Raw genomic sequence first — 62,617 nt, 5'->3', positions numbered from 1 at the left:
GAGGGAAACGGAAAAAAAAGAAAGAAGAAGGGCTACTGCCCAATTAGGAAGAAGAGTGAGGTGAGGGACTAACCAGAGAAGAGAGTAAGGAGGGAAAGGACAAAAGGTAGGGAAGGAAAATGGTAGGCAAACCCATGTGACCCAGTTATAGCCAGAGGATTTCTACGGCAAAATCCATGGTTTTTCCGATGAATTAGACCAAGGTACCACTTCCAAACACCATATAGCCCTTCCCTCTTCCTTTTTCCATCTCAAATTTAGAAGAAATTTTTGTAAATGGGGGAGGAACCGTCAGTGGGTGTGACGGGTTCGTGCAAGAAATCCTAAAATCCTGAAGTTATTCCCACCAATTACCATCACCACTAGACTCCTCATGAGGTTTAGAACAAAGCCCAGTTAGTTGTAAGGGCGGCAGGGTATCGGAGATGGCGAATCAAGAAGCACCCAAACCTAGGGTTTTGATAGGTTTTAGTAAAATTGGGGCCTTTTCTCGGCCAAATTGACCTTGGCCATAAGTATAAAAGTTGTTCCTCTCTTTGAGATCTTTATTCTTGTAAATTTTGGTAATTTTTAGAAATAGTTGAATTTTCTTGCAAGTTAGGGTGACTGACTGCCACCTGCGGCGGCGCTTGGCCAGGAGACCATCGATGCTACTTTTAGGCTAAATTAAATGCCTTGAATTCAATTTTGATATCCGAATGTCATAGGTTGATCGTTTGAATCAAATTTTGTTACAATACTTGGTTTGGCCAAAATATGAATCGACGATCCGACCGTTGGATCGTCACCAAACTTGGATGCATTATAATATGTAATATTTAAGGATCATAGGTATTTACGGATCGGGAATCTGATGTACGGATCTTCCCGAATTGGATTTGTAAGTTCATAAAATAAATGTTAACTGCAACTTGGTTTTGGGCAATTGGCGGAGATCTGACCGTTGGATCGTAATGAAATTTAAGTATGTTATTCTAGAAGCATAATGTGGATCTTTGGAGATTTCAGATTGGAAATCTGATATGCGGATCTTCCGGATTGAGTTATACAGGGTTGTAGACCCTACCGTCAATCTTTGATCGACGGTTGACTTGTGATCAATGGGTCTCAAACTATTTTAGAATGTCCTTAAGCATGTGCTTTATGTGAATTACGTATTCTATTGATAAGAGTTTTGAGATGTGATTCTATAATTGTTCTAGGCGCCAATCGTTCGGGACGCCTCAATGCCCGTGCTAAAGAATCATAGCGTGGACTCCAAGTGAGTGAGTCTTTTCCTTTTTATCATACGTATATAATTGATAGTTCCACAAATACTTTTAAATTGATTTATGCATGTTACCTACAAATAATTATTGTGAACTACGAATGACTTAATCCTTGTTTAGGGTACGTAGGCAGTTTAACGAGACGTTAGATGCAGCCATAAAATAAATGGGACTAAATAATTGAGACAATATCCTTGTTTGGGGAATTAAGCAACGTGAGGGACATTGGTGGAAAAATGTGAAATTTAACCTTATGATTTGGGGGTTTAAATGTTGTTCATAAATCAATGTGTGAAGAATTAAGATATTGAAGTAAGGAAACGTAAGTAATGATAGTAAATTAAACTAGTGTCTAATTAGGCTCATTACCGATAATTATTCTCAAAAATAAATAGTTCGAGAGTAGGGTATTAAAGATTATGCATTTTATGCCATAATACGTATATATATACTTATATATTTGGAAATACTATGATATGGTTGAAATTCAGATTGCATCATGGCATATCCATTTGTACATTACCTGCACATAATTATTGTGAACGCTTTGACGTGCAAGGGTGACCACATGACATACATGTAAGTTCAGGTGAATTTATGGTATTAGTTGAAATGATGGAGTTATGGCATAACTACATTTATGTTTTAGGCAACCCCGACCTTATCGTACAAGTTGCAATAGTAGGCAACTTTGACACTATCGTATAGGTTGCCTATGAGTTACATTATGATGATGATACATAGATGCATGTTGAACTTATAAACCTGCACCATCGGTGTTAGTGCTCCCACCTATGGCCAGGGCACAGTCCTTCACGTGATGTTCACCTCCTGCACCTTACGCTCACATTGGATTCAAGGTAAGTGCACAGTCCAGTCGTACAGACCACTTTAGGTGGTTCCGACTCGTAGGTGACCCGCGATTATTTGCACAGTCTTCATGTGATCGTAGTACTTGAGCGTATTTATTTACACCCAGTCATGTCGTACAAACCACTATATGTGGTTTTGACTTGTGTGCAGGTATAATGCCGTACAAGTCACTTTAGGTGACTCCGGCTAGATTGATTTATGAGCTATAGATTCAGCCGTACATGCCACTAGAGGTGGATCCGGCTAACATATTACCGAGAAATGTGATGAGATATGCGATGAGCTAGCATATGTGATGAATTATGTGATGAGCTAGCATATGTAATGAGATATGCGATGAGCTAGCATATGTGATAAATTATGTGATGAGCTAGCATATGTGATGAGATGTGCGATGAGCTAGCATATGTGATAAATTATGTGATGAGCTATCATATGTGACGAACTATGTGATAAACTTATGTGATGAGGTAGCATATGTGATAAATTATGTGATGAGCTAGCATATGTGATGAGATATGTGATGAGCTAGCATATGTGATGAACTGTGTGATGAGCTAACATATGTGATGAAATATGGTTGTAGTCGTACAGGTCACAATTGCTGACTCCGACTGGTGTGCTAGTATAGGTTATTAAGCACTTGATTATCTATATTGCTAATGAAATACTGTGATGTGGTATACTTCTGGATTTAATGGTAGTATACTTTTGATCTCACGTTTATCCATGGTATGATTTTCTGGAAGCTAAACGGGCGTTACAGTGAGGGATTATATCGTTTATAAGGTTTCTCCTAAAGTTTTATTTTTTGGCAACTCACTCTTGTTTCTATCCCTCCAGGTCTAGTAGCAGAACTTTCGTATTGACGAGGATTCGTGGCAAATCTTGGTATTGGAGATTACCTTCGATGGTATGATTTTCAATCCACTTTACTGTACTTTACTTATGCTTTGACGTCTCGTGTGAAATGAGTTTATTTCCGCTCACGGCGCACTCTTGTATTTAGGCACCTTTAGGTTTAAATTTATTCATTTTTTTTTTCCACATAATCAACTCTATGGCTTCGTCACCTTCCAGGTGTCGGCCAACACAGCTCGATTCGGAGTCCTAGTGGACATTCCGGGTCGAGGTGTGTCATGTCAGCCTTGCATCATCAGCTTGCCTCAGGCTTTTGGGATGTGGATTCCTGCCTGGCCTGTCCAACGGGCCTCCCCAGAGCCCAATCGCCCACATGGGCTGGAGCAAGGGAGGTAGGCTATTGGGTTATTTTGGTCGCCTGTCCACCTGGAGTTGCTCTTATAGAAAAAAATTGGGTGTTTTTGAAAAACTTTAGGAATTTTTTAGTAATTTTTTGGATGTTTTATAGTTAAAATAATCTTGGCCGTTGTTTTTTTTAAATTAGTACTGTTGGAAAATTAAGATTGTACCACGTGGCAGTTGATCAGATTGCACAAATTTATTTATTGTTGGAAACCAACGCCAGATTAAAGGGCTGTAGGAAATCCAACGGCTCCAGTAGATCAAGAAAGAGTTGTTTGGCTTTATGAGGCAGCACGTTGGGGGAGGGGGCGCTGTTGTATGTTCCTAAGGTCGCTCTAACGTTGTAGATGCAATTTGGGCTCAAGCCCCGACTTCATAAGGCAGGGCAACCCAACGAGCTCTTCCATTCCACCCAATCACCTCTAACTTTTTCCACCGCTAGAGCACATTTTTTGGCCAAGGGCAGTTCAACCCGGGCAATTGGGTGATTGTTGGAGATACTCTTATAGAATTTTAATTCATGATATTAAATTCAAGTGAAATTTTGCAAAAATAATATTGCAGTGAGAACATATATGGTTAATGGTAAGAAATTTTGAATCATGTTATTACATTGCAAGAGAACTAAACAAGTGGTTAGCGTCGTATTGCCTTAAATTGATTAGTACATTTGATATTCCTACTTAAACGACCAAAACTTTTGACTTATACTCATCGCGCTCCAAAATCTAAGTCGAAGATAGACAAAGTTTACAACCCTAAAACCATCTCCAATCCTGACCTAAAACCTAAAAATATTGAGCCCAGAAAATGTAGGTTTTAGCCCAGAAACAACTTTTCTACTCCAACCCTTTTGGCCCAAAATTTTAGCCCCAGATTATTAAAAAATGAATTAAGGCTAATTTTTTTTTTAAATTAACTTTAAAAAAAATAAAATTATGTAGACTATCCTAAATTAATTTTATGAACATTTTAACCTAAAAATATTTAAATTCCGATAAATTTTGAAAAATCACTAAATCAATACATGAAAATCATGATAAACCACATAAACTTAAAAAAAAAATTATTCTAGCCGTTGGAAAAAAATATTTAAATTCCGATAAATTTTATAATTATTCTAGCCATTGGATTTACATTTGGACCGTTAGATTTTTTTTTTACCGTTAGATTTGATTATATTCGATTTAAGCCGTTGGATTCAATAAATATATAAATATAAAACAAACAAAAAAATTGAATGTGGACCGTTGGATTAACCAACGGTCCAATTACCACCACCACCCGATGAAGAAAAGTAGTTGTTGGCTACAGGACAAGACCCACTTTTCACTCTCATCCGTGGGTCCCAGCACCTTTTGTGGGCTAAATTTGTGACCTATATTTGCCTTCATTTTAAGTTTTAGGTTTTAGGTTTGGTTTAGGTTTTGGGTTGGAGTGGATTTAGGGGGGAAAAAAAAGGAAAATTTAGGTTATAAGTCACCATTGGAGATGGTCTAATAGTCAAAATGGATAATGTTAGGTAGGGCTGGAAAAAAATCCCAAAAATACCAAACCGAACTGAAAAATTCCCGAAACCAAACCGAAAAATTCCCAAACCGAAGTTCCCGAAAATTTCGGTATGGGAATCGGTCTCAAGTTTTTGGGATTTCTGTATTCCCAAACCAAACCGAAAAAAAAAAAAAAATTTAATTTTTAAATATATATTTAGAATTTTAATAACCATTGGATTATGTTGAGATTTAATCTCAACCGTTGCATATAAATCAAAGTTATCCGTGTGTGTGTTTGACTCTCTATCTCTCTCGGTCTCTCGACTCGACATTCACTCACGCACACACACGGACCTCGGTCCTTACTATCTCGCCCACCTTTTCTCTAGATGCTTCCCCCACCGTTTCACTCTAGACCCGCCTTTTCTCTGCTTGACTCCTGCTTTCCCCGTTTTCCTCCTCGCCTCACTCTTCTCTGCACCAAGCAGCTCGATTTAGGGTTTCACCATTTCTCTTCGAATCAAGGTCTCTATTTCTCTCCGTATTTTGCCAATCTAGGTTTCCCTCTCTCTGTGGAAAAACCCTAGATCTCGCCACTGCCGGAGATTCGAAGCTCGGCACTTCGAGGTTCAATCCGCCTTACCGATCGCCTCCTCTCGGCGCCTCCACGGAACAACCTGCAACACCAGTCGACATTTCAGAGCTTGCGTCTTGAACTCTCTTTCTCACGGAACCATCGCCACCACCATCTTTTGGGCTCGAATTTTGTGGGTTCTGAAGAGCAGCAGCGACATGCAAATATGTGGTACCCTTTTCTTCTTTCTGTATATTTTTTTTGTTTAATTTTGTATTTTTTATTACATGCATGGTGGATTTATCGTTGGTAACTATTAAATCGCTTTTGAATTGTGTTTAATTTGGATTTTTGTGTTTTGAATTTTGAATTTGCAGCCTGATCTTCCACTGGAGCATCCAAATTTTGCATTTGTGTATCTAATGACAAAAACCTTTACAAATTCAAAATTTGAAACCAATATACCACCGTCCATATACTTGCAACCCAAATATTGTTAAAAACGAAGAAACAATGTAAAAAATCCAAATTTTACATTTGGTTATAGCTTTTGTGTAAATGGAGCTTCTACTGAGCTCTTAGTTCTGGGTACGTCTTTGTTTTCATAATCCTTTAGAGGTTTTGGAATTTTGAGATTTTCTTCGTGGATTTTGTTAATTGGCTTGCTTTGTTGTGAATTTTCTGTTTTATTATATTTTATTTATTTATTTATTTTTAATCTTTAACTGATAATATGACATGTCTTTCAATTTCTAGCTGTTGATTTATGTTGTGATCTTTTGGTGATTAATCGGGTAATGATTTGCATATGATTATTTATAGAATATTCATAATTATTTCACAAGATTTGTGCTTGCACACATATGCTATTAGGAGAAATTAAATAGGCAGATCACATAGCTATTGTGCATAGATTCACATTGCAAACTGCACAGATTGGGCCACAAATTGTGCACAGATTGCAGATTGCAGATTTTAGTCCAACAAGAGCTTGGGCCACAGATTGGCAGCCTGCCCAAAAGCCCAAATTTTCAATATAAAAGGTTGAATTTTAGCCCAAAAGCCCAAAACCATTTCGGGATTCCCGATTTGTCCCGAAATCCCGAAACTATTTCGGGATTCCAAAAAATTGGGATTCCCGAAAATTTGGTTTGGGATCGGTATTGAAATTGGGATTCCCGAAAATTTCGGTTTAGGAATCGGGACAAGGGTTTTGGTATGGGATCCCATACCGAACCACCCCTAATGTTAGGACACCGTATTTATGTGTTCTATATCGTATCATGTTTTTAACAGAAGTAAAACCTACTTGTATTGATGAACTTCTACATCTATTAGAGAAATGATATGATAGATATACATAAATGTGGTCTCCCTAACATCATTCAATCGATCATAGTAATATTATAATACATAAGCGTAAGCGGTGAGAGTGCGGAGAATAGGATCTTTGATTTATACAAGTCTAAGTTCAAAACCCTCCACTGGCCCTAAAAGAAAAAGAACTTGTACCAGAGCACAACATACATTGCGCTTAAAAAGTTTGTTTTGTATCATTTCAACAAGTAGAATTGAGCCGTTGGTTTATGTGGTTTTGTTTGCAACAACAAAAACAAAGGCCCTATAATTTGTTATCACGATACGAATCTATGCAGTATCACATGAACCCAAATTAGTTGGAAATTCTTGTCAAATTGCACATTGTTGTTTTGTGTCTAAATCTCCCGTTAATCCCCGGTTTTTGGTGCATTACTGATGCAGCATCAGCAATCAGAACATTGTTTTAGGCTTCATCATCTGTAATATATTGCGGATTCTTTGAACCTGTTAAATTATTCGGACTCGGTCTTGCAGTTTTGCTACTCGGAAATTAATCTTGGATTTGGTCAGGTTTTCGAATAAAATACGAATTCAGTCAATGTTAATCAAGAAAAACGTCGCTTTGAGTGCGATTGAGGGTTAAGGCACTTGTCTTTACCTAAAGGGATTGAATCAGTCAAGATGTTCAAAACTCTCATTTGTTTATGGTCAATGACTAGGTCAGATTATTTTTCACTTCATCCTTTTCATATGGTAATTGTTATATTCTTTCGCATAATTGGTGATTTATTAGGTAATGCAAGCAGTGACGGATTAAGAAATTTTTAGCATGTAAACATTTATGAAATGGTGTAAATGTTTATGAAACGGAATCGGCTTTAGAGTCATATGCAACATCTCATGGGAAACTTAGATGTGAATGGCTATTTGATTTCAGAAGAAAAGAAAAGAAAAAATATTTATTTCTGCAGAATATATGTTTCCAAATAGGGTTTACTCTTCCAACTAATTGACCAGATAAAACCCTTAAATATTACAATGAAAGTCAGACAAGAAATTAGGTGATTTCTGGGTTGTATCATATTATTTCAACTCTTGGCTGATCTGTAGATACAAACATTTCTTCCGTTTAATTAAATAATGCAATATTCAAAAGAATATGATTACCATAAAACTATGTTTTTTGTCACAGAAAGAGACTCGATCATGTCAAAAGAGAGAAAGCTCCATCTCTCTCTATCTCTCTTTGTCTGAAAACAAGAATGAAGCTTTAGCAATGGAGGACAGAAAAGCTAAGATTGTAGCTGCAACGTCGATCATCACGCTCGTTATCTTCATAATCGTTGCACGAATCTCTCTCAAACTTTCCCCAACTTTCTTTCTCATTTGTGGGGCAGGTGTTGCTGTGATCCTTGCTGTGTTTGTATGGCTAGTGATCAGACATCAGTACAATTTCCGGAGAAAGATTTTGGAATCAAAACACGCGTCAGAAGGCCGCGAGCTGCGCGTGGAGTATAGCTTTCTTCGAAAAGTTGCAGGGGTTCCTACGAAGTTTAGGTACAAGGAGCTAGAGGATGCAACAGATCATTTCGAGACACTGGTTGGGAAAGGGGCTTCAGCTTCTGTTTACAAGGGGATTCTAAGTGATGGGACTCAAGTGGCAGTGAAAAAGCTCGATGCAGAGGAGCGCGGCGAGAGGGAATTCAAGTCAGAAGTTGCGGCAATTGCAAGCCTGCAACATATCAATCTTGTGCGCCTTCTCGGGTATTGTTGTGTTCCTGCAGGACCGCGTTTCTTGGTTTATGATTTCATTCCAAATGGATCGCTGGATTTGTGGATTTTCTCTCAAAAGGGAAGGCATATTCGGCGTGGGGGGTGCTTGCCTTGGGACTCAAGGTACAGGGTTGCAGTTGATGTTGCTAAAGCGCTTTCTTACCTGCATCATGATTGCAGGTCAAGGATTTTGCACCTTGATGTGAAGCCAGAGAACATACTTTTGGATGATAATTACAGAGCAATTGTGGTGGATTTTGGCCTTTCAAAACTAATGGGGAAAGACGAGAGTAGAGTTATGACCACGATTCGGGGGACTAGAGGCTACTTAGCTCCTGAGTGGCTCTTGGAGCATGGAATTTCTGAAAAAACGGATGTGTACAGTTATGGAATGGTGCTTCTTGAGATGATCGGAGGGCGGAGAAACGTTAGCTTTGTCGAAAATGGCAAAGCCAACGACAAGTCCCACAGGAAAAGGGAGTATTTTCCCCAAATTGTTATTGAAAAAATGAGAGAAGGCAAGCTTATGGAAGTTGTTGATCAAAGGCTAATAGAAAGCGGAGGCATTGATGAAAGGGAGGTAAAAAGACTTGTTCATATAGCTTTGTGGTGCATACAAGAGAGGGCTAGGCTTAGGCCTACCATGTCACATGTGGTGGAAATGCTCGAGGGCCGGACGCCCGTGGAGGAGCCTCCCGACACCCAAATGGTGGTTGTCGATTTTTCGGCAATGGATGAAGAGGCGGCGAACGGCAATAGGATGCCAAAGATTGGTGGTGCCGCCTTGGCAACACAAATAGGGAGCAATGATGCATCCACATCAACATGGTCATATGAAAATGCAATGTCCATGATAGCCCCAAGATAGGTCCATAGACATGATTGATTAGTTGCTTCTTAATTTATAGATATTTTAGTCTAAACAATGCATTTTTTAGGTTCACCAATTTTTTCTTCGTGGTAAATTTTATGCTCCTTTATATATATATATATATATATATGAACATCTTTTAATCTTCCTGTTACTCTTAATTATTTGTGTTATACACTTGTGTATTAAACTATCGATAAAGAAATATTCAAATTCATTTTGTATTGTCCTTAAAAGTATTCACAAATCACAATTCCCCTCTCCCTTCGACATGTAACTCACCTTCAAAATTAAGTTCTTTGTTCCACTTTACTGTATATTATTTAATGTATATCGTCAAGTCTGTTGAACTCTATAATTAAGTCACATAATGGGCCAACATAATAAATGCAGTATCGAACAAGTAATTAACAAGAGTTGAAGCTAACTGTTCATTCATAACACAGAAAAATATCATTAGACGATTATATCTGGAGGAGAAAACATGATTGTATGACTGCGATAGGACCAATGTCCAGTATCTCAAGTGTTCATGTGTATTACAGAGCATTTTTGCTCACCATTATATTTTGATGTATGCTTATCATACAACTAATTATTTGCCGTATATTCTTTTACGTAACTCTAATTAACTTACATTTAAATGTTACTTTTTAAATTTAAAAAAAAATTAATATAGATTGAATGAAAGAACACATGACAACATGACAGATGACCAAAGTTTAGGACGGTGAGCAAAAGTGCTTTCATATATTACTGATTCTGGAATTTGTCCTTCACCCTTCATACTTCACAGACACGTGGCACACATTGATGGTGCTACCAAGATCGACGGATGAGAATCCTCAGCACTTGTAAGCGCTTCAATTGAAAACGGCACTCTGAATTGCTAAGGCAGAACATAAAACGACAGAAACGTGAGGTGAACTAAATATTTGGGGGGAGAAGGGAGAGGGGAAAGGAGACAGCGTCCAAGGCTTGACTGAGGTATATACTCTGTATCAATGGCGTAAAACCCTAAAACCCAATTTTATTTCCTGTTCAATTTTATCTGATTTATTTTTTCAATTTGCTTAACATAATTTTAAAAATTCAATCTTTATGCTTCTATATCAGTTTCTGTTTTGCTGTTGTAAGAACCAAGCTTTTAATTTTTGAGTTCTGGGTTTTTTTTTTTAATTTTTTTTTTAAATTGTGTTGTTCGATTTATGGTAGATTGCAAATTTTTGTAATGATTTTGGTTTTTCTGTTTTGGGTTTTTTTTTAATAAAATGTTTGGTTTCTGGATTATGGGGTGTTAAGGAACAGTGTTAAAGATTGCAAATTTTCTTGTTATTTTCGCCCAAATGGTTGAAAAGAGTGATTGAAGCAGCCTATCGTGCATGTGTATCTGTTTGGCATTTGGGAAGACCAAAACTCCTAATGCAGAACCTGAGTTGCTATGGTTCGAATGCGTTTGTGTTAGTGTTGTTCGGGTTAGATTAAGGTTATTCACGTTCTTGATATGATGAGGAAGATGCTGTCCGATTGGTCTGGGGAGGGAAGTTAGCCTTAGCCTCGTCTGGCCCTGCTTCTACTTACAATCAAAAGCCTTGCCACGAGTGAGAAACCAGTGGCGAATCTAGGGACAGATGGAAATCTATGTGAGCTGACAGCAGTCAAAATTGTATTTCCTGCAGCCAGAGTTTAGGAAGTAGTTACATATTGACCTCACTAGTTTTGTAATGATCATGTACTGAAGGCTAAATGTTTGCTAGCATTGTCAAAGTAATTTTATGCAACTGCTTGTTTGAGCTTTCGGAGGTTACTCCAACATGTTAACTATGTGTACTTTATTTGTTTTAACATTATGGTTTTGAAGTTGTAAAGCTTGTATGCATTTTCTGGTGTTTCTTCATTGCAGGATCTGTGCTCTGTCCACTTGCTGCAGAGGAGTTTGGTCTGTGGTATTTACTTGAGGGACCTAATATGAGCTTTACTGGTCCATCTGTTGGTTCTGGTTAGTTTGTTTGCCTATCTTTGCTTTGCTATTATCTTGTAAAGAAGTTTTGATACTGATTGCCATATCCATGAGTGGTGACTGAGTCATGTCATTTTGTGTTTGTGTCAAAGGACAATTAACCTTAACCCTACCTAATTAATTGATCGTGTCAAACAACTTGACACAAACAGACCTGTCTACTAATGACGCTGTGTTCAAGTCGACTCGTATATTTTATGAGCTAGAAGCATATGACTAGGATCCCATTTGTTCTTAAACCAAACTATTACGAACATTAATATCCACTATCTAAGAGCTAGCAAAAATAAGAAAACATATCCTATACTTTTATAAGAATTTGTAAAAAATCTAGTAAAAAAACGAAGAGATCACTCATGCTTTTATGGTTCTTCCATTTTCCTTGTTGAAGATGTTGGGCTATCTTTCATATTTATCAGTTTGGCTGAGGTTCATTGGTTCTGTTATTTACACCTTTCTCATTAAATTTGGTTGTAACATGATTTCAGGTGGTAGAACTGCTAGGAGGGCGTTTGAGTTTGGAAGAACCTATGTAGTCAGACCTAAAGGCAAACACCAGGCCACTGTAGTTTGGCTACATGGCCTCGGCGATAATGGTTCAAGGTGATACTTTGGCCCCATTGCTCATGTTACCAATTTTCTGAAGGTTGCACAGTAATTAAAAAACTGAGGAAGTGTTTCATATAAATGACTTTTTCTTAATTTCTAAGTTACTTCGTAAAAGGGAAAAGTAAATTTTTTTTTTATGTGAATAAAACTAGAGAATCATGTGATCTATAGAAATCCTTTTTTCTTTATATGTATGCACTTGAAGTCTTAAATTTTTGTTTAAGATTTATATTTTTCTGTCTGACAGCTGGTCCCAGCTCTTGGAATCCCTCCCTCTTCCAAATGTAAGAATAAATACATTCAAACTAATGGAAATTGAATTTTCATAATTTTCTGTAATGACCTGTGGTGAAATTTATGTGATGCAGATTAAGTGGATCTGTCCAACTGCTCCTACTCAGCCAATTTCAATTTTTGGTGGCTTTCCTTCCACTGCTTGTAAGTTTTTTCCATTAATAATCCACACGCTAATGTATGTTCAGCAGTTGATCCGATTTTAGTGACAGAAAAAGAAAATGTCATTTGGTGTATTGGATACTAGAATCGAACGTCATAAGCTCTCCTAAAGTGCTTATGTGATATGAACAGGGTTTGATGTTGGAGAACTTTCAGAAGATGCTCCGGATGATGTAGAGGGTTTGGATGCTTCTGCAGCACATGTTGCAAATTTGTTATCGACTGAGCCTGATGACAGTATGTCTCCTCTTGCTCGATTTTAGCATCTGATGAACTCCAAATGCTGCTATCATTTGTTTGAATTGTTTCTGCGTGGATACTTTGATTTTATTGCCCCTACTGATCGATGAGATGTTTTGAAAAGACAAATTCAAATAATTTACCCTTCTTCTCTGTGGGGCCAATATTTTATGTTAGGGGAGCCTCTGTATGAACTTTTAAATTATGGTATCTTTTTTTCAAAGTAAAATCTATGCAGGATGCCTCTTCCACAAAACTTTGTTAATGCCATGATTCTAATACCACGTACACTTTGAACTTTAAACTGTAGTTTTACCTTTGGTGAACTAAATGGATTTCAATATCATTGCATCGAGTTTTTTCTGTTACAGTTAAACTAGGCATTGGAGGTTTTAGTATGGGTGCAGCTACTGCACTATACTCAGCCACCTGCTTCTCTACAAGAAAATATGGGAATGGTAATCAATACCCATGCAATCTGAGTGCCGTTGTTGGACTAAGCGGATGGCTTCCATGTTCCAAGTTTGGCCTCTTACACTCTCCTCATCTCGACCGAATTCTTTTGCGGTATATTTAAGTGCCTATAGTTACAATTCCCATTCTCTTGCAGGACCTTGAGTAAGAAGTTAGAAGTAGATGAAGCTGCAAGGCGTGCTGCCTCCATTCCGCTTTTGTTATGTCATGGGAAAAGTATGCACTATTATCTCTCGTATAAAAAAAAAATTGGTTTTATTTGTCTCTTGAATTTGTCTTCATCGAAGAAAAGGTTTTGTGCATCCTTGTCTCTAGCATCTTCTTGCGTAGGTGCTCCGAATTTTAAATTCTAAGCCGGGCCTAGTTCATAATGCTGTGGATGTGATTTATTGCAGGTGATGATGTGGTTCCTTACAAGTTTGGTGAGAAATCGTCGCAGACCTTAAGTTCAACTGGCTTTCAGAATGTGACATTCAAATCCTACAACGGGTGTGTGATTCTTAGATTATGTCGAAAACTTGTTGCATAGAAATTTATTAACACTATGAAATACAAGAATGATTTGTTTGAGTATGCAGGCTTGGTCATTATACCATTCCGGAAGAGATGGACGAGGTTTGTGCTTGGCTAAGATCAAAGTTGGGGCTTGACGGGACTTCTTCATAGAACTCCCGTGAAACTCTCGAGCAACGGCAAATGAAGAAGAAGCACAGAACATGTAGGAAACAATAATTTTAAAGTGTTCAGTACGACCTTTATGTCCTTTATGACCTGTTATTATTTGGCTGGTGGCACTCTTTAAATCGATATTCGTATGTAATAACTGGCATTCATTATTTGAATTGTGAACATGTCGCTTGGAAGTAAACAGTTCTCCAACATGGTACCTTTGTTTACGTTGTCTCCTTTTAATTGCCTGAGATTGCAGTTTCCTGTCGAGTTATTTTTGCGTATGTGTCAAATTACAGAAGAGATTAAACATGAACCTGGCGGATAAATACTCTTGCGAGACAAAATGAAACAATTTACAGCACCATTAAAACATTTGAAAAAATTAGAAAAATAAATAGAATCAACGACTGAAACAGAGTCGAATTCGTTTCCAATTGCAAAAAGAGCTCCCTTACAAAGCCCTCATGCACAAATCACAAATTACACCAAACTATGAGCTAATTTCGGATTCCTCAGTTGAAAAAATGAAATGAAAAGGCCAAAAAATAGTATAAAAACACGCGTCGGTTTAACGCTTGTGCAGACAATGAGTACCAATTCGGGCTTTCTTTCGGAAAACAGGAGCATGTAATTTCCTTCCAAGTAAGCCATCCGTAACAAAGACAGGCACAAGAATAACCGGCCTAACCGCCCTTTTTCCGAAGGGCGATTCCTTCTTCTATTTCCACAAGTTGAGGGTTTGTTTCAATTTTGAGCCTCTTTAACGAAAGTTACATCTCCACTTCCCGCCACCGGTGAAAGTGAAGCCAGTGGGGACAGCAGGCGCTTTTCTTGATCATCATCAACTTCCGCTGACTCACGAGGCGTTGTGATTGATAGGGTTTCAGTACCATCTTCTTCTAGAGAATCTGGACCCAGAAAAGAAGAATGTTAGTGATGTATCAGCCATAGTCAGCACGCTGAATACAGACACTAAAATACTGGGTTGAAAATAGTCAAGGGAACTCACCTGACTCATGATGGTATTCAGGTATCTGTTTAACAGTGGTCACTTGAAGACTTTCGGGAAGAAGACAACTGCACAAGGCACCTGAATTACAACAAAAACATGGACTTTAAGATTTCGAGCAATAAATCATACCCATGTGCGTTTGCACATGTTTCCGAGAATTCCTAATCACCATGAGAAGTAAAGGGCAGCACAGAAACAATACACAGAATATGACACAAGAAGACGAAGACACAAATCACAGCATCTAAATCCAAACCCTCACGGATTGGGTCATGGCTAAGTTAAAGCTATCACAAATGATATGATTTTGCAGTTTTAAGAGACATTCATATGGTCCTACCTGAACAAAAAGAAACTATTTCATGTGGTAATTACAATCATCTCAAAGATTTATATCACAGACTAAATCAATTCAAAAATCATCCAAGCATAAATGAGTTCCAGCTAACACATACTACTAATTGCTTCTAGATTATGTCCATAGACCATAACACTTGAAACTCTAAAAAAAAAGGATCGAACACCAATGAAATAGAGGAGTACTAGAATAGTAAGTAGAAAAGTTCCCTTTACCTAGGCGAGCAAGTCGATTCACCCATCCAGGAACCTGTTTTTCTGTCAACCTACGTGCCATGTCATCTGTGAAATGGTTACAATTCTTGGAGATGAGGTGATAGGTATCCCCATGATACTCTGCCGCAACATGCTCAATAAATGTCCTAAATTCAGAGGGAGGCATATTTATACGGCCAAGTTGAATGGAACATCGATAAATAAAACCTGGGCAGCTCCTTGGTTCCACTTCAAAAACTCCACTAACTGGGAAGTCATGGGCTCCAAAACCGTACTCTTTGCCATGGACTGTTCATACAACAGACAGATGATATCGTTAAACATAATTAATCCTTATTTGCATTTCAAGGAAATGAATGATAATTAAAAGAAGTTACTCATCGGTCAGTGCAATTTCCTGAAAGGACGATTCAAGATTCAGTTTGACTTATAAAACTACTCTCATAAAAGCTTATAATAACATAATATCCAAAGTCAATCAACCAGACCAACACACTGAGAAATCTATCTCTAATATCTACGCACCCCGATAAGCAGCACATTCCAATTCTTCATAACCAAGCATAAAGGAACAAAACAGCTGGCCAATTCATATCACATTGTAAAACTTGATCACCATTGCACCATACGAAATGGTACACAACGGCATCACTCTAGATCCCGGTGTAAAACTTTCAATTCTTCCTACTACACATCTAACTACAGTTGGATGCAAAAGAAGCCAAAGTACTCAAAGACATAATTAGAAATAACTTCACTTTAAATATGCAAGCACATTCATACTTCAAAACTGCAAATAAGAATCAAACAAATCCGAAAACCCGACATCTTTCCTTCTCCATGTAAGTATTGAAAGTACCAATCTTTTTTTTTTCCCTTCTTGAAAAACCAATCTGTAAACACATAAACAATAAGAATAAATGCATATCATCATAATTAAGCATGCCCAGAAAAGGAAACAAACGAATCCAAAAATTAACCAAACAAAAACCAACAAAGAAAACCAAAATGCAAAGATACCCAGATCACCAAAACACATAAAGAAACGAAAAATCAAACAAAAAAGAATCAACTTTCAGGATTTTCAAAAAACAAAAAAGAAAAAGAAAAAGAAAAAAAGATAAGAAAAGGATTCGAAAAGGTTTCAAATTTACCTTCAATTCCGGAGTGAAAGATTCCGAGACCGAACCAGACCGTGTAATTATTGAGGGGGGTGAGGTCGTAAACATTCAACACCACCTGGGTCTCGTAGCCCTTGCTGCTGTTTTCAATCCCGCCGCCGCGTCGAGAGGTGCTCTCCAACCCCATTTCTACCCCCCAATTGTTTTCGAATTTCTATAAAAGGCTCCACAAAGATTTCCAATTTTGCGTTTTTGTTCTTCTTCTCCTCCCCTTCTCAGGCCGTCGGAGAGACAGAGAGAGAATGTTGAATGAGAGGCTTTCAGTTCAGAGATCCGTCTTCCGGCCAGACGAGGCTAAAAATAGAAAGCTTTGGGACTTTTGATGATTAAATTAAAGGAAAATGAAAAAGTTATAATTTCAAAAATGGAAAGACCTCATGGGTATGACAAGCTGGAGAAATTTTTATGTGTGTCGTTTATGCTATTTCTCACGTTTATATTATTAAAATTTTATATTGCTTCGGATTACTGAAATATTTTAGATGTTTTAATCGTTAGACTTTAATTTTGACCAAAATTTTAACGGTTAAAATTTTTGAAGTATCTCTTACTTAATAGCATAGAAAATCATGTTATAGTAGTAGTAGATGACATAATTGATTATGATTTGCTCCAAAAAAAAATTTCAAATGAAACTGGTTGAGTGCTATTACAACATCATTTGATAATACATATTGTGGATAATATAAATATTATATCATGTTGAATTGAGAAGTCACATGACAAAAAACCATTTACCTTGTTCTATGTCGATCACTGGTATTTTTTTCTTTTAAATTGTATAAATAAAAAGTAAATATACGTTTTAATTTGAATGGTGCTATCTAAACAGTCATTTTGTTTTCGCACATTCTCTTGTTAATTTTTTCATTAATCATCTTTAATTCATTTAAACCAACAATTAAAAATTAAGAAGATATGTGAAAGTAAATTTTACGAAAAAAGAAACACAATTAAATTTGTTTTTGTAAGTTTATTTAATCATAACACTTTTTTTAATTACGTAATAATAAGTCGTGAAAAACATATCAATTTATTTATCTCTTATTTTTACATATAATGAATTTTGTCGTCTAATACATAATTTTCTTTTAACCTTTCTGAAAAAGTCATATTAAAAAAAAGCATTAAAAAAAAGAGTTTTGCGAACCTTTTGGTTGTCGATGTTTGACGGACTGTGAATTTAGAAGAGAACGAAAATTTGGAGCGTTTTCTCGCGAGATGTTTTATTTGCTCAAGGGTAGTCACACGGGGTAATTGAGCAAAAGGGCGGGGCACTTTCGCCTGTCCACGTTGTGGTACAGCAGTAGTAGGACCGTGACCGTGTGACACCATCCTGCACTTCTGCTTTTTTATTTCTTTTAAATTTTTTTAAATTGCTTACGTAAAAGCATTACACACAACCGAACGCAATAATGTTTCAGCATTCATATAAGCGATCCTATTTAGTGAGAAAATGCTTTGTTGTTGTTGTTTATGGAAAGGCACTTCTACCACTCAAAATTTGTAATTAAAAACCTCGATTGAATCGAGTTTAACGTCACATGTTTTGATTTCGATCTGATAAGCAAGTAAATCAGTATTATTATTTGCAAATTTCTTTTTACATGACAATGCATCACAAAATGAGGACGACACAATAATGGTAAACTCAGTCCTCCTAAATTGCTCTCCAATGAAATAGCTGAAAGAAAAATTCCAAATATGCAAGCGTTGCGAAATGAACATATAAATACGTTTCTTCATTATCTGTCGGCATCATATTTATAATCTTGGTTCGTTAACAGAATGTGAAGGAAGAAGTTTTCCGGGCATTTCATTCGTTTTTTCTATTCGAACAGAAGCACTAAATCACATACATTTTCTTTTATCAGAGAGTTTTCGACAATCAGTAAGCTACTGAAAACTGCAGAATTGGAGCAAACTTACTTTTCAAACCCTTTCGGAGAAAGGAGGATGACAAAAAAGAAACAAATTCACTGGCAGCGCAAACGTATGCAATCACGGCTGGTTGTTGTCCGGTGTTGTCCATCGCCGGAGGCGCGCACTGCGTCTCCTCCTAACACCCGAGTCGCCGTCTGAAGACTCGTTATCCTCTTCTAGAGTAGAAGATGCTGCTTCGCCCTCGTAGCTCTCCCCCCAAAGCCTGGTTGCTCTCCTTCTCATACTAACTTGTGCTCTGGTTCTTGTGGTACCAGACCAGCTGCTGCTCCTTGAACTGGACCCGGGTCGAACTACTCTAACTAGAAAGAATATGGTTAGCCAGCCTGCACCGTCATCAGCAGGCAAACTACTGCTATCATCACCCCTATCCTCTCCAACTGAAGATTGGATTGAGCTGAACAAGTCGCCAATATCCCTCTGTCGCTCCAAACTCCTCCAGGTACGCTGTCGCTCTGGATCTGCCTCTGATGGGCACACTAGTGGATGCTCCAGCCTCGCATGCTTCCTGAGATCTGCATATGTTCCGCTATAATTACATGTCTCACAAGAACAATTTCTTGATTTCGCATTCATGAAACAACGAGCAGACTCAACAATAATCCAATCTGTTATCTCCCCACGGCAGAGGGGGCACACTAGCTTCGGATCAGCCTGATGCTCACAAGATACGGCATTCATGGAGGAGAGCACCTCCTCAATTGTACTATCGTTTTGCACTTGAGTAATTGTTGATTCAAGAGTTGCAGATGGAGACGACTGAGTATCTGATATCTGCGCTGCTCCTTCTGGTGGGATAGTTGGTGAGGTTTCTGCTGAAAATGACTTGCAGTACAGGTCTAGACAATTTGAATGGCGGTAGCTCGTGTCACACATGTAAGGGCGGCACCCTTGTTCATATGATGAACATATTAGGAGAACCGCATTGTGTGGATGCTCCAGACAAACGGGGCATCTGGCTTCTTCCCATTCTTTCACATTGTCCTCAGTTTCAGAAGGAATTCTGGGTGACGACCGCCTTGTATGACTGGAGCTGCATGGATAAGGAGATGCTCTATACCTATCAGGAGTCACAGAACGGCCCCTCCTATCCTTAGGCATTTTGAGCTCTCAAAGATGCTTCACGCTCTCCCAAAATGATAGCAGCAGAGCTATTGAAACAAATAAAAGGCCACATCAACATGAGTAATAGAACAACCACCTCATTTACGGATTACAGATGATGTTCAGCTAAAGGCTTAAGCGCATACCAAGAACGGAACAACAACAATTACAAATAAAAAAGATGTCAAAATTCAACAAACAGAAAGAAAAAGTCTCAAGTACATTCAAGAAATTAAGCCGACACCACATACGAAGATTCAAGGCATTGTCATTGAAGAAAAAGAAAAGTCACAACACAAAGATGACCACTAAATCAACATACATGTATTTTCACAACCAGAAATCACAACTAACATAGGGATACACCTCCCACAACCGCATAACTACGACAATGGGCATTTTTGTCAGTTATCTTACAGCATCATCCCGGTACTTCTCCTTTAATTAAAAATCATTAGCCTGCTTTTCTCTTTCTTTCCAAAAAATTAAGTAAAGTGTCATAACAAGGACTGAAACTCTGTAAGTTGATTATGTACTTGAAAACGCAGTTGTGAAATGGAACAAATTCATAGGGTTGGTTGGGAACTGCTCTTATAGGATTTCTAGAAGTGCTTTATGAAGAAGCACTTAACAGGTGCTTCTCCAAAAAGCTCTTCTATGATCCATAAGCACTTTTAGTGCTTTTGGCAATTCCAAAAGTAGTCCCAAACATGCTCACAGTTACAATCCAAACCCAGATGAGAGTTTTAGCAATCAGAACCACCCGCCAATCATAAACTATCAGCTCAAACATGAATAATGAAGCAACGAAAACAAAAATCCTTAATTTCCTTATCCAAATCAATCAAACAAATAAAAAGCAACACCAATTTCACAGCTTTACCAAAAAATCAGAAACCCCAAAAAGCTAAAATCCCCAATTTTTCAAATTCCACCATCATTGAGCTGAAAAAACCAGCTCAACTCCACATTTCATCGCTCAAAACACCAAAATCGAACCGAGAAAAACTTGAACCGAAACAAAAATCCGAAAGCATTCAGATCCAGCTACAATCGGAGCTCAAATTAGGTAAAGGATAAGAAAAATCACCAGATAGAAATCGGAAGAAAACAAAATTCCCAACTTGAAAGTCCGATTCAGTTGATTTTGACTCGGCGGAGACGTTAGATTCTAGAGGCCTTGCTGGAGCAGCTGACTGCTCAGAGTCTTTAGAGAGAGAAACGGAGACGAGAGAGAAACGGGGACGAGAGAGACATAGATATGAAGAAGCAGCCTTTCTAGGTAACTGACTCAGCAGCAGCTACCGAGAAGAAAAAAAATGGTGGGGGGCCGAGAGGGTATATATATAACTCGTATACGGACATATATACATACACATCTTTGTACGTATGTACACATTTTCGTCCAATATTGTTGACACAATGTGACATAGTATTATGGATCAGGATCCTCTCCTGAGCAGATGGAGAGGATCCTCCTGACCAGGCCCATCGGGCCGTTCATTATTTATCCAACGACTATAATTATTATAACTTTTAAAAGGTCCCCTGTTTGTAGTCGTTGGATAAAAAATGAACGGCCAGATGGGCTTGGTCAGGAGGATCCTCTCCATCTGCTCAGGAGAAGATCCTGGTCCTAGTATTATAACTCACTTAAATCAAACTATTTCTTGAAATGACTATAAATCATCTTTTTCGTTCATTTACGTTATAACACATGGTAATATATTATTTAATTTGTAAATTTTAGTTTAAAATTTTAGTTTCTTAACATTATCCGTAATAAAATTATTTCACGATGAATTAAATAAGACGTAAGTTTTAAGTTTGACGTGGACGAATATGATTCCCTCAAAATTTTAATGTATTTTTTGTTATTTTGTGGGGATTGTTATACTTCGACGGATAATATTTTCAAAAGAAAAGAAAATAATTAAATAAACGTGACATCTTTTCAGAAGAATATTATTAAGGGCTTAATGATGAGTATAAATAAATATATAAATTGGGCTTGTATGCTTAAAATATGTGCTACCGGCAGCCCATTGACTCCAATCTCTTAATTTAAAGGAAAACTAATGAAAATGGCTTGAAAACTTTGAGTTTTAACGATAAGGACAAAATAAAGGGTAAAGTGAATAGTACCAAGATTGACTTTTTAGTGTTAAAATGTGGTTTTTCGTTAAAATGAATAGTACCGGGAGCTTTTCGTTAAAGTTCCCTTAATCTAATTGAGCAATTAGGAACAATACATAAGTTTTGAAGGATGCAGCAATCTTCGACAATGTATGGGCCAATTTGGTGGATTGGAAGCGATTGTGTCTTAGGAATATGATTAGATTAGCAAAGACATGTAAAGCAGGGTTTGTAACTCATGTATACAGATAAATATGTTAGATAACCCACATAACCTATCATGTCTAGTCCTATCATCTCTCATTGTGACACAACAAATAAAGGACTGGACTCAAATCCATTTTAATTAATCACCCTCTATTATGGATTCATAACCCATCATATCCAGTCTTATTATTTCTCATTGTTTAAGCCTATATTATTTAGGTAATTAGTTGATGTAATTGTGTAAGGATACAATTAATGTCAAGCCATAGGATTGTGCCAATTGTAAAATATCTTATTTCAAATTAGTTACTATTTAAACTGCGAGGAGAGAATCTGAATTCTAGCGTATACTTAGTAATGGAAGCGAATATTTCACAACTCTTTCAATGAAATATTTGCTCAACCAAAAAGAGTTGTGAAATTATTCTTTGAGAACTGACACTACATCATCTTTGCAAATTTGGTTGTAATCACATCGTCTTATCTAAAGCGAATATGCTCCGTTCTATACACCCGAATTCGTATTTTCCCATTGCAGTTTAGATTAGTTTAAAGTAGAATATTACGTGTATTAAAAAACTTCTTCATCATTTTTTAATCCAAAGATATTGGGAGAGGAATAATTCAAACCGAGTGCATGAATAAATAATTTTAACAACTAGGGACACATGCAATGCTAACAATCTAACACTTGAGAGACAATATAATTATAGAAGGATTATTGACATATCAAAACTGAATGGGGGCTATGGGCTATGGTGGGTAGGAAGCCTGACAGGGCCAGCAAGGTTTTGTGCAGTTTCAGCTTTGTTTTCTGAGGGCCACAGTCACAGACAGCAAGGTATAACTAAGGTCATGGACCTTCCAAATGCACATGCTGCCCCATTGCCTTCAGCAAATCATGCCACATTTCCAGCCATAATTCAACGGGAAACCATTTCCACTCTCCCTCTTTGTCCCATTGCATTTTTCCTCTTATTTATCGCCGTAGGATTGAATAATTCGACCGCCAATCAAGGGACATAAACATAATATCCTTCTCAAATGGCTTAGTTTCCATATAGTAATCACAGTTTTGCATCAAAATTCACATCTAAAGTGGCATATTCATTCATGGAGGATAAAACCCCCATTGGGGATGCTCTAAGAGGTTGCTCTATACGGTATATATTCTATAGGAAAGTCCACAATCAAGGTCTTGATGAAAATTTTTCAGGAACATCCAGCTACTGAGGACCAAAATTTTCACAAACTTCAGCCTCTATCTATATACGCTACCCTATCACATCCCGGTGCTAGCCAAAATGACACCCAGCGTGGCTTAAACCCTACTGCAGGATTTTCGTTAGACGGCACACATGATAGTGGACGGCAACTTAACCATGTCTCAGCATGTGCGCTTCCTCCTCCTGACGATTCTGAAATATTTACACGAGTGTGTATGTGAGCTTCAATATTTGTCACTTGATGTTCATGGCAGCTGACATGGTGCGTAGCTCCTTCGCAATTTCTGAGAAAGGTGGCCTAGATTTGGGATCAGATGACCAGCACCTCTCCATTAATGATCTCCATGTTGGATCGCACCAGCTTGGGATTTCAGGTCGGAGACTGCCTTTCATTATACCGGCTGAAACATCATAACAAAATGCTTTAAGCAAGTTTTGATCACCCATAAGAAAGCAATTTAGGTGTCAAACTTCTATTTTTTGCTAAGATCAACTTAATGAATACCTATTATTTCCTGCGAGCGCAGGTCTCCATACGGTTCCTCCCCAGTCAAGAGTTCCCACATCACAATGCCAAATGAGTAGACATCAACCTGCGAAGTCATTTAAAAACAGTAATGTAAGCGACAAAAAGATATGAAAACTAGAAACACTTGATCATTTAATAGTGCTCTTAACCTTTTCTGTCACCAAGTTGTTCTTTCCGCTCAAAAGTTCAGGAGCCATCCACGGTACGGTACCTCGTACTCCACCAGAAACAAGTGTCCTCTGCTTGATCTTTGATAAGCCCAGATCACCAATCTGAACGCATTAAGTTGAAATTTCAAATTAAAAAGTGGAAAAAAAATATTCATAACAAGAATAAAGGTAGAAGAAATTCTAATAAAAACCACTGGATTTTTTTCCCAGGTTACATACCTTGCACACTGGACGCTGAGGGTCCCTCATATTCACAAGAAAGTTATGCGATTTCAGATCAAAATGGACAATGTTCTTCTCATGAAGATACTGCATACCAAAAGCTGCATCCATTGCTATAATTAGCCTCTTTCGACGATCAATAGTCCTGTCAATCAGAAATGCAAAGTTCAGAATATGATTCTCCTGCATTACTACCTATCCATCACAGGGTCTACGAGCTAATACTAAGATAGGGAAACACAGTCACAGCACTCCAATTTTCAAATCCTTGTGTTATGCTGTAAAACTATCTTACCGATCTTTCTTTCGCAAAACTTGTTTTAAGGAGCCATTCACCATGTACTCTGTCAACGTTGCCAAATCCGTCACTGGTCCATCTGACACTATACCATAGAATGCTACAATATTTGGGTGGTGAAGCTGACCTAGTATGTCAGCTTCCTTCGAAAAATCAGCAAGCTGAAAAGAAGTAAACACAAAGAGTTAACACATAGCATGTAGGTATAGCTGCACCAACTATAGTTGAGATAACAAGCCAGAGATGTCCTCTCTTCTCACTTTCTTTCTTTCTACTCCACGCAAGCATAAAAACCAGATGACTCTTTATTTGTGAAAAGTGATGCACATAATATTTATGCCGAACAGTGGGAATGAAACAATTACCAATCGCTCTTGCTTCACTGTGTCTTCAGTAAAGCAACTTGGCTTGATCTTCTTTATAGCAACATCAGACCCCTTCCATTTTCCATAGTAAACGGTTCCATATGTTCCTGAACCGAGTTCTTTTATGAACTCAAGGTCAGAATTTTTTATAGTCTGCATAACAAGGTGAAAACAAACATTCAATCCTACATCCATTCACTCTTCGCATGCTTATAAAGCAGAAAATGCAATGTTCAAAAGTTACCTGAAGCTCTCGAGTGACTAGATGAGTATAAAACGCAGCCAGATCACTGGAGGTTCCACCAATTACTTTATTGTTGGCCTAAGAAAACAAAATCATAAATCGAAGCTGAGTAAAGCATACTTTAGATGGTAAAGCTACTAGAAACCTATAATAAATGTGTGTTTTTTCCCCTTCTGATTTCTTATATTGTGGGAGTAATAAAAGGAGATAAAAATTTTCAAGTAACTACCTTTTCATCAAAGGTTATACTAGATGAAAGATCCTGGCGAACCTCCTCATCATCCACATTACCTTTCTCTGTCTTAGCTGAATTCTGGGAGGTAGGGTTAGGTGCAACTCCGTTCGATTTATCGACACGATGAACTGGGGTTAATTGCCCTTCATCCATGAGATCTATAGGCTTTGATTGATGTTTTAGCAAGACATCAGAAGACACAACACTGCTGGCATGAGAAGGGAGTTGCAGAGCTTCCACTTCTTTGGATGATGACAGTGAAAGGTTATGCAAAGAAACACTCAATGAAGCTGGGACTCTGCTACATGAAACCTGTATGTCATTAGTGCCGTTTTTGAAATTGTGTAAAGTGTCGATGACTGCTTCCCCATTAGCCAATTTGTTATCACCGGCTAATCTAATTCCAATAGTACATCCCACATCATTTGGAAAGCCAGAGGTGTTAGCAACCTCATGAGAGTCCAACAGGCGCATCTCCTTCTGAAACTCACAATTTCCGGACATTCCATGAAAATTTTCATGTGAAGTTTGATATGGACCATCACACTTCCCAAAATCAGAACCAGTTAAGAGATCTTCCAGAATGTCCATTGTCTTCACAGATGGAGATGAACTCTCAATGGCATTAGAACTCATGAGAGATTGATTTCCCACGCCAGTAAATGCACCACAAAAACCTGAATAGGATTTACTCGGATTATAATTCCCTTGCTGTGAAACTGCAGGGCCACTCCGTTTACTCAGTTTCTCATTACCATATAGCACATCGATCAAGTAGTTGTCTTTCATTGAACGAGAATCCATCATCCTCACCCTTTCTTCCACTGCATGCTCAGGAAAACCAGAGCATTGCCTCCATATACTCGGATGATATACTCTCAGAGACTGCCCTTGCTTTGCAATGTTCAAATTTGGCATAAGTCCGGGGTAGCATTTCCAAGCTGAAATCCCCTGCTTCGTTCTTTGGATCCCCATCTCAGTCATGTTGCTCCTATGATGATTCCGAACATGGTACTGATAACACCGCTGATTTCTAGCATCATTCACACCAAATCTATGGTTACGAATCCCGCTCTTTAAGCCGCCCCACACCCTATCACCACTATAAGAAGACTTCACAGGATACGCAGTAGTTCCAGCCAAAGAATCAGCACCAGAATTACAACTCAATCCATTCTTCACCAAATCACAATTGGTCTCCAAAGGCATAACGTTTTCTCTGTTCACATAACTAATCCCAGCCATTGCATTGTTTTCAAAATCCTGCTTAACATCACTACAACAACCATTACAACCCGGTAATGGTTTCGCAGGCGGCGCAGTTGCCACTGCCTGACTCGACCTCCCAACCCCATTACACAAAATCTGACCCGACCATGCCGGACAGCGCAGCCCAAAACCCTTACCTTCCACCCTCAAATTCCCATCTCTGGGATTCAGCGGATTTGCCCGAGACACCAAAAAACTCCCTACATTGTCACAACGTTTACTCCCTAATCTGTCATCCAACAAGTCTCTGCCCTGATCAAAAGATTCACACTTTTGGGATTCACCCAAAAACCCTATTTCATCATTCTCACTAGTACCAAAACGACGGCGAAAAGCCGATTGCTTTGCAAGCAATTGCCGTTTCAGCACCATTTTTCTAAGCGATTCATCGCCGGACCGTACGCCCCCAAAGTTCTTCACCGCCGCCTTCTTCTCCACCTGAGCTCCGCCCCTCAAATGGCGGCGGTGGGTCCCTACATGTTCGCTCTCTGACTCAAACCCCTCACTAAGGTTCACACCTTTCACGCAATTCACATAACCACTGACATTATCACTGCCATTTCTACAACAAACAAAAACCCAGAGCCTCGGGGACTTACCGTACAGCTCGAGCTTGTCGTACTCTTCGATCATGCACCGAACGTCGTCATCTGACGCGATGAGGGCGAGAGGGGCAGCGGAGTCGGAGCCGGAGCCGGAACCCGGGAGCTGGTACTTGAGAGTGAATGTGGGGTTAATGCTGGGGCAAAGATCCAAAATCTTTGATCGGAGCTTCGAGAACCCGATGTTACGGTCCACGGACACGATTCTGGCCTCGCCGCCGACGTAGCGTAGCTTCCCGGACGGCGGGCGGGGGTGGAATGCGCCGTTGAAGCAGCAGACGAGCTTCAGCTTCTTGGGCTGGTGGCAAGTGGGCCTTCTGCGACGGGAGAGAGGTGGCTCTTTCATGGTTGTCATAGAGAGAGAGAGAGAGAGAGAGAGAGAGAGAGAGAGAGGGGTTGTTTGGGTGCGTTGAGAAACACTCTGTGTGATGCGAATGTTTGCTTGTATGGGAGTGTAGCGGGAGAATGTCAACTCGTTGCCCCAAGAGTTTCTCAAAATTTCCAGGTTGCCACTCTGTTTCCAAATGAATTTTTGTTGCTTTTTATTCGTTTTCTGTTTCGATGTACATATCATTTTAGTTTTTTTTTTTTCAAATGCGATCAACATAGTTAGTTCGTAAATAAAACCTAATTAATTAATAAAAAAACAAACATAGATTTTTTTAGGAAATTGTTACTGGTACTCTAAAAATCTCATTCTACACTCTACACAATACATATTTTTCTTTATAAATATAGAAAGTTTGGAGTGCCAATAACAATATTTTTTTTATATATATAATAAAATTGTCTTTTGATAGTTAAAGAATTTGTGTGGAAATTAAGTGACTTCTGTAACATCCCACATCGTCCAGGGGAGTGGATCTTGTAAGCCTTATATGTATATTCTCATCTCTACCTAGCACGAGGTCTTTTGAGAGCTCACTGGCTTTGGGTTCTATCGGAACTCCGAAGTTAAGCAAGTTCGAGCGAGAGCAATCCCAGGATGAGTGACCCACTGGAAAGTTCTCGTGTGAATTCCCTGAAACAAAACTATGAGGGCGTGGTCGGGGCTCAAAGTGGACAATATCGTGCTACAATGAAGTCGACCCAGGGATGTGGTGGGGGCCCAGGCCGGGATGTGACAATTTGGTATCAGAACTAATCCTTGGCCAAAAGTGTGCCAACGAGAAAGTCGGGCCCCGAATAAGGGGGGACCCAGGGATGTGGTGAGGGCCCAGGCGGGGATGTGACAATTTGGTATCAGAACCAATCCCTAGCCGAAAGTGTGCCAACGAGAAAGTCGGGCCCCGAATGAGGGGGGTGGATTGTAACATCTCACATCGCCCAGGGGAGTGGATCATGTAAGCCTTATATGTATATTCTTATCTCTACCTAGCACAAGGCATTTGGGAGCTCACTGACTTCAGATTCCATCTTAAATTCGAAGTTAAGCGAGTTCGTGCGAGAGCAATCCCATGATGAGTGACCCACTGGAAAGTTCTCATGTGAGTTCCCAAAAACAAAACCGTGAGGGTATAATCGGGGCCCAAAGCGGACAATATCATGCTACGGCGGAGTCGAGCTCAGAATGTGACAACTTCTCTCACATTTTTTCCCTCTTTTCTTTCACCTTTTTTTTATTGATGAAAATTGAAAAGTAATATGATATAACTTGTAAATGGCTGGAAATAAATAATAATTACTTGTATAAATTTAAGAAGAATTAGGAAGATAAGGGTACCTTTTTTAGGTTAAAATCCACCTAACATGATTCTTGTGAAATAAGAATGTTCCAATCATAAAAAATATAGGAATTCTATATGTTGTTGATCTGATTTTGTGGGCTTCTAAATCTAATCCCAATAGACATGGGATTTCTTCTTACCCCTCAAAGTGTGGAGCTTTTTGTCTAACAATACGTGTTTACTACTAATCAAGTATTGTGTAATTCATTTAACAAAAAAATGGTTTTGTCATGTATATTTAATTTACTTTCATGTATATTTAAGTTTGAGTTTAATATATATTCGGTTGTGATTTTGTAGTTAAAATTTCGCTGCTTATATTTTGTAGATGCATGTGTTCCTATTTTGCTTTGATTGATTGTGAAGGATGGACAATATATATGTAGGTTGAGATGAATCATGTAAACACGCAGAAATACAAAGTTATGTTCTTGAATTTAATAGTTTGAGAGTCGAGTTTTCTTTTTCGTTTGACATGTCTCTTTTAAAAAGCAAAATTTATACGTTTATCTTAGTTATAGAAAATTCAAGAAAGATTGAATATATACACACACACTATGAATGCATATTTCATTACTTAATTTCATACATGGTCTATCACTTTTTTGTTGACAAAAAAAAAATGCATCACTTTCTTGTTATAAATTGAACTTATTGGTAAGCTAAACCCATACTTTGAATTTTTTCATGTCATAAATCAACTTGAACGTTCATAAATAATTGAAAAAGAAAAAGACAAACCCAGTACAGTACGGTATCCGATGGAATCCTTAACCGTCGAAATTTATTATGAGAAACAAACAAATCAACCAAAGATCCTTCACAATTGAATGGGTCCATTTTTGAACCAAGAGGTGGTTACGGTTGATTAGTGGAGCAAACAATTTTAATTGACGAGTGGCATTTTTGTTAATAAGAAGCCATGCAAGGGCATTATTTCATTGAGCGGAAGGATTCTCGTAGGATGATGACCTTCCATTTGGCCTGTTGGCGGTTATATTCCAACGAGATAACCTCCTTTTTTTTTGTCTTGTAGTCCAATTGGGAAAACCTTTCGAAGATATAATTTAATTAAATTTAAGGAATCTGTGCTACATTGCGCCGAGTGCACACGTTTGGAAATTATTGGAACATCAATACTTTTTCAAGTCTTCAGGAATTTGCATAGACGAACAAAAAGTAGGAAAATAAATATCATAAGGAATTTGCATAGATGAATAATTTAAAAAAGATTATATTCAAAAACTTTAATTTATTTTTCTCGCATTTTAATTTTTTTTTAATATTTTCTACACACCACTAACACTTGATAAAATTAAAAAAATTAAAAAGATGTGAAAGAAGTAATTTAGTGTGTATGAATATAATCTCCCTAATTTTAATAGTGATTATTTGGTTTCTAACGTAAACATCGTAGCTTTTCAATGCTGAATATATAAACGAGAGTTATACTTATTGTTAATTTGAAATAGTTTTTCACGACAGTCTTAATAACTTGACTAATAATTTTAAAATACGTAAAAATGAAGCTTGAGAAGTAAGGAAGAGGCATAAATCATGAACAAACGGGTTTTGCTTTATGAAAAACAAAAAGAAGTAAATACATATTGCAACCCAGTTCGTTTTCTTAGAATCATAATCCTAATCCTAATCGTATTTTTTATTTATTTAGATTCTCAAACGTAGAAGATTGAATATCGACACCGGCGCAAGTTAGCATCTGAGCCAAGGTGTACGTGGGCCGCTGATGATTCATTCCGATGACAAGGCGGGAACTAAGGAGAGACTGCCACGTCGAGGATGGTGCTGCTACGTAACACGCGGCGCAGTACAAGCAGGAACACCACCGCAATCGGACGGTTGTGGGCCCCTATAGGGATATCAGATGGTGGGGGCCTCCAGGCTGATCTACGCGTAGGTTTCTATGAGCAGTGTGATGAGCCATGTAGACGATGGAGGAGGTGCACGATGACTAATACCGATGAGATTGTTTGTTGGCATAAATTTTTCTTTAGAGACTTTAGCAAATTGAACTTTCTCTTGGAAAAGAATTATCTTCGGATCATTTCCATTAAATTCATCTCATCAATCAATTTGAACTTTTAAAATTTAATCCAACAATTAAAGTTTTTATAACTTTTAAAGGAATCCCTTATTTATAGCCGTTAGATCAAATTTTAAATATTCGAATTGATTGATGGAGTGAATTTGGTGGAAGGAATCCGAAAAGAAACTTTTCCCTTTCTCTCGGTCTTTGGGCTTTTTATTTTTTGTTTTTTGCCTCCTTTTGTTTTCCTATAAAATAGCGTTAATTATAGCTACAGTTCTAAATACATCTACTTTTCATCCTTCAATCTGCTGAATATATATGTAGTTTGCAAGATGTCTCAAGCAGTGTAGCAATTTTAGACATGACACTTAACGCAACTTAAAACGTACAAATGAAAATAAATACTATTAAACTGTAGTACTAAATAGTTCATCTGCCTCTTATTATACAAAAACTCAAATATATCCCGTCCCTAGACAGTTGAGGCAGTGCTGCACCCTGCAAAATCCCAAGATAAACAAAGCATCACGTAACCAATTTAATCAAATTAAAAGCCAAAAAGTTGCTTTACATTTGACCAACACCCAAAATTTCGGAAGATGAAGCAATGTCAATTGTCAAGATGTCAGACGGACGAGGAATTCACTGTTAAGTATCGTTAAAGTTTTTATTATTAAGGAAAACTAATTAAAGATTTTTGAAAATTTTTAGTTTTAACGATAAAAACAACATAAATGGTAAAATAAATAGTACCAGAATTGACTTTTTAATGTAAAAATATAATTTTTCGTTAAAACAAACAGTACCGAAACTTTTCGTTAAAGTTCCTTATTATTACCCACTAACACCACAATAATGAAATTTACCGTGAAATGCCTCGACACAGTAATATAACCCTTCATTACATACCGTATTGTATTATATTTTATCAATTTTCCGGCGCGTAATCAAAGCAAGCAATATCACTGTTGAATATACCTATTTCCATCACAGGTAGGGCAAAGGCAGGGGTTGATGGCAATTGGGTCGTACAGCGGCGACCATTCAATGGTGGCATTCCCTTTGCAAAGCTTGCATATATAAAACCCTTTACCTCTGCAGACCACACAAGGCAGCGCAACCTTTCTCTGCCCCAAAAACCCACCAACAAAATGACCATAAGACCAATTCAGCAAAAACGGAGGAGAGATTTGAAAGTTAAAAGCTGGGTTTTTGGTCTTTTTACCCGTTTGGATTCGGCGGCGAACCGGAGGGCTCCGATTGTGGCGGTGGAAGCCAGGTTGAGCGTGAAGAATCCGCCGAGGAGTACGGCGGCGGCTGTGCCAAGGGTGCGGAGTTGCTTCGGAAACATGGGTGGTGGAGTTTCACTCGGGCGATTGTCGAACAGTTGGAGGAAGAGGAAGTGGAGTCAACTCTGCGAAGCTAAGGCCAAGGGCTCCAGGTGAAATGAGCCACACCAGAAGACTTTTGTTTTGGTATGGAATGATTATAACACCGACCCGGCCCACGGGGGGAAGTCCGTTAAATTTGGAATGTTAATGGTAATGGGGACCTCATAACCCTCTTTTGTTTGGATTTCCATTATTAGTTTTGAGCTAATTACAAATAAACTCCAAGTTTGAGCCCTTTTTTTTTTTGGAAAAACAAACCAAGGCCGAAGCCGAAAACAACAGGAGAGCCAACGAATGGCGAACACCAAACAGGCACAAAGAGAAAGAAAACGATGGAAGGGGATACAAACTAGCAGACACTACAACCAGGTTGAGTGTCACCCCAACCACCACCACAAAGGAAGACCATACTTATTCAAAACATGCACCAACGAAGATGGGGGTCTGTCAACCCAAACCCGATCACTCATCTCCGGCTTTTGTAAATCATATCAAAAATCAGATACAAAAGTGATTTGAATTATTAATATATTAACGCTTTAGGTAGTAACGGCAGAAAAGTTAAAAAATTGTGCTTCTTTGAAAGTGATCGAAAAAAAATGTAGGTTGGAATTAGCTCGTTCTTTTTAGTATTTCACATTACTTGTTAGATCCATCTATTGGAAAACTTTTATTAAATCCTAAAATTCCCTCTCTTAGACTAATGACGTAAGAGGCTTTTGAGTGAAATCTCGAACATACGTCTTTCAACAAAGTAAAATTTAGGTACGCTGAACTAATTGATCATACGTCATAATGCGTAAGATTGTTTGGCATGTGTTATCCATTAACCTCTTATACTTCGATCTATGTTAGGGTAGGGACAAAGTATAAACAAGATGTAACCTTGAAACATTTGACTTTTCTTAGAATAATATAATAACGATGATATCAATGCTTAAGATTCATGTTCATAGCCTTGGGCAACAAGCATTGAACACTTTCTTGGATTTTGGTTAGGATTAAGGGTCAAAAACACAAAGTCAAATTGCTTGGGCTGTAATCCTGTCATGTTTGCAAGTCCCAACATAAGTTTCCAACATACTTTCACTTCCCAGAAGCCGTACTCCAAAGAATTGCTACCACTCTACCATTTGACTCTCTCTCTCTCTCATCAGGAAATGTTACAACCTTGTATAAAAACCCTCGTCACAACATAGTCTTTCATCATACGGTTGTTGTCTCCCTATAATTTGTATAACATGAAAACATGGAGACCATTTCATGTTGTGTTCTGTACTTTCGCATGCTTCTTTGTGTGTTTATCTCATGCATCATCGGACACCCTCAGGCATGGACAATACTTGTACAGCAATCAAACCCTGGTTTCTGCCGGCGGGGTGTTTGAGCTAGGCTTTTTCAGCTCCCCCTCAGCGCCGAACGGGTACTTGGGAATCTGGTTCAAGAATGACAAGAACCAAAAGCCAGTTTGGGTTGCAAACAGAAACAGCCCCCTGGATTCCGATGGAATGGTGGGTTCGTCGAGTGTACTTCTCACCATCCGGAATGATGGGAACATGGTGATCATTGACAGAAGAAACATTTCATATATTGTGAATTACGATGCACTTGCGTCAGGGAATAACACAACTGCAACGCTTCTTGACTCAGGAAATCTTGTTCTGATGGAAGGAGGAGACACGTTTTGGCAGAGTTTTGATTACCCGACGGATACGTTTCTTCCTGGAATGAAGTTGGGGTTGTTCAACATAAACACCGAGCAGTTGAGGAAACAGTTTCTTGTGTCCTGGTCAAACACTTCTGTCCCTGCTGATGGTATTTATGCTCTAGGCATTGATCCAGTGAACAACACTCAGTTCAACGTCTGGCGCAGTGATGGAGCTTACCAACAGATTGGACTTTGGGATGGCCATGAGTTTAATTTCTTCTTCAAAAGCACGTTGGATAATCTCAACGTGAGTTCGGGTTGGAAAACTAATGAGATTTATGTTACTTTTAGCAACAAAAATAGTAGCATGCCTTCATGGTTCGTGTTAGCCTCTGAAGGGCTGATTTATGAGTTCACGATGATAGGAAATGAGATCAAGAATGTGGATTATTCACTTTGTGATGACACAATGGCAAGCAGTTCTCCTCGCTGTTTGGTGAGGAGGCCATCAGCGTGTTCAGAAAGAGATAGTTTCTCAAATGTCACAGGAATGCTGCCGAGTTCATTGTTTACAAGTTGGCCAATTCGGATAGATCCCTATGACTGCGAGAAATTTTGCACGATCCATTGCTCATGTGTTGCATATACATATGATTCTTTGCCGGATGGTGGAACTATATGTCAGGTTTATTATGGAAATAAAATCGATCTTCAAAAACTGGTCGGGACAGGTAACAGCACCATTTATGTGCGCGGTAACGCTTCTAAATCTGGTAAGCTTTTACAATTACTCAACCTTTGATAGTTACAAGAAGAATCAATAGCGGAACTGCATATCCTTTATTATTCAAATGCCTTTTAAAGTTTTTCAGATGGTAAGAATTGAACAGCCTCCCCTTTTCTCCCTAAAATCTGATAGATAATATTTTCTTTTTCTTTCTTAAGATAGGAAGCTGTTGACTGTCACATTTATGGTGATTCCCTTGGTGTTCTTCATGTTGATCTTATTGCTATGGATAAAGTGCAACTCTTTAGGTACGTTAACTGCTCTATCGATTGCCCAACACAGTAAATTTTGCCAAATTAATAAAATGAGTAGACTGACTTCTTTGTACCAACAACAGGAATTTATGGATTCCGCAATGGCACGAGAGATAGTATGAGGCTATTATTGTCGCAGTTGAGCTCCGATGATAATGCTAGCTGTCCAAATATTACAGAACTTGGAAAGCAGAAGGATCATGAGTTGCCACTGCTTAGCTTTTCATTCATAGTGACATCCACTAATAATTTCTCCCTTGCAAATCAGCTTGGACAAGGTGGTTTCGGGCCTGTTTATAAGGTTTGTGTTGCAATTGTACTGCTTTTCTAACAATAAGGCATTTGGTGTGACGGGTTTTGTCGATGTCTCTTTTGATAAGTTATATTTAATTGAAAGTTTATATGAAAAAAACCTTTATCTGCTGTTTGTTGCAGGGAAAATTACTACAACATGACATTGCAGTCAAAAGGCTATCCAAAAATTCTGGACAAGGACCCGTGGAGTTCAAGAACGAGGTGCAGTTAATCTCTAAGCTCCAGCACAGAAACCTTGTCAAGCTTTTGGGCTTTTGCATTCACCGAGAAGAAAAGATACTAATATACGAGTACATGCCCAATAAAAGCTTGGATTCCTTCATTTTCGGTCTGTAAATTCATCTATGCGCCTTCCCTATTCTGTTATTGGTTCTCACTTTAGTTCTCTCATGCTGTGAATTGCAATTCTTGCAGAAAAAACAAAGACAAGGTCATTGAATTGGAGACAGCGCATACACATAATCAAAGGGATTGCTCAAGGGCTTCTTTATCTTCACAAGTACTCTAGATTAAGAATTATTCATCGCGATCTTAAAATTAGCAACATCTTATTGGATGCTTACATGAACCCCAAGATATCAGACTTTGGCTTGGCTAGAATTTTATCCGGGAATGAATGTCGAGCCAAAACAAATCGGGTTGTTGGAACATAGTAAGTAACTTCATGCTTGCATTTGTGTATTTATACACATGTTTGTTATGTGCAGCATATACTTCTCATAAAACTCAAATGACTCATTTTCTCTTTTCACTGAAACCAGTGGTTATATGTCTCCCGAGTATCTGATGCACGGCCTTTTCTCAACTAAATCCGATGTGTTCAGCTTCGGAGTCATTGTGTTGGAGATTGTAAGTGGCAGGAAGAACGCAAACTTTTATGAGTCAGATCATTCTCTGAACCTACTAGGACATGTAAGTGGCAACTTGCCTTGGTTCTGACTCAAAATTCTTGTAAGTTATACCGCTGTTCTGTATTATCTAGGTTTAAAATGTGAAAATTGTTGCAGGCTTGGAATTTATGGAAATCTGGGCGAGCAGCGGAGTTGATGGATTCAACACTGGCTGATTCAAGTTCAATGGAAAGCCTTGTAACCTGCATTCAGGTGGGTCTGTTATGTGTCCAAGACAGTGCAGAGGATAGGCCAACCATGTCGGATGTTGTTTCAATGTTGAGCAATGAAGGGGCAACTTTACCTACCCCTAAGCAGACTACGTATTCGAATTTAACGACAAAGGTTGATAAACCATTAAATCAATTGCCTTCTGTAAATCTATTAACATTTTCGGAAGTAGAAGCACGATAACAGCTTCGAAAGAGAAGGGTAGATCGTTGCTTGTAAACCAAGTATATGTGCAGCTGCATAGTTATATGTTCTTGTTCCAACTGTCAATATGAAGCCACCTGAGGTGGTCATTTTCTACATTTTACTTTCTTCTGGGTTTTATCCTCTACCAAAATGTACTTAATTGTTTTTTCTTTTCTCCATACACATAAAGAGTAAGCCACAAATTTTCAATAAATTTAGCAGTACCCATTGTTTATATATTCAAATTCCAAATTATACTGTTCATTTTGGAACAGGGCGTCCGCTATTTATACAACGGATTGTTAATATGGTGTTGATAAGTCACTGATACCATGTAAGTAACAAAACGTATGACTTTTTATCGATACAAAATTTGTCCTATATAGAGCAAAATAAACGTTCAGCACAAAAAACTTCTAGTCATGTATAATCAAATTAACGGCATTTCAACCAACTCATAGCATAACAACAAAATAAATGTAAAAAACATAAGAAGATTAAAGGTAGTTCCGCAGCATATATCGTTCTGGAAATTTTTATCCAATTGCACTGAAATTTATGCTTCTCAACAAATCAACTTTTCTTAAGAAACCCTAGGGTTCATAAACTTCTCCTATATTCATATCATTATTGTGTAAAATCTCGTTGTGGAGTTGTCAGGTTGGCCATGTTTTGCTAAGTCTGTGATCCCTCTACATTATTCAAGGAGTGGAAGTTCACGGTTTAGAGTCTAGACAATGACACTGTTGCATGTATCGACCAACTATTCACATTTTCAACCTAAAAGATATGTATCGCTTTTGAGAAAATTTTATCGTTTCGAATCTATACACGTACTAATCTCGAAATTATAATAAAAGACTATTATTTTTTTCTTTAGCATTAATATTGCATTTGGGGGTTGGATCAAGAAATGAAATGAAATCTCTTCAAACATGATCATTTGAAATGGTAACTGAGATTTTGTCCATGACGATGTGAAAAAAAACCAAACTTTCATGCAATACAAAACACATATAACTAAATTATTTATCAGAAAAATTGATATCCTCACTGATACCGTCGTACCAACCTGTGTTCTAGCAGATTTTTTTGTTTTTGGTTTAATCTCAAAGAAAAGAAAACAATGTTGTTGAAAGCTTTGATTGGTGAGGGGAGAAGAATGTATGGGGCAAGTGATGGAGCATTGAGTCTTCCTATACATATGCTTCTCTGTAACACTGCACTTCTTGCTATGCTGCCTGAAATTGGAGCAAGAACACTGCTACCGATAAGATCCTGTGGAGAAAAAGTGCAGAACTGAAAGAAAAAGGCAGAAAAACGGGATAAAAAATTATTATTTTAAAAAATATATGAATTTGGCAGAGGGAAAATTCTCAGAGTTTGTGAAAATTCCAAAATAATTCCATTAAAATTGGCAGAGGGGACAGGATTTGGTTCCATCCTCCTATATACATTTCATCTATCACATTCAAACCCATGTCTTCAATTTTTTTTTTCCCTCATGAATAATATTTGTTGCTTTTTTCATTAAAATCTCTTTGGATTTGTGAACAAAAACAATGAAAAAAAAGGATCTCAAGCCAACAACTTTGTGAGGGTCAGGGGAAATGTTTGTCGTACGCAGCCTTACTCTTACTTTGCAATGAGACTGTTTCCACGACTCGAATAAGTCACCAAGGAGCAAGTTTTCTGTTGTGCCAAGGCTCGCTCTCTGTGAACAAAAGCTATAGTTCAATTTAATTGTGCTTTAGGGTCCCACTAGATCAAACACCATGGGATGGGGTAAGTAACTAAGTATCAACAAGAAAGTCAAGAATCACACTGATTGGGTGATCTTTGTTGTCTGATCTAAAGCTAAAAGGTGGGACTATGATGTCTTTCAATGGTGGGATTCATGAAATCAAAGATTATATACTAAGGGGGATTTTGAACTAATTTACAAATGAGAATACACACAAGCCTTTCAGCAAGCATAACCCTAGTTAACCAACCACTCAGGATTAACTAATATTTTGTGTAAAAAGTATATTGAAGTACTTCATACATGATATTGACGACTATGTAATCGAAGTATAGATTGTCTCAGTAACATGAACAACATGTCGATAGTCTATAACGTCTTCATATGCTTGTCGATATTAGATAGTCAGACATGTCATGTGATCAGAAGATCTGACCTAAAATTCTTTACGCAAATTACTAAATACCAACCCTAAACTTTTGAATACTAGAAGGCATGTTATGATCAATCATGCATGTTTGTTAATCTAAACGTCTTTACTCTGTATCTCTCACAAACATAAATAACCAGAATCAACCTAGGCTCCTAAACGTGGTATTTGGGTTGCACTTGTATTTTCTTAAATGAAAGCCTCTGGACCGACCCAAAACAGGTCCCCTCCAAGCTACATGGTTCACATGCATGACAACACATATCATAAACATATTAGGGCAGAAGATGTGGAGGGTCACCAGCCACGTAACCCTAGTATGAGGTGGAAATGAATGCAGAGGCACGGGTATTTGGTGCACCCACCACCTTTCAAACTCCCTAACTTTTCAAACTAACTACTGTTTTACTGAGCCGAGTATCCATTTTTAAGGTGGGCAATTTGACTGTTTGATAGAAGTTGACTGGCTGATAACATACTTAACAGTGGTAAAACACTAACAGTACGACATGTAGTTGAGGATAGGCGTGGGTCGATAACTTTTATCATTTTTCTTGAAAAACGGTGGAACGAAGCTTTTAACGGGAAAAGAAAGGAGCGACGCTTTTTGACCGCCTGCTTTGGAAAGGCACATTTGTTGAGGCAAAATAACAAAAATGCCACCCACTTAACAAATACAAATAGTCTATAGAAAATGATTAATCTCAGTTTACTACCCTGAAGTTTATTGATTTTCAACATTTGGTACATTAAGTTTTTTTCGTCTCAATCAGGTACCTAAATTTATAATTCTGGGACACTCTCATACATCCGTTAAGTTTTCCGTTAGAACTTCTGTTAACTGATGATGTGACTCTCACGTGAACAATAACTGAGCGCAACGTGTCAATATGGGCCAACTTGAATATTAAAAAATTTAAAAAAATTTAAAAAAATACAAAAACACACACAAAAAAAATAAAAATAAAAATAAAAATATATATACCCACCCGCCTTCTCCCTCCCTCCCTCCCTCCCTCTGCAACCCACACCCTCTTTCCTCTCTTTTGCAATCCCCACCCACCTTTCCTCACTTCTCTCCTCTGCAATCCACACCACCCTCCCTCATCTCCTCTACAACCCACACCCACCTTTCTTACCTCACCTCACGCCCGCTCTCTCCCTTCTTTACCCGACCCATCTCCACCCGCTTCACCTTCCCTCCATTTTCTCTCTTCCATCCTTTTCACCTCCACCATTTGCAAAAACCCTAATCCCCAAAATCTGAGGAACACAAATTTGAAATTCAATTCGAAGCAGCTATGGTTCGCGAGCCACTCGAGGAGAGAGATTAACCGAACCAAGGGAGCCACCATGTGCCATTGTTGGAGTCCAGTGGGGTGGTGTCAGGGGCTAGGAATGCTCAAAAATTGGTTAGGATTTGGGAATGATCCAAATTAGGGATTTGGGTCAACTGGGTTTTTGATAAATTTAAGAAATTGGATGGGTTTCTTGTTGATTTAGAATTCCATTGGGTGGGATTTTGTTGGGTTGGGTGTAGGTTGCAGAAGCGAGAAGGGAAAGAATGGGTGTAGGTTGTAGAAGAGAGAAGGGAGGGAGAGGGTGTGGGGGGATGAGGTGGGAGATGGATGGGTTTTTCAATTTTTTTCTTCTTTTTTTTTGTTTTTTAAAAAATTTTAATTTCGAATTTTTAAAGGGAATTGTTATCGGCACTCAAAAAATCTCATTTTGCATTCCAAACTTTCTATAATTAGTAAGAAAATTGCACTTGTGAGGAGTTTAGAATGAGATTTTTGGAGTGTTAATAATAGTTTCTTTTTTTAATTTTTTTATATTCAAGTGGGCGCCCATATTGACACGTGGCGCCTAGTTCTTGTCCACGTGAGCACCACGTCATCAGTTAACAAAATTTCTAACGGAAAATTTAACAGAAGTATGAAAGTGTACCAAAATTATAACTTTAGGTACCGGATTGGGACGAAAAAAACTGCATGTACCAAATGTTGAAAACCAAGAAACTTCAGGGTAGGAAATTGAGATTAACCCAATACAAAAATACTTGGCTCGGAAACCCTTGTTGTAGCCAAATTAATTAAAGTAGTATTCTGCCACTCAGTACTATGGTCTGGTGGTATTCCTCTTTACTTAGAAGTGAGAGGTTTTAAGTTCGAATCTCGTGGATAGTGATTTCGATACCAAATTAGGCTGCCCATTATGTAGCTTAACTGAACTCCCCCTTCCCTTAGTGTAAAAATATCAATGTACTCAAAAAATCAAATTTAAAGTAGTATTCTTAAAAAGAGTAAATTGTACAAATGGTCCCTCAACTTTAATCAAATTGGAGCAATGGTCCCTCAACTAAAAATCCATTACCATTGGTCCCTCAACTTATCAAAATGTGTAGCTATAGTCATTTTCATCAATTTTGTCAAAATTTTGTCAAAATAAGCTATGTTGGAATGACCATTTATATAATTAGGGTCCCTTAACTCATCAAAGTGTATAATTATGGTTCTTTTCGTCAACTATGTCAAAAAATTTGTCAAAACGAGTTATATTGGAAGGACCATTGTTACAATTAGGTTAAAGTTAAATGACCATTTCTCCACTTGAATTAAAGTTCAGGGACCAATGGTAATGGATTTTTAGTTGAGGGACCATAGCTGCACGTTTTGATAAGTTGAGGGACCAAAGGTAATGAATTTTTAGTTGAGGGACCATTGCTCCAATTTGATTAAAGTTGAGGGACCATTTGTACAATTTACTCTCTTAAAAAAGGCATAATCAAGTTCAAATTTACTATACGTAGTCAATTATCATTCAAATAAAATTCATTTATTTCGTACTTATGGCTTGTTTTTTTTTTTTGGGTGAAACCGAAGGCTTGTTTGGGACTAGCACTAAAAGAGCTAAACATGTTTGATTATAAGTATTTATGGTTTGTAAAAGCATTTTTTTTAGATAATTAAATGTTGCGTCCATAAAATTAGAAGAAATACTTATGCTCGTAAGCACGCATGCTAAGAGTGCATATAGGCAAAAGTATTTTATGGGAATTAACTTGGCTCCTCAAATAATGAGAAGTTCTTCTTTCATTCACTATGTGACCGATTTAAGAAATTTTTATGCTTATAATTTGAATAGTTCATATTCTAAAGCATTTTGTGAAGACTATCTATACAAACAATCAATAAAAACAACTTCAAGGGAACTCTACATTTCTAATGGTAGTTGTAGGTGTCAAATTATGATTTGCGAAGGAAAAAAGGTATAAGAGCCCATGCATACATACAGGTAATGGACTGCAAACTGCAAATAGACAGAAGTAAATGACGTACACACACAACTAGTTAGATTCTAATTACAAATTACAAGCCCATTGTTTGGCTGGTTTTATAATTTTAATATGAGGAAACATGCGTCAACCATTTGTTTTGGAAGTCACTTTTGAAAACAAAGCATAGTGGTTGTGTCAGCTGAGATGAGCATGCCTACCACAACATCAATCTAAAAGCTCTTTATTTGCTGCAGCCTGCAGTCTTCCGTTAGGCAGATTAGCTTTGGTTGGTTGCAATCCGCTGTAAGAAATTAAAACCCTAAAAATAGAAATGGTGAGCCAGATTAAATTTCCATGGACTTGCACTATGCATTTCCAAAAGTCGATTGAATAATTTAATTTGATACCAAAATAGCCATCCTCTTGATCCCCTTTGTATGCATCTTTTGGGAGAGCCCCACATGATTCATCAAAAAATGAAAACAATGGCATTGTTGTGAAATTTTGTGGAAACATGGGCAACTAGCTACCTAAAACCAAGGTCTAAAATATTGATATTATCCCAATATTTTCATCGAAATTTCCGTGTTTTTGGACTACTGATATTTCTGATATCATCGATATTTTAGACCTTGATAAGAATTCTATGTGGTACTAAGTCACTCATGTATCTTACCATGCAATGTATAAAGTATAAAATATTGTACTAATTCATTATATATAAATGATTATGGTATGTTTAAACTTCTTTCATTAATTACTACATATTTTCTGCACTCACAATATTTGCCAGCTCGCTATATAATCAACTTAAATTAGTTAAATCCATCATGCAATGCATTTCCTTCCAATTTTTTGTGATAAACTAATAGATAATTGACTAAATAAACATCCTGCAAAGTTTCAATAAAAATTTTCAAGTTTTTCTTACAATTTCCGTGGTTTTTATTCAATTTTTATCGATATCGATGATATCCTGATATTTCCATCGAAATTTCTGTGGTTTTGGACTACCAATATTTCCGATATCATCGATATTTTAGACCTTGCCTAGAACATTGACTCGGCACTTAAGTTAAAAACTGAAGTAGAGACGTCCGGACTACATTATTCATTGATTAACTCTTACAAAAATAAGAACACTCTAAATACTATGATTTAACTTGATTTTATGATGGGTCACACTTAATGTGAGAATTGTTCGAATAAAACAATTATCAAGAAGTGAAGTTTCTCTCCTTAACTTTCAACAAAATTTGGCATGTTTTGTATTGGAATACGATTATTTAGTATGTATGAGTGAATGGAGAGTGAAACATTTAAAATGAGGAATACCAATAATGTCTTTCACGCATACTTTAACACGTAAACTGATTATACTTCGTTATTATAATCCACTAGTATCATACACTGATTTTTCTTTTATGAGCAAAAGTAGCGCTTTGTAACTTTGTTTGAACGTCACATATTTTGAATAAGCTAAATAACCTCATAACCTACTAGTGCCCACAAACCCTTTGCTATAAAAGCCCTGATAAAGCACACATAACACACTCTCTCTGCTCCTTCACAACAATGGCAGCCATAACAACCAAAGACGATTCGGACTATGACAGCAGCTGCTCATCCATAACGGTTCTGAATTCGAGCCGGAGCTGGATGAGCAACCTGAGCTTCAGCAGCCGCCGCCGGAGCTCGGTCTCCGTTTGCTCCTCCACCACTGAAGCCTCTCTGCTTTCCTCTGCTCACAAGCCCCACAAGGCCAACCAACCTGCATGGGAAGCCATGCGGCGGCTCCGCAGCTCCAAAGGCCGAGTTGGGCTCGACCATTTTCGGCTCCTCCGCCGCCTAGGAAGCGGCGACATTGGAAATGTGTACCTTTGCCAGATAAGAAACCCGGTTGTGGGTTTGCCGCAGTGCTTTTACGCGATGAAAGTGGTTGACAGAGAAGCACTTGCTATAAGAAAGAAGCTGCACAGAGCTGAGATGGAGAAGGAGATTCTGGACATGCTTGATCACCCTTTTTTGCCTACTCTCTACGCTGAGTTTGATGCTTCTCACTACTCTTGCTTGGTTATGGAGTTTTGCCCCGGCGGCGACTTGTTCGCTGCGCGTCAACGCCTCCCCGGAAAATGCTTCAGCATCTCATCTGCTAGGTAATTACTTACTTCGTTTAATTAATCTAAGTTAGTAGAAAATATTCTCTTGTCAGATAGTCTGATTATTTTAGTCATAAATCAATTAACTTCATTTAATTAAACTTAGCAGGTACTTGATAATTGGATGTGTTATTTCATCCGAAAGTTTGATATATTATTTTACGTTGTGTTTAATTAGCCTTGCTTTATTTTGTGGAAGTGGAATAAAAATTTGAACTAATTACAATTTTTGGGCTGAATTAATCGCAGGTTTTACGCGGCGGAGACACTGTTAGCTCTAGAGTATCTGCACATGATGGGCATTGTTTACAGAGACTTGAAGCCTGAAAATGTACTGGTTAGAGAGGATGGGCACATCATGCTCTCAGATTTTGATCTCTCCCTCAAATGCGACGTGGTTCCAAAATTGCTAAGGCGAAAAGCAGAGCTAGAATCGGACCAGAAGAGCGCAAAGAGCTCATCAATGTCGTATTGTGCTGCTGCGCCCATGCAGCCTGTGCTTTCTTGCTTCTCTGCCTCCCACAAGAAAAAGAAAGGCACAGTCACAACCATAACAGAACAAGTCGGTGCTGATAATGATGTTAATCATGATTATGATGATGATTATAAAGAGCTGAACCCGGAAATGGTGGCCGAACCAATCCACGCCCGGTCCAAGTCATTCGTGGGGACCCACGAGTACTTGGCGCCTGAGGTAATCTCAGGGCAAGGCCATGGAAGCGCGGTGGACTGGTGGACATTCGGAGTGTTTTTGTATGAAATGTTGTACGGGCGGACGCCTTTCAAAGGAGAAAACAATGAGAAAACCCTAATCAACATTCTTAAGCAGCCATTAAGGTTTCCAAGAGTTGTGGTCAGCAGCAGCAAAGAGCTTGAGGAAATGGTCAGAGTTCAAGACTTGATTAGCAAGCTACTGGTGAAGAATCCCAAGAAGAGAATTGGGAGCTTAAAGGGATCTGTGGAGATCAAAAGGCATGATTTCTTTAAGGGTGTGAATTGGGCTTTGGTTAGGTCAGTTAGGCCTCCTCATGTCCCTAATAATGATTTGCATAATAAGATTAGGAATAATAGAGTTAATTACTTGCCTAAGTTAAGTAAGAAGGAGAGGGATGAACCATTTCAGGTCCCTCATCATGTTGATTATTTCTAATTTTATTGCTTAGGTTAATGTTGTATATAGGTAAAACAGAAAGCATATTTATTTTCATGCTTGACACCAAAGAAACTAAGAATTTTCCTCTGTTTTTCCTACTAATATATGAGAATTGTGATTTAGATAATGTACAACAAATTAGTCACTCTGTTTCATGTCTATTGATCTTATTACTAAACTAAAAAACACTTACTCGCATAGAAGTGTACATAGTTAAATTGAATATCGTCACAACCATGTCCAAATAGTTTTGAGTCTCTCTCATTAGCATAAAATACAAATAAATGAATGTGCAAGTAGAGGTGTAAAGTAGAGGATCCCATAATTGTTCCAATGTTATTTTCATGAGCAGTCTATGAAGACATGTGAGGACAATAATTACTCTTTGTCAATGATGGAAAAAATTATATAATAAAAAAGAAAATTAAATCATATTTTTGCTTTTTACCTTTTTACAAAATTCATCTACTTTTTGCATATGGGCACTTTCATATCCACGCATTCACATGCTGTTTTTCACCGAGAAAGAAACTAACAAAAGCATCATGCTTCCTTCCCTTCTTTTTGTTCTTCTGATATTTCTGGTCACGTAAAGTGCTGGCTTCTTTTTCCTATTCCCCATATCCATCTAAGCACTTTTTAAGGAGGATTATCAATAAATTAACTAAAAGAATGTACGATTAGAGAGCAAAGTCTTAAAGCATCTACCAATCAGTTGAATCCATATGATTAGCATTATTGTTGTATGGAACATTTCAATCCTTACATGTTCACCAAACAGAGTTTAGAGTATCAGTCCAATTTATGGAAAATAGTCAAGTTTAGAGCAAACAATTAAAAGGATTCCTAAGACCATTTCTAAGACCATCTCCAAACCTGGACTAAAAGCCAAATTACTCTCCAAACACTCTCCAACTCATGTTAAAATTTTAGGCTAAATGACAAATGTTATTTTTGGGCCAAATACACCCCCCCCAGCTTTCTCCCCGGGCTAAATGTAAAATGTTTATCGGAATTTAAATTTTTTTAGATTAAAATGTTAATAAAATTAATTTACAATAATCTACATATTTATTTATTTTTAAAAAAAATTGATTTAAGAAAAAAATTAGCCTAAGTTCATTCTTTAATAATTCCGGGCTAAAATTTTAGGGCAGAAGGGTTGGAGCAGAAAAAATGTTTCTGGGCTAAAAGCCAAATTTTTTGGGCTAAAAAATTTGGCTTTTAGCCCAATGGTTGGAGATGGTCTAATGGTTGAGCTAAAAGTCAAATATTTTAGTCTGAAAAATTTAGCTTATAGCCCAGAAATAACTTTTCTACCCCAACCGTTTTGGCTTAAAATTATGGCTCGGGATTATTAAAGAATGAACTTAGGCTATTTTTTTGTTAAATTAAATTTAAAAAAAATTAATATGTAGACTATCGTAAATTAATTTTATGAACATTTTAATCTAAAAAAATTTAAATTCTGATAAATATTGAAAATTTTAAATTCCGATTTCTGAGCTAAATTTTGGAGGGAATCTGACATTGGTTTAGCATTTAGCATTTAGCCCAAAATTTCCCTTTGGGTTGGATTGGGTTTGGGGGAAAATTTTGGGGGGTAATTTGGCTTTTAGCCCACCATTGGAGTTGGTCTGAGACATATCAGTCGGGATTTGGATTTAATGAACACCTAAACGGATTCCTGAGACAAATCAGTTAGGAATTGGTTTTAATCCAATCATTTATGTCTAGACAATCTTCCTAGTACACAGGAAGGACATCCCTACATTGGTTGAGTGCATCACTTGTCATGTAATACTATGTACATGATTGGTGCAACCTGATTACTCATACGTATATCAGTACGTAAGATGTGATTGTGCATAATATGTATAAAGATTTCGAGAGGGAAACTGCATGCCTCTTAAGTCAACGGTATGTGCATGAAGGGTCAGTAGAGGTTTCATTGGCTTTCTAGAGCTTGCCATTTTGTCTATACCATTGATGGAAATCCAGACTGATCAGAGGGGTTGATCGTGCAGTCTTCATCACTACTTTGCAGCAGCACGCGCAAGAAAGAGACAGGGCTGGCTATATGGCCCGGCTAACCTCTCTCTCATGGATTCCAGTATGCTCCAGCGTATCTTAAGTTGATACACTGGAATTTTATCCACTAAAATTTAGAGTTTAAGATATTCTTAAGCATCCCGGTGTTAGAATATCCCAAAGCATATATAGTAAAACTTTTTTTCTTTGAGTTACAAAGCATAATAGAATTTCGCCCTTTTTGTTCTTTCTTTAAAATTAGGTCTAAAGCCTGGTGTTCATTGTATGTAATATATGTGCATGGGCCTTGCTAGCTATCGGTTTCACCAAACAAGTGAAAGAAACAGCTAGGAATTGTAATGATGCTCTTGAACTCAAATCATTTGAATCTGCTCGGCCTAATTAAACTGGGTCTATATGAAAACCAAGGAAATGAGGACTGTATAGTACATATCATGGCCAAAATAATAAAATATTTGGTAGACTTTGTACATAATCACCACTATGGCGATGCTATGTAGTTTAGAAATTTAGAAATTTTGAGTTTGACTGTCGCGTGGCATTAATATTAATAATCCAAACAGTGTCATACTAAAAAATTATTCTCAGTAATTGCTTGTACAAGTTATAATTAAATTCATAATTATGTGATTTGTAAAAGGAAATTAAAAATAGTTAATATATATGTAGTGCATTGAATTTTAAATTATACTAGCTAGTCAAATATCCTTTGGCCAAAACATGATTGTGGTGATTAGACAAGCCGTCTTTTCTCATGGCTTTCAGAAATGGAGGTGGATTGTCTGCCATTCCATTTCTATACTCTCCTCATCCTTTTATATTTGTGTGATCACGGTTAAGTCATGTCAATATTTTATATTCTTATTACTTTTTGTTTTATTATTTATATTGACGTAGTTTAACCGTGACCACACATCACAGGAAAGCATGAAAGAAGTATGAAAATGGGAAGGCAGACAATTCACCTCCTTCAGAAATGATATAGGAATTCGACCAACATAGTGTTGCTTATCATTCTCTTCATTGACAACTACGTACAGTTTGAAGCAAAATCCTTGTTTTTTATGTATTGGTTGTTTATAATTATAGCAATAATGCTCGATTGCTTTAGCATTAAGAAAGAATTAATTAGTTAGGATGCGGGACCAAATTATTTGTTAAGTTTAATCAACTGCAAAAAAGTTGCATAATTTCAGTTCTGGAATGTGAATGATAGTATTTTGTTTTAAATTTTTTATTATGTTTTAAATTTTTTATTATGTTTTTCTTTCTTATGAAATTATTGACTGCTCTTCAGCATCATCAGATTATCAGATGCCATAATCACGAATTTATCCATTTAATCCTTCAATTTTGAAAACCATAATGACAATCGGATTCGTTGTCGCCAGAAACTGGGAGTCAACAAAAGGACCTCTAAGGCTTGGTGGTCAAGGTCTTAGGCCCAAGTTTGAGGTGTAGAATGAGGCTAGAATTGGATTCTACAACCTTAATACAAGACCACCCCTCACATGTGCCTTAAGGTTTGAATTGACGAATGTCTCCCAATGATCTTTCACTAAGTGGAAGTAACACTTCAATCCACAAAGTACAGTGAACTAAAAAGTGTTCGATCTTTCTCTTGATTCTCTAATTTCAAAATATGATATTAAACTGTAACATTATATATCTCTAAAATTATTCACGGATGAGAAGAATGAATATTAAATGAATTGAAATGGTTGACCGGTCGCCTATTCATGGAAAGCAGACCTTGTGTTGTTTACCAAAAGGCAACTGAGGCAACCCTTCTGTGACAGAAAAGTTTAAACTGTTATAGGTAAATAACCACAATTACCTGTCCGTCATAATCGTTGCCCATCCATTTTCTGTCTTAATGGTAGCAACTCATTTTACTCGACTGTTTCATAGCCTTTGGCTAAGAACCGGTAATTTGAATCTCACCCAATTCCTATGCAACATTGCAATATGCATAAGGAAATTAGTCAGGAAACTTTTCGAAAGAAAAGTCACTACCTTTGCATATCAAATAACTTTTCACTGCAATTCACTCAGAACTGCCAATTTCCATTCAAAATAGATTAAATATTATTTTTTCCTAACATATTTTACACAGTACCATCACACATAAATTGATAAGCAAATTTAATAAACTAATTAGCCATGTTAGGCTAACATTATTACTTTGATTAGTCGAAGGTACCTTGTCTTCGGTCAACACATCCCAAATTTTATTTTTTGGTCCGTACAAGTTTAGTCATCATCTAGTCTCATTTCGCAATCATGATACCAATATTCTAAAATTTAAATTTAGATAACATACTAGATTTTTCATGTTCATAGGCTACTATTTTGGGGAAGACAAATACAGTGTGAATAAACAAATACAAATGGGAGCTACCCTAGCTCGCTAGCTTAGGTATATTTGTGAAGTGATTTGTCAGTCGACATGGCACATTGGGCATATTACAAACAAAAATATCAACCTTACTCGACCGAGAATTGGAACTAAGAATCAAATGAATAAAGTCATCTTTTTTATCTTTTACTTCACCTACCTTTGGTCACTTGATTAACGCTTGAAGCCTTAAAACAGAAAAGTGTTACAATTATCTCTCTTTTAATAATTGATCATTGGAAGAGAAAGATATCAGTGCATTTGTGATAAAGAGGTCTCCCTCGTGACACGTTTTTATTGTTGTATTTGAGCATTATGAGGTAAAGGAGATAGATAATTCAATTAACACTGCAAGTATTACTAATGGGACACTTTGGATGCGGTCCCTAGCTATCAATATTCTTTGATTGAAACCTTGTTAGTTTTTAATTTTTGATTGAGGTCCCTGACATTAATATAATAATGTAAGTTACTATATTTTTTTAATTAAAAATTAAAAATTGAAATTTGTAATTGTTTATGTTAATGAGATTTTAAATAAAACCCATAATTTATGGGATTAAAAATAATAAAATATAAATTGTACTCTTTATTATATTGTGTGTGTGTGTGTACATATATGTATGGGTACATTAACCAAAATTAACAAAAAAAATTATTGTACCAAAACATGGATACATTCTCACATCAACGAAAAAGAATGTACCCATATAAGTTTAAACATGGATTAAAAAATTTGAATGGATTTTATATTAAAAAAGGGTACATTTTACATATAACAAATTGATATATTTGAGAATGGGTACATTTAAGATTAAAAAAATTGAAAAATTATATGAATGGGTACATTTAAGATTAAAAAATTGAGAATCTTTTTATATATATAAAAAAAACTAATAGGTACAAACTTAATTTAATTTAATTTTTTATTATTTTGGAAATGTTTGAATTGAAAATTAATTAGAAGTTTAATAGAGGTGTGAGTATTAAACCCTAAATTAATTACTAATTTTTATATTAAAAAATTATATAATAAACATGTAATTCATTATCACATTAATGCTAGGGACTTGAATCAAAATTTGAGAACTAATAAGGTCTTAGTCAATGAACAGTAAAAACTAGGGACCGGATACTAATTTTTCCATTACTAATTTACTATTCTTAGACGTAAGTATTTGTAAGAGAAACAGATATAAGTTGATGTACAATAGAATCTCTCAGACTGGTGATGGTGCAAGGATAGACAACATATGAAACCAAACACTGGTGACCCACTGACCTAGAACGTTTAGCAGAGGAATTTGAAGCACAACTTGATAGGCGTAGGGTGAAGACCAATAGGTCATGAGTTACACGCTTTGATTTAAATAACATTCAATATGTATAATTAATCTGGTGTTACAAGTAGAATAAATAGGCAATGTAAGTGTTGCTCTAAGTTTCATCTTTTGTTTTCCAAATTTATCAATATAGTCTTCGAGAATTCTCTCACTTTTCTGGTGGATTCCAGATGAATCATTAAGGGTGAACTCGAGGATCCCTATATTTATCTTCTTGCTGCGTCAGTTGGCATCAGAGTAGGTTTGCCTTGGCTCGATGGCGAATGACCCAATGAATGATAGGACATGTCCTGGCGGGGAACCAGTTTCCAGGAGAGAGTTTGACGCTCTTGGTGTGAGCGTTGAAGAGATTCGGCAATTGCTTCTCAACATGGGAAACAACAACGACAACAACAATCTACAAAACAATCGGGATAACCGACGTGGTGGTGGTAAAGGCAACCGCAATGGTCATCGTCAACGGGAGGCTAGTGAATTGGATTTTGAGGAAGAGATAGAACATCCCGAGATCCCACTTGCTGCTAATCAGAACAACCGACAACCCATTGAAGATTACCGGATGAAGGTGGACATCCCTTATTTTAATGGCCATCTATCCATTGAAGGATTTTTAGATTCGCTTGTGGAGGTAGAGAGATTCTTCGAGATTATGTCGGTACTGGAGGAGAAGATGGTTAACATATCGGTTTTTCGCTTGAAGGGAAATGAGGTTGTATGGTGGGATAATTTGCAGAAGTCGCAAAGAGGCAGGCTAAACAACCGGTCAAGACATGGCGTAGGATGAAACAGTTGATGATGGACCGTTTCATTCCAGTGGATTACGAGCAGCATCTCTTTCGCCTTTACCACAATTGTACCCAAGGTAGTAGGGCAGTAGAGGATTATATTGACGAGTTCCTACGGTTGGCAGAAAGAAATTCTTTGAATGAGACTTAGGGGCAGACGGTGTCAAGATATGTCAATGGATTGACGACGTCAATACATGATAGAATCGAGTTACAAGTTTTCTAGGATGTCCATGAGGCTCAAAATATGGCGATGAAGGCACAATAGTTAGAGAAAGAACTGAAAGAACGTGAACAAAAGGAGAAGAAATCGAGCTATGGCAATAATAATAATTACCAGAGAAGGGCAATAGATTCTTATGTTCCTAACAAGGAGAAGAAAGAGGTTCAGCCAACCCATGGAAATAATTATGTTGATGCACAAAATCAGTGAGGATTTTGGTACAACAGAAAGTGTTAAGTTTGTGACCTTCGCTAGATTGCTCCGGTCACTAGTGTGGATAAGTATGTAAATGGATAGAGACAGGGAAGCAAACACAAGATGTACATGGTTCACCCATATTGGCTACGTCCACGGAGTAGAGGAGTTCTCATTAATTGTGAAGGGTTTACATAAGTACATAGGTTCAAGCTCTCCTTTAGTGAGTACTAGTGAATGATTTAGTACAAATGACATTAGGAAATATTGTGAGAGAATGATCTCTATTTATAGAAGAGAGTTTCTAGTTTCATTTTGACATTGACACGTGTCGTGTTGTGATTGGCTTATGATGTTGACACGTGTCGCGCTATGATTGACTTCTGATGTCGACACGTGTCGTGCTGTGATTGGCCTCCTGGTTGTAGGGAAACTCTTCTGGGTCCTTGACGGTATAACGTTGACCGGTGCTCAGTAGTTTCGAGATTGGTCAAGTATGGTACAAACAGTGCTTCCCTAAGTTCCCGAGTGAGGGAATCTCTTCGGTTGGGGACTTGCAAGATCCAAGCCATTGAGTAATTATGAAACTTCTAAGTTCCGAAGTGTGGTATCATTTTCACTTGCCTTATCTATCTCATACGTAGATGTGGCATCTTCTCTGGAAGTACTTTTCCTCCATCCAGGGGTGGTATCTTTAACCGATGAAGATGCACAAGGTAATGTATCAATTTCACTTGAAGCTTACTTGTAGTTTCGGGTTTGGTCAAATGCGATACAAAACCCTATAGTAGGAGTCCCCCAAGTCACCGAGCTAGGAGATTTGCCGAAATAGGTAATAGACAAGGTAAGCAATCATACTTCCAAGCAAGCAACCTGGATCGGAGGTTCGACTTCGGCTTCCGGTTGATTGTTCTCATTCTCTTTGTGTCGTAAACAGCAACAAGGATAAGGAGAAGCAAATGGAGAAGAGATGATATGAGATACTTTTGCTTTTGAAGAAGTAACTTTCCACAGGCTTATTCTTGAACTGGGCTGGAGGGTTTTCTGGTTTCCTCCAGAGTATAAGGCCGACTCAAGAATTTGAGGGTCAAAACAAGTCCATCAAATCAAGAGTGCGTTCGACCTTGATGATATAAGATACTTTTGCTGTTGACAAAGTAATAGATGAATCGGCATGTGTTCTGTTGTGCTTGTCTCCACATGCTTCCTTGTATCCTTCTCACTTGCCCTATATGTTCCTCAGGCAGATATGGTATCTTTTCTGGAAGCATAAGATGTTGAAGATGAGTACTCGAGAGCAATGCCAGGTAAGTAATCAGGCAAGGGGTTCTAGGCAGTCAGTTCCTGACTGGAAGCTTGATTCCAAGTGCTGACTGATTGCTCTCTTTCTCTTTGTCTTGCAGGTAAAAACAAGGGCAAAGGAAAAGACAGGGAAAAAGTATGATATGGGATACTCTTGCTTTTGATCCTGATGATATGAGATACTCTTGCTCTGGTGTGGCTGGTTTGCATAGGTATTATTGGGGGGGGGAAGAAAGTTGAGTATTTCGAGAGGCTTCGTTAGGAGTGGCCTCTCAGATATGAGGAAGGGTTGAGCATTTTTGCTGGTCTGCCTGTCCGTGGAGGATGAAGGTCGACATATATAGGAGTCTCCCTAACAACAAGTAGTAATGCTATTCCTTTACCCTTCTTGGTCGTAGTAATGTAGTGGGAACTGCAAGCTTCACGTGTTTTAACTTTGTCAGAGCACTTTGACAAAGTGGTATGTGGTATCTGGAAAGCTGATGTTGCGTGTGAAGATTGCAGACAAGCTTTATCCAAGGAAATCTGGCTTTCGAAGTTCAGAGAGCGATGCCTCTTCGGTTTTCGAACAAGCAATCCTGTCGGGGATTTAGCTCTCGAGATTCGGAGAGTGGTGCCTCTTTGATTTTTGAGAATGCAATCCTATTAGGAGTCTGGCTCTTGAGATTTGGAGAGCGGTGCCTCTTCGATTTTTGAGAAAGTAATCCTGTTGGGAGTCTGGCTCTTGAGATTCAGAAGGCAGTGCCTCTTCGATTTTTGAGCAAGTAATAATGTTATTCCTTTACCCTTCTTGGTCATAGCAATGTAGTGGGAGCTGCAAGCTTCACATGTTTTAACCTTGTCAGAGCGCTTTGAAAAAGTGGTCTGTGGTATCTGAAAAGTTGATGTTGCGTGTGAAGATTGCAGACAAGCTTTATCCAAGGAAATCTGGCTCTTGAAGTTCGGAGAACGGTGTCTCTTCGATTTTCGAACAAGCAATCCTTTCGGGGATCTGGCTCTCGAGATTCAGAAAACGGTGCCTCTTCGATTTTTAAGAAAGCAATCCTGTTGGGAGTCCGACTCTTGAGATTCGGAGGGTAGTGTCTCTTCGATTTTTGAGAAAGTAATCCTGTTGGGAGTCTAGCTCTCGAGATTCGGAAAGTGGTTCCTCTTCGATTTTTGAGCAAGCAATCTTCTTGGGAGTGTTTTCTCGAATGTGAGTAAAGGTTGGGCATTTTTACCATTATGCCTTATCACGGAGCACGGAGGTTGACACACATTGGGACCTTCTAGTTATCAAGCAGTGGTGCTGTTCCTTTACCCTTGTGGGTAATAGTAGGGTAGTTGGACCTTCAAAATTTATGTGTTTAAACTTTGTCAGAGATCTTTGGCAAAGTTATATGTGGTACCCGAGGAGCTGATGTTGCATGTGGAAAGTGGTGCATCTTCGAAATCCGGAGAGTGGTGCCTTTTCAGAATCCGGAGAGTGGTGCCTCTTCGATTTTTGAACTAACGGCCCTGTTGCCCTTTCTTTTATAAGGGCACCAATTGTGTGCAAGGGGTACATTCAGAGAGTTATTACTTGTAGGAATTTTCCTCTTACTTCAGAGATTTATTGCACCTCATTTCTCCTTTATCATTTCTGAGAATGTCTGGCCCATCCAACCGTCGTTTTGACTTGAACTTTGGTGAAGAGGCAACCAGGCCTTCTCAAGACAACATATGGTGCCCATCCTTCTTATACCCTACTAGTCCTCTTACCGTTGAGGACTCTGTGATGAAGAATGATATGACTGCTGCGGTGGTGGCCAGGAACCTTCTCACTCTCAAAGATAACAGATTACTTTCCAAACGGTCTGATGAGTTGGCTGTTAAGGATTCTCTGGCTCTCAGTGTTCAGTGTGCAAGTTCTGTGTCTAATATGACCCAACGCCTATTTGCTCGAACTCGCCAAGTTGAATCATTGGCGGCTGAAGTGATAAGTCTCAAACAGGAGATCAACGGAGGTTTGTGGGTTTGTTCCAAAGACATTTATTGCCTTCGTCTTCTGGGGTTGTACCGCATAATGAAGCTCCAAATAATCAACCTTCGGTGCCTTCTCCTTCTGGGATTTTGCCTAGTACTGAGGCTCCGAATAATCACCCTCTGGTGCCTCCTCTTTCTGAGGCTCTGCCGACTGCTGAGACTTCTCTTGAGCAACCTTTGTGAAGGCTCCCTCTTGTTTGTTTATTTTGATTCATGTATATGTACATATTTGTAACTTATCGGAGATATCAACAAACAAGATTTGCTTCATTTTAACGTATTGTGTTAAATACACCAAAGCCTTCTTCACTAAGTTCTTTGAATTTTTCCTTTTGTTGAAGCTTGTATGTTGAAGCTTTGTGAGTGAAGCATGTAGGTTGAGGTAGTGCTCCCTTAATTTCCCGAGTGAGGAAAACTTCTCGTTTGGAGACTTGAAAAATCTAAGTCACTGAGTGGTGGTGAGACTTCTGAAAATATTAAGGTGCAGTAGCATATGGTAGGAGTCCCCTAAGTCTCCGGTCGAGGGAGTTGACGAATGAGGCATTTCCTTTCTAAGTGGTAGCCCAAAACTCTTTCTTCATATATATTTGCTATGAAAGTTGTTAGGCCCAAAGAGGAGGAGGCCTAGGCAATTTTTTTTTTTCGATTTTTTTTTTGAATTTTTGAATTTTTGAATTTCCGAATTTTTGAATTTTCGAATTTTCGAATTTTTGAAATTTCTGAAAATATATATATATATATATATATATATATATATATATATATATATTTTAAAGCTTTGTAAGTGAAGCTTTGTAAGTGAAGCTTTGGTGTTGAAGCTTTGAGGTTGAAGCTTTGTTGGGCACCATGAATTGATTTTGCTTCACATTATCTTGATCAAGATAGTGTGAAGCTTTTGTAGGTGAAGCTTTTGTGGGTGAAGCTTTTGTGGGTGAAGCTTTTGTGGGTCAAGTTTTTGTAGGTGAAGCTTTTGTGGGTCAAGCTTTTGTGGGTCAAGCTTTTGTAGGTGAAGCTTTTATAGGTCAAGCTTTTGTGGTCAAGCTTTTGTAGGTCAAGCTTTTGTAGGTCAAGCTTTTGTGGGTCAAGTTTTTGTGGGTCAAGCTTTTGTAGGTGAAGCTTTTGTGTTGAAGCTTTTGTGGGTGAAACTTTTGTGTTGAAGCTTTTGTAGGTGAAGCTTTGGAGTTGAAGCTTTGTAGGTGAAGCTTTGGAGTTGAAGCTTTTGTTGGGTACCACGAATTGATTTTGCTTCACACTATCTTGATCAAGATAATGTGAAGCTTTTGAGAATTTGTAGTTGTCCTCCATTGATGAAGCTTTTGTTGGTGAAGCTTTGGAGTTGAAGTTTTGTAGGTGAAGCTTTGGAGTTGAAGCTTTGTAGGTGAAGCTTTGGAGTTGAAACTTTTGAGAATTTGTAGTTGTCTTCCATTGATGAAGCTTTGTTGAATTTCCTTTTTTTTTTTTTTTGGGAAACTAGAAATTTGAAAATGTGGGAGAGACAACATATACAAATTTTGCTTCCACACTATTGAGCAAAAGATTGTGATACAAGCCACACCTTGTAGTAGTCGAAGGTTTGGATGAACCATATAAATTGAATTTGCATCGAAGGTCTGAGAATTATAGTTGCCCTCAATTGATGAAGCTTTTGTTGGCACCATAAATTGGTTTTGCTTCACACTGTCTTAATCAAGAGTGTGTGAAGCTTTTGAGAATTGTGGTTGAACTCCTTTGATGAAGCTTTTGTTGGCACCATAAATTGGTTTTGCTTCACACTGTCTTGATCAAGAGTGTGTGAAGCTTTTGAGAATTGTGGTTGCCCTTCATTGATGAAGCTCTTGTTGGCACCATAAATTGGTTTTGCTTCACACTGTCTTGATCAAGAGTGTGTGAAGCTTTTGAGAATTGTGGTTGAACTCCTTTGATGAAGCTCTTGTTGGCACCATAAATTGGTTTTGCTTCACACTGTCTTTATCAAGAGTGTGTGAAGTTTTTGAGAATTGTGGTTGCCCTCCATTGATGATGCTCTTGTTGTTGGCACCATAAATTGGTTTTGCTTCACACTGTCTTGATCAAGAATGTGTGAAGCTTTTGAGAATTGTGGTTGCCCTCTATTGATGAAGCTCTTGTTGGCACCATAAATTGGTTTTGCTTCACACTGTCTTGATTAAGAGTGTGTGAAGCTTTCTACGAGTTGTAGTGTTTGCATTGTTACAGAGAGGAAATGTTTGAAGCAAATGCAAGAGGGCTAAATAACTTGATCTTCGTATGCCATGCACTGAAGTTGTTATTGGCTTGCAATAAGACTTTGTTTGTGACTATAACTCTTGTTGGGCATAAGTGATCCCCTAGTTGAGTTGTCAAGCTTGAGGGTTTTTGATTATTTGTGAATGCTAGAAGTTCACATGTACAAGTTGTACCACTCGTCTTCTGGTATGTGGAATGAATGGTGAGTTGCTTTCATCACTTGGTTGGTGGTACGAATGTGAGTTCCTTCCTCCCCTGGTTGGTGACATGAATGACAAGTTGCCAAATGATATTAGAGTACGGGTTGTACATTTCATCACCTGGTTTGTGGCATGAAGGAGAATACAAGTTGTACATTTCATCACTTGGTTAGTGGCATGAAGATGAGTTCATTTTTCACCTGGTTTATGGCATGAAGGAGAGTACAAGTTGTACATTTCATCACTTGGTTAGTGGCATGAAGATGAGTTCATTTTTCACTTGGTTGGTGGCATGAGTGGCAAGTTGCCAAATGATATTAGAGTACGAGTTATACATTTCATCACCTGATTGGTGGCATGAAGATGAGTTCCTTCTTCACCTGGTTGGTGGCATGAGTGGCAAGTTGCCAAATGATATTGGAGTACGGGTTGTACATTTCATCATCTGGTTGGTGGTATGAAGGAGAGTACGGGTTATACATTTCATCACCTGGTTGGTGGCATGAATGATAAGTTACCAAATGATATTAGAGTACGGGTTGTACATTTTATCACCTGGTTGGTGACATGAAGAAGAGTACGGGTTGTACATTTCATCACCTAGTTGGTGGCATGAAGATGAGTTACTTCTTCACCTGGTTGGTGGCATGAGTGGCAAGTTGCCAAATGATATTAGAGTACGGGTTGTACATTTCATCACCTGGTTGGTGAGAATAAGGGCAAGGTGTCTAGGCACATTGTAGCAAGTGTCGAATGACACAAAATATGTTAAACCCTTTTAAAGCACAGTTGACTTATGTATGAATGTGTTGGAATGTATGATTGAACGAATATACTGTGAAGCTGTTCATTTATTTGTATAGTCTTGTTGACATATACTTAGACTTTGTTTCATGTTGGAATCATTCATGTTGAAGCTTTGAACTCGAGTGTTTCATTGCTAGGAATGTAAGAGGATTAGGATCGAGTTGTTTAAATCACCTCTTTATTGAATTCATGCCAAATAGTCTTCGTTACATAGGATGCCGAACGACTGAAGCTTAACACTTGTACAATGTGAGTTTACTTGTAATAGTACTTCAAGTGATTAGCTTTCCATAGATGGCCAAGGGTCTTGCCATCGGAGCTTCGAAGCTTGTAGGAGCCAGGGCGACTGATGCCAACAACTTCAAACGGTCCATCCCAGTTTGGACTAAGTGTTCATTCACTCGGGACTCTGTCGCAGAGTAATTTTTTCTTCAATACCCAGTCCCTTACTTTGAAAGAACGAGGTTTGACCCTTGAGTCATAGTAGTTGGAGATGCGCTGCTTGTTGGCGACATTCCTCAAGTGAGCCTGGTTTCAGTGTTCCTCGACTAGATCTAAGTTGAGGGTAAGTTGTTTGTCATTTTCGCTTTGCACGTAGTTCTGGACTCGGAACGTTGCTTGCTCAAGCTCAACTGGGACAACCGCCTCTGTACTAAAGGCAAGTGAGAATGGGGTTTCTCCTGTTGATGTCCCATACGAAGTGCGGTATGACCAAAGAACTTGGGGTACAAATTCTGGCCAACAACCTTTAGCCTTGTCCAAGCTGGTTTTCAAAGTTCGCTTGATTATTTTGTTGATGGCTTCAATTTGTCCATTAGACTGGGAATGAGCTGGGAAGGCAAAACATAAGTTGATGTTGAACTTAGAGGAGAACATCCTGAACTTATTGTTGTCGAACTGTCGCCTGTTGTCAATGACTATCGCATTGGGAATGCCGAATCTGCAAAGGATGTTCTTCCATACGAAGTCTTCTATTTTTGCCTCAGTAATGGTTGCCAAGGGTTCTACTTCGACCCACTTTGTGAAGTAGTCAATTGCAACGATTGCATAGCGAACCTTGCCCTTCCCTGCAGGCATTGGGCCGATCAAATCAACTCTCCATTGGGCGAAGGGCCAAGGGCTGATCATAGGAGTGAGCAGCTCGGGAAGAGAGTGAGGAATAGTTGCGTAGCATTGACACTTATCACATGAGCGAGATATTCTGATGGCAACTTGGTGGAGTGTTGACCAGTAATATCTTTGGCAAAAAGCCTTGTGTGCAAGGGATCGAGATCCAGCATGATCTCCGCAGACTAGGGGTGGGCACAGTTTGGTTTGGTGTGGTTTTAAGTGAAACCGAAACCAAAACCAAAATTTTTTACGGTTTGGTTCAGTGCGGTTTTGAAGCCAAAACTGAAATGAAACCAAACCATTTGGTTCGGTTCGATGCGGTTTCAAACGGTTTCGGTTTGATTTTTAAGAAAAAAGTTTACAATTTGTAATTTAACATATTAATAAGCATTTCCCAGTAGCAATAGGAAAAAGACATTTGTTATGTAAACAATTAGCATGTTGAATGCAGTTGTGATGTTAAAACATGTTTGTGCAACAAAAGGATATCCCATAGAAGGTATAACATAAAACAAGTTGAATAACTTTGAATTCATTTAACGTGAGTGAAACTTTCATACTAAAATATGTGATATCATGCTTCAAATGAGTGGATTTCATTAGATCATTGTTCGACTCTTGATAACAAGATTAGTCCACCCTTGTACATATATATATGAGTGTGTGTGTGTGTGATGGTATAAAATAACAAAAGTTCTTCAAGTTAATGAACGAAAAAATGTGATAAATGATGATATTCTTGTGTGGTTGAGTCCATACTAAGTGTATGGATTCTAACAAACAACAATTAAAACATGAAATCTAATATTTGCGGTGCGGTTCGGTTTCGGTGTGGTTTTCAAAAGCCAAAACCGAAACCAAACCGTTTTCTATGTTGCGGTTCGGTTTCAAAATCGAAACCGTTTCAAAACCGTAACCAAATCGTTCGGTGCGGTTCGATTTGGTTCGTGTTTCGATTTCAATTTTTGGTTCTAAGTGCCCACCCTTACCGCAGACTCCTTCATGTATTTCCTGAAGGACAGTTTCCGCCTCTGCGAGCGTAAGGCATCTTAGGTATGGTAGGTTAAAACCTCATTTGTAGAGTTGGACATTAATGATCAAGTAACGGGTAGCCTTGTATCGAATTTACTTAGCTTGGACTTTGTCATTTAGAAGGGTGCCATGAGCAAGGAATCTATAAATCGGGGTAATCCAACTATCTTCTTGTTGTAAGTTGCACACTTCCGCAACCATGGTACTTGGTGCTGCCAACAATTCAACCTGAATTTTTTCTCCCAATCTTGTCTTCCACCGCTGAGGCGAGGCGAGCCAAAGCATCTGCATGACTGTTTACCGCTCGAGGAATTTAGGTGATCCGGTAGTGGAAGTGCTTGAGCAACAATTGTGTTTGTGCCAGATATGCTGCCATGGAGCTATCGTTAGCTTCAAAGTTATTGATGACCTGGTTAACCAACAATTTGTAGTCACTGAAGATACCAATTCGTTTAACCCCAAGGTGTTTGGCCAAACGTAAGCCTGCTATGAGGGCTTCATATTCGGCCTCATTGTTCGACGCCTTGAATTTGAAACGAATAGGGTACTCCATCGCCACTTTGTCAGGGGTCGTAAGGACTAGTCCTGCTCCACAACCCTGTTGGTTGGACGAGCCATCAACATATAGACTCCATGTTGGGGCTGTTGGTTATATTTTCTAAGCTTCTGAGGGTAATGAAACCACTTCTTTAGGCGTAGAAACAATGTCAACAAGATATGTGAAGTCGGCGATGAAGTCTGCCACTGCTTGGCCCTTCTCAGCTGGATTTGGTTGGTAGGAGATGTTAAACTCACCCAATGCTATCGCCATTTGATCATTCGCTCGAAAGTGTCAGGACTTTGGAGTATTTGTCGAAGATGATGATTGGTAAGCATGATGATGAAGTGTGCTTGGAAGTAAGGGCGAAGTTTTCAAGCAGACATGACCAATGCTAGAGCCAATTTCTCAATGTTGGAGTATCGTGTCTCCGCATCTTGTAAGGCCTTGCTAGCGTAGTAGACAGGTTGTTCGACATTACCATCATTTTGAATGAGAACGAAACTTACTGCTGAAGCCGATACCGACAGATAGATAATGAGAGTGTCACCAACCTCAGGTTTGGAGAGCAAAAGGGCTTTACTCATGTAGTATTTGAGGTTCTTGAATGCCTCAGCACATTCATCAGTCCATGTAATGTACTTCTTACTTCCCTTAAGTGCTTTGAAGAAATAAGCACATCTGTCTGTGGCCTTAGAGATGAACCTAGTTAAGGCTACCACCTTGCCAGTAAGGCTCTGGATGTCTTTTGAAGTTACCGGTTCCTTCATGTCGAAGATTGCTTTGATCTTCTCGGGATTAGCCTCAATGCCTCGTTGGCTTATCATGAAGCCTAAGAATTTTCCAGAGCCTACACCGAAGGCACATTTGTTGGGGTTCAACCTCATTCGATACCTCTTCAGAATGGTGAAAGTTTCAGATA

The 62,617-nt window shown here is 38.1% G+C and overlaps 8 protein-coding genes and 1 long non-coding RNA gene across 9 annotated transcripts; 5 read left to right on the top strand and 4 right to left on the bottom strand.

Annotated features, from left to right (window-relative positions):
- Positions 1 to 5,620: 5,620 nt before the first annotated feature.
- LOC126605131 (uncharacterized) lies at positions 5,621 to 6,162 on the top strand. The gene is made up of 2 exons (XR_007616846.1): positions 5,621 to 5,702; positions 5,849 to 6,162. It is a non-coding gene; the product is annotated as an uncharacterized LOC126605131 (long non-coding RNA).
- Positions 6,163 to 7,873: 1,711 nt separating this feature from the next.
- Positions 7,874 to 9,575, top strand: LOC126605249 (probable receptor-like protein kinase At5g20050). The gene has a single exon (XM_050272622.1). The coding sequence runs from the start codon at positions 7,951 to 7,953 to the stop codon at positions 9,430 to 9,432; it is 1,482 nt and encodes a 493-aa protein (XP_050128579.1). The 5' UTR covers positions 7,874 to 7,950; the 3' UTR covers positions 9,433 to 9,575.
- A 727-nt stretch (positions 9,576 to 10,302) lies between these two features.
- Positions 10,303 to 14,130, top strand: LOC126604259 (acyl-protein thioesterase 1-like). Its single transcript, XM_050271438.1, has 10 exons — positions 10,303 to 10,422; positions 11,339 to 11,434; positions 11,944 to 12,058; positions 12,312 to 12,348; positions 12,433 to 12,502; positions 12,653 to 12,757; positions 13,132 to 13,282; positions 13,371 to 13,450; positions 13,630 to 13,723; positions 13,813 to 14,130. Exons 2-10 carry the CDS (start codon positions 11,404 to 11,406, stop codon positions 13,898 to 13,900), a joined length of 771 nt encoding a protein of 256 aa, XP_050127395.1. The 5' UTR covers positions 10,303 to 10,422; positions 11,339 to 11,403; the 3' UTR covers positions 13,901 to 14,130.
- Positions 14,131 to 14,278: 148 nt separating this feature from the next.
- Positions 14,279 to 17,041, bottom strand: LOC126604260 (deSI-like protein At4g17486). The gene is made up of 4 exons (XM_050271439.1): positions 16,646 to 17,041; positions 15,492 to 15,779; positions 14,916 to 14,996; positions 14,279 to 14,814 (listed from the first exon to the last, which is right to left on the bottom strand). Exons 1-4 carry the CDS (start codon positions 16,797 to 16,799, stop codon positions 14,651 to 14,653), a joined length of 687 nt encoding a protein of 228 aa, XP_050127396.1. The 5' UTR covers positions 16,800 to 17,041; the 3' UTR covers positions 14,279 to 14,650.
- Positions 17,042 to 18,393: 1,352 nt separating this feature from the next.
- LOC126605302 (uncharacterized) lies at positions 18,394 to 21,038 on the bottom strand. Its single transcript, XM_050272673.1, has 2 exons — positions 20,808 to 21,038; positions 18,394 to 19,764 (listed from the first exon to the last, which is right to left on the bottom strand). Exon 2 carries the CDS (start codon positions 19,712 to 19,714, stop codon positions 18,674 to 18,676), a length of 1,041 nt encoding a protein of 346 aa, XP_050128630.1. The 5' UTR covers positions 19,715 to 19,764; positions 20,808 to 21,038; the 3' UTR covers positions 18,394 to 18,673.
- A 2,059-nt stretch (positions 21,039 to 23,097) lies between these two features.
- On the bottom strand, positions 23,098 to 27,619 carry LOC126603653 (uncharacterized). Its single transcript, XM_050270572.1, has 8 exons — positions 25,344 to 27,619; positions 25,115 to 25,192; positions 24,871 to 25,023; positions 24,503 to 24,666; positions 24,205 to 24,352; positions 23,965 to 24,087; positions 23,792 to 23,879; positions 23,098 to 23,687 (listed from the first exon to the last, which is right to left on the bottom strand). Exons 1-8 carry the CDS (start codon positions 27,573 to 27,575, stop codon positions 23,521 to 23,523), a joined length of 3,153 nt encoding a protein of 1,050 aa, XP_050126529.1. The 5' UTR covers positions 27,576 to 27,619; the 3' UTR covers positions 23,098 to 23,520.
- A 3,668-nt stretch (positions 27,620 to 31,287) lies between these two features.
- On the bottom strand, positions 31,288 to 32,443 carry LOC126603657 (protein BUNDLE SHEATH DEFECTIVE 2, chloroplastic-like). Its single transcript, XM_050270576.1, has 3 exons — positions 32,223 to 32,443; positions 31,976 to 32,124; positions 31,288 to 31,495 (listed from the first exon to the last, which is right to left on the bottom strand). Exons 1-3 carry the CDS (start codon positions 32,346 to 32,348, stop codon positions 31,453 to 31,455), a joined length of 318 nt encoding a protein of 105 aa, XP_050126533.1. The 5' UTR covers positions 32,349 to 32,443; the 3' UTR covers positions 31,288 to 31,452.
- Positions 32,444 to 33,629: 1,186 nt separating this feature from the next.
- Positions 33,630 to 36,727, top strand: LOC126602685 (G-type lectin S-receptor-like serine/threonine-protein kinase CES101). Its single transcript, XM_050269590.1, has 7 exons — positions 33,630 to 34,809; positions 34,982 to 35,071; positions 35,161 to 35,378; positions 35,513 to 35,720; positions 35,807 to 36,044; positions 36,154 to 36,304; positions 36,400 to 36,727. Exons 1-7 carry the CDS (start codon positions 33,630 to 33,632, stop codon positions 36,694 to 36,696), a joined length of 2,382 nt encoding a protein of 793 aa, XP_050125547.1. The 3' UTR covers positions 36,697 to 36,727.
- Positions 36,728 to 43,669: 6,942 nt separating this feature from the next.
- On the top strand, positions 43,670 to 45,589 carry LOC126603655 (protein kinase PINOID 2-like). The gene is made up of 2 exons (XM_050270574.1): positions 43,670 to 44,306; positions 44,559 to 45,589. The coding sequence occupies exons 1-2, from the start codon at positions 43,726 to 43,728 to the stop codon at positions 45,457 to 45,459; spliced, it is 1,482 nt and encodes a 493-aa protein (XP_050126531.1). The 5' UTR covers positions 43,670 to 43,725; the 3' UTR covers positions 45,460 to 45,589.
- The last annotated feature ends 17,028 nt before the right edge of the window (positions 45,590 to 62,617 follow it).

This window comes from Malus sylvestris, chromosome 15 (assembly GCF_916048215.2).
Source record: "Malus sylvestris chromosome 15, drMalSylv7.2, whole genome shotgun sequence".
Classification (NCBI taxonomy): Eukaryota; Viridiplantae; Streptophyta; class Magnoliopsida; order Rosales; family Rosaceae; genus Malus; species Malus sylvestris.
Note: the sequence above shows the minus strand (reverse complement) of the source record. Positions and strands in the feature narration are given on the sequence as shown.

Coding starts and splice junctions, on each gene's coding strand:
- LOC126605302 (XM_050272673.1), bottom strand. CDS start 19,714: ATGCCTAAGGATAGGAGGGGCCGTTCTGTGACTCCTGATAGGTATAGA.
- LOC126604260 (XM_050271439.1), bottom strand. CDS start 16,799: ATGGGGTTGGAGAGCACCTCTCGACGCGGCGGCGGGATTGAAAACAGC. Junction 15,780..16,645: donor CTTTCACTCCGGAATTGAAG/GTAAATTTGAAA, acceptor TTGTATGAACAG/TCCATGGCAAAGAGTACGGT. Junction 14,815..14,915: donor TGAATACCATCATGAGTCAG/GTGAGTTCCCTT, acceptor TTCTGGGTCCAG/ATTCTCTAGAAGAAGATGGT.
- LOC126602685 (XM_050269590.1), top strand. CDS start 33,630: ATGAAAACATGGAGACCATTTCATGTTGTGTTCTGTACTTTCGCATGC. Junction 35,721..35,806: donor CTTGGATTCCTTCATTTTCG/GTCTGTAAATTC, acceptor CAATTCTTGCAG/AAAAAACAAAGACAAGGTCA. Junction 36,305..36,399: donor CTCTGAACCTACTAGGACAT/GTAAGTGGCAAC, acceptor AAATTGTTGCAG/GCTTGGAATTTATGGAAATC.
- LOC126605249 (XM_050272622.1), top strand. CDS start 7,951: ATGATTACCATAAAACTATGTTTTTTGTCACAGAAAGAGACTCGATCA.
- LOC126603657 (XM_050270576.1), bottom strand. CDS start 32,348: ATGTTTCCGAAGCAACTCCGCACCCTTGGCACAGCCGCCGCCGTACTC. Junction 32,125..32,222: donor TCGCCGCCGAATCCAAACGG/GTAAAAAGACCA, acceptor TTTTTGGGGCAG/AGAAAGGTTGCGCTGCCTTG. Junction 31,496..31,975: donor CCTACCTGTGATGGAAATAG/GTATATTCAACA, acceptor GGGATTTTGCAG/GGTGCAGCACTGCCTCAACT.
- LOC126603653 (XM_050270572.1), bottom strand. CDS start 27,575: ATGACAACCATGAAAGAGCCACCTCTCTCCCGTCGCAGAAGGCCCACT. Junction 24,353..24,502: donor GTTTTGCGAAAGAAAGATCG/GTAAGATAGTTT, acceptor TCTGATTGACAG/GACTATTGATCGTCGAAAGA. Junction 24,088..24,204: donor CTCAGCGTCCAGTGTGCAAG/GTATGTAACCTG, acceptor TAATGCGTTCAG/ATTGGTGATCTGGGCTTATC.
- LOC126603655 (XM_050270574.1), top strand. CDS start 43,726: ATGGCAGCCATAACAACCAAAGACGATTCGGACTATGACAGCAGCTGC. Junction 44,307..44,558: donor TTCAGCATCTCATCTGCTAG/GTAATTACTTAC, acceptor AATTAATCGCAG/GTTTTACGCGGCGGAGACAC.
- LOC126604259 (XM_050271438.1), top strand. CDS start 11,404: ATGAGCTTTACTGGTCCATCTGTTGGTTCTG. Junction 11,435..11,943: donor TGGTCCATCTGTTGGTTCTG/GTTAGTTTGTTT, acceptor ACATGATTTCAG/GTGGTAGAACTGCTAGGAGG. Junction 13,283..13,370: donor GGATGGCTTCCATGTTCCAA/GTTTGGCCTCTT, acceptor ATTCTCTTGCAG/GACCTTGAGTAAGAAGTTAG.